Source organism: Brassica napus, chromosome C7 (genome assembly GCF_020379485.1).
Source record: "Brassica napus cultivar Da-Ae chromosome C7, Da-Ae, whole genome shotgun sequence".
Lineage (NCBI taxonomy): Eukaryota > Viridiplantae > Streptophyta > Magnoliopsida > Brassicales > Brassicaceae > Brassica > Brassica napus.
Genome location: NC_063450.1, coordinates 11,456,518 through 11,528,606, shown reverse-complemented (window position 1 = coordinate 11,528,606; position 72,089 = coordinate 11,456,518). Strand labels below are relative to the sequence as shown.

Sequence of the window (72,089 nt, the reverse complement as noted above, 5' to 3'; positions counted from 1 at the left end):
ATTAGATTTTTTTTATATGTTATATTTTGAATTTTTTAAAACGACTATAAAATAAATAAAAATGGTAAAATTCTCACATTGAAAATTTTGTGATCAGTGGTTTAACTTTTTTTTTGTTCAAGCAAAATACAAATGATTACAAATCGTATAAATATGAAGTTTCATTAATAGATATTCATATTATGTGTATTAATAGATTATTATGATCATATATATAATATGTAATAGATATTTATATTATATTATATATATATATATATATCATTTAAATTAAACTATCTGTGGTAATTTTCACACAGTTGAGCAAATGGCTAGAACAAACCATAACTGCAAATATTAAGCATGATCTTCATTATGTAATAGAACAATCTCATATATATTAGTTAATAATCATTTTAAAAGTTGTAATCTATAGTTTGTATTAATTACAAAAGAAGCTTGATGATGTGTCAGTTAATTAGGTTGTCAATTTACATTACGTGGCAGCATAAGAATCGATTTAATAATTTGTAAGTCCAAAATCATTTGTAACCTATTAACTATGTGAAATGTAATATTTTTCATATATTTGTATTCTATTTTCTAGCAAACTTAAAATTCATCATATTTCTTTATTATTATTTTATAAATGAGTGTTTCCAAAATTGTACTTGATTTCTTGAAAGGATTTAAAGTGGTATTTCTCTAATCGTACAGAATTGTACTCAGTAACTTTTAATAGCTTTCACTTATGTATCAAAATTGTAAATAACCTCAGCAAACATAACATGTATAAAAATTTATAGTATGTATCAAATTTCTTAATATGATGACAAAAAGAAAGATGACAATTTTTTTCTTTTTTGTTGATTTCCCATGCTTCGACATGTGTATGTTTCGTATGATGCCAGCAAAAGTATACCCGGTTTAGATTGGTTATTGTGGTCGTTTGATTTGGACCAAAAAATATAATTATGATTGAAGACCTGTTAAAAAAAAAATTGTTAGAAAGCATGAGCCTATAGTATGATAGTTAAAGCGAGCCCAAACTAATTCAATATGGAAAATAATAGAACTAAATCGTTAGATAGTTAATTTACCTAAACACTCTTTCTGAAAGTATCTATTGCTTTGAAAAATCAATGGCATGTGATGTAAATAAAAAATTATTTTCGGGACTAAAATTAGATATGATCATGATTTAATAGTATAGATTTCTTTTTAACACCACCACATTCGAATCAAAATCGTTGCTCCAACCGTTCCCGTTTAACAATTGCCATAATAATTTACACTGCTCGTTATATAATGCTTTGCCTAATATATATAAATAAACTGTCAATCCTAATTTCAGTAAACATTCTAACGAAAAATAACATAGTTTGATCTGATCAATGTGAACAAATATCCCAAGAACATGTTACAATTTCTGATCACACCAACTAACTCTAACTCAGTGGAAAGAAATATTAATATCCTAAACATGTTTGTCTAGCAGTTTAACATACCCGGATGACATAGTTCAACTGGTAACACCTCAGAAATTTGTCTGATAGGTCACGAGTTCGAGTCTCGGGCGGAGAAGAGTGTCCAGCGCCGTAACAGGTACAAACAAAAGTTGGCTCCGGGCCTATGGGGATTAAGGCCGAAGGCCCGAATCCATTCTGGTTAAACAAAAAAAAAAAAAAAAATCAGTGGAAAGGAAATATCCTAAATATGAATATGTATAAATATATATATTACAACTTCTGAACACACCAACTAGCTCAGTGGAAAGTGAATCCTAAGTATGAATATACTAAACATGTTTGTCTAGCAGTTTAACATCCTAATATGACAGTCTGATAAAAAAATTGATTTCGGTGTTGTTTACTGTTTTTTTAATACTCTATCTAACACAAATATATAACACCAATATGACAGAATCATGAAAGAGTCTGATTACACCAATTACTCACATCAAATGACACAATAATATAACCAGTTGTTTGATACTGCTCACCATATAAACACGGGCAATATTTTGTGCGTCAGGTTAATATACTTTTATATATCATTTTACGGCAGAGATGACATAACTCAGTCCAAAGTCAAACTCAAAAGATTGGAAAAGATCAAACAACAAAAAATATCAAACTCACTGTAATATATATATATGTTGTAACAATTGTGAGAAGAAACAGATGCGGAAACAAATGAATAAAAACGATGTAACAAGACACAGAGATTTAACGTGGTTCACCAACTTGGCTACGTCCACGGACAAAGAGAGATCTTATTATTGGAGGCGATATTGAGTTTACAGAGTGCAAGTTTAGGGTTACTTCGAATACAAGATATATATAGTAACATCTCGCATCTAAAACCCTAGACTAAACGGACTCATGGGCTTAAAAGCCCACTATCAGATGTAACATCCATAATAACTTGATGCAACGTTCTTGATGAAACTGAGTCGGTATGATGTACGTGATGTAACATCCATCGCCTAGATGTAACATCCAGATTCAAGGCATATCAACAACTCTCCACCTTGACTTGAATCCTCTCAATAACAGATGTACCAGATGCACCTTCAAGTGCCAAATGTACCAGATGCGCTTCTCTGCGCTAGATGTACCATCGCTCTCTTTGCCTCAGATGTTCCTTCGGACCAGATGTGCTGCTTAAAAGAACCAGACGCCATTTAACGGCCAGATGCTCAACTAGAGCCAGACGTTCGTTATCAGCCAGATGTCCCAATAGACCAGACGTCCTTACGGTCCAGATGTCCTTACATACCAGATGCCCCGACGGGCCAGATGCCCCAACGGGCCAGATGTCCTTGCAGACCAGATGCCCCTTCGGGCCAGATGTCCTTGCGGACCAGATGCCCCTTCGGGCCAGATGTCCTTGCGGACCAGATGCCCCTTCGGGCCATATGCCCCTTAGGGCCATACTAACAGTTTGAGATGTTTAGCAAGTCTAAGCAATGCTTAAACTTGCTGTGAGGAACCGGCTTTGTGAACATGTCAGCAGGATTATCTACAGTTCCTACTTTCTTCACTTCAATTCGCTTCTCATCTCTCAAGAAGTGATACCTCACATCAATATGCTTCGTTCTCTCATGATGAACCTGATCATTGGCTAAGCATATAGTGCTCAAACTGTCACAATACACAGTAGCCTCATCTTGATGCAAACCGAGATCACTAACCAATCCTCTAAGCCATATTCCTTCCTTCACAGCTTCTGTCAGCGCCATATACTCTGCCTCAGTAGTAGACAATGTCACTGTAGACTGTAAAGTTATCTTCCAGCTAACCACTGAGCCGCCCAAGGTGAACACAAAACCGGTCATAGATCTTCTGCAGTCTACATCTCCAGCATAATCAGAATCGGAATAGCCTGTTACTAATTGCGGATTGTCGCATCCATAGATGAGACCAACATCAGATGTACCCTCAGATACCGGAAAATCCGCTTCACAGCTGCTCAATGCTCCTTCCCAGGTTGTCCCATAAACCTGCTAACCACACTGACTGCATGTGCCAGATCTGGTCTTGTGCAGACCATTGCATACATCAAGCTTCCTACAGCGCTAGCATAAGGAACTTGAGACATATACTCTGCCTCTTCTTCAGACTGAACCTCATACATGGTAAGATGAAGATTTGATGCACGCGGAGTACTAATAGGTTTACATGAAGACATTTCGAACCTTGTCAACACCTTATTAATGTAGGCCTTCTGTGATAAGAACAACTTCTTCTTCCCCATATCTCTGAAGATCTCCATCCCTAGAATCTTCTTTTCTGCACCCAAATCCTTCATCTCAAATTCAAAACTCAGAAGCTCCTTCAGCTTCTTGATGTCACACATCTTCTCTGCAGCTATCAGCATGTCATCCACGTAGAGCACCAAAAAGATGAATGTGTCATCTTTCAATTTTCTCATGTAGACACAACAATCATAAGGACTTTTGATGTAGCCCAACTTGATCATATAGCTGTCGAATCTCTTGTACCATTGTCTGGGAGACTGCTTAAGTCCATAAAGGGACTTCCGAAGCTTAAACACATAGTCTTCTTTTCCAGGAACTCGAAAACCATCCGGCTGAGTCATGTATATCTCCTCCTCAAGCTCTCCATGAAGAAACGCAGTCTTCACATCGAGTTGCTCAAGCTCCAAGTCCTGACATGCTACCAGCGCTAGCAACACTCTAATGGAAGTATGTCTGACCACTGGTGAAAATATCTCATTGTAGTCTACTCCCTCTCTCTGACTAAAACCTCTTGCAACAACCCGATATTTATACTTAACTCCTCCTGTCGGTGATGCTCCATCCTTAATCTTGTAGATCCACTTGCATGTAACAACTCTTCTCCCTGGTGGTAATGTGACCAAATCCCATGTATGATTCTTCTCATGATACTCCATTTCGTCTCCCATTGCTGCATGCCATTTCTCATACTCGGGACAAGAAACAGCTTCCATGTAAGTGGATGGTTCATACGTATTCAATTCCTCTGCAACCTGAAGTGCATAACCCACCATATCATCAAAACGATATCTCTCTGGTGGCCTGACATCAACCCTTCTTGGTCGATCCTTCGCGATGCTACGCTTCGTAGCATCAGGCGGTTGAGTCTCCGTAGGCTCCAACTGAACTTCTTCTACACGCTCTTCTTGACTTTTTGTGTGTTCCTGCACATTGATCACGTCATGATCATCTCGCAGCTCCACCTGTTCTGCTTCAGAACTGGACCATGAGCTTCTAACCATAGATGCTTCATCGAAAACAACATTCCTGCTTAGAATCACTCGGTTTTCTGATGGAGACCAGACCCTGTATCCCTTGACTCCATCGCCGTAGCCCATAAAAAATCCCTTCCTTGCTCTCGGCTCTAGTTTACCTTCACTTACATGATAGTAAACAGTGCAACCGAACACTCTTAGAAGTGAATAATCAGCAGATCTACCTGACCACACTTCAGAAGGTATCCTGCACTCGATGCCTGTGTGGGGACCAAGATTTATCAAGTAACAAGCCGTGTTGACTGCTTCAGCCCAAAACCGCTTCTCTAGACCAGCATTCGAGAGCATGCACCTTGCTCTCTCTAGCAATGTCTGGTTCATTCGTTCTGCTACACCATTTTGTTGTGGTGTTTCTCTGACTGTAAGATGCCTTGCAATCCCCGCATCCTTACAAAACTGATTGAACTCTGCTGAGCAGAATTCCAGACCGTTATCAGTATGAAGTCGCTTCACCTTCTTCTCTGTTGATTCTCCACCAATATTTTCCACTCCTTGAAGCTACTGAATGCTTCACTTTTGTGCTTCATAAAAATTATTCAAGTCTTCCTCGAATAATCATCAATCATAGACAAAAAATATTTGTGACCTTTCAGTGACTCTACTCTGGATGGACCCCAACAGTCTGAATGGATGTAATCGAGTGTGCCTTTTGTTCTATAAATTTCCTTGCGAAAGCTCTTTCGATGCAGCTTCCCAAATACGCAGTGCTCACAGAACTCTAGACTCTTGGTCTTGTGACCACAGAGAAGACCTTGCTTCGACAGAAGTTGCATCCCATGTTCACCCATATGTCCAAGCCCCATATGCCACAACTTAGTCATATCTTCCTCTGAGATCTCTGTTGATGCAACATTTGCTGAACCTGTAACGGTAGTACCCTTCATCAAATATAGAGTACCGTTTACAAAACCCTTCAAAATCACATCAGAACCCTTGCATACATTCAGAACTCCATCACCACCCGGATATTTGAACCCTCTACTGTCCAGAAGACTCATGGATATCAAATTCTTCGTCATTGATGGAACATGCCTAACCTCGTTCAATGTGCAGAATCTACCATCATGTGTCATGAGCTTGATTGAGCCGATCCCAGCAATCTTGCAGACAAAATCATTTGCCATCTTAATCTTGCCGTCAAGTACCTCTGTGTACTTCGAAAACCACTCTCTCCTCGGTGTCATATGGTAGGATGCTCCTGTATCCAGAACCCACACATCAGAAGAGTGTGTGTGTCCGTGCACAACAAGAGCGATGTCACTATCAGACTTGGCTTCATCCTCAGCTACTGTAGCAGATCCAGACTGTTGCTCCTTCTTCTTCTTGGGACAGTCTGACTTCCAATGTCCCTTCTCTTTGCAATAGTTGCAAATATCAGTTGGCTTAGGACCTCTTGGAAACGATTTTCTGTCTTTCGACTTCCTTTTGTTCCCATGTCCCTTCACACCACTGACAAACAATCCCGAAGCTTGATTGTCTGTCCCTGAGTTGGATGCCTTATGGCGTAATTCCCGACTATGAAGCGCCGACCTAACTTCTTCCAGTCTCACTGTATCTTTGCCAACAATGAACGATTGCACGAAAGTGTTCGGCAAAGATACCAACATGATTAGAGCAGCGTCTTCATCCTCCACCTTAACATCGATGTTACGCAGCTCCAGTAATATCGAATTTAACTTGTCAAGATGGTCGCGAAGCTCAATACCTTCTTGCATACGCAAAGCAAAGAGACGTTGCTTCAGAAGTAGCTTGTTCGTTAGAGATTTTGTCATGTACAAGCTCTCCAACTTCAGCCACAAACTAGCAGCAGTTTTCTCATCCGACACTTCGATGATGATCTCGTCTGCTAGACACAACAAAATTGTTGAGAACGCCTTCTCTTCTAGAGTCTCCAAATCAGATGCTTCAGATTTCTTCTCTGACAATGGTCCCCAGATGCCTTGTTGCTTCAACAACGCCTGCATCTTAATCTGCCAAAGACTGAAGCTATTTCTCCCATCAAACTTGTCGATCTTCGCTCTTATTCCAGACATCTTCTCACTAGATCACAACCCGAAGCTCTGATACCAGTTTGTTGTAACAATTGTGAGAAGAAACAGATGCGGAAACAGATGAATAAAAACGATGTAACAACGACACAGAGATTTAACGTGGTTCACCAACTTGGCTACGTCCACGGGCAAAGAGAGATCTTATTATTGGAGGCGATATTGAGTTTACAGAGTGCAAGTTTAGGGTTACTTCGAATACAAGATATATATAGTAACATCTCGCATCTAAAACCCTAGACTAAACGGACTCATGGACTTAAGCCCACGATCAGATGTAACATCCATAATAACTTGATGCAACGCTCTTGATGCAACCGAGTCGGTATGATGTACGTGATGTAACATCTATCGCCTAGATGTAACATCCAGATTCAAGGCATATCAACAATATATATAGATGTTAACTTTATATATACTTTATAAAACCAAAAAGGGATAAGAGATATGATTTCGGTTTGGTTAACTTGGTGGTTTGGCAGGACACGATCATTTGATTTCAAATTGGTTAAAATAGTTTTAAGATGTTTTTGGGTCTTTTTTTAATATAATAAATGGAATTAATGTCAAATATATTGTGCGTGTTCCTAAAGCTAAACTATCAACTTGCAAAGCGCAATTTTGCAAGGTTTTGGAAACAATTTAAATACAGAATAACGCAATTTATGTGCTCTTACGTAATTTTTTGAAAACTACTTAATATTGGTTAATGTGAACTTTTTTTTTTTTTAGTAAAAAAAAAGGTGTTTTCACCTTTTTATCGGGAACCCAAAAAATGTAAATAGTCATTTTTAGAGCAAATCAAACTCGGATGGCGGAAGTTATAACTACAACCCCTTTAGCAACAGAGTTGACTCGTTCTGGTTGGTTAATGTGAGTTTCTACAAATATATATGATATATCAAGTATCAATATATATAGAGCATTGACTATTTCCCTACTACTTTCTATAGTTAGCGGCCGTGTAAACTGAGACTTTCTATATTTTTGTTTCAAAAATTGTCATTTCATTTAAGTACTATATTATGCACTTTTTCAGTTATAGGGTAATAATTCATTGACCCATATCCCCTATATATATTGTGACTATCTATTTAGTTTCATAACTAGGTTAAGATCAGCGCCTTACGCAGAATCAACATTATATATAAATTATTTTATGTATTAAATATTTTTACATATTATGAAATAATAAATATATACTAAATAATTAAAAGTCAGTAACTATTAAATATATAATTAAATTGGTGCGAACATATAAATCTATTTTATTAATCCAAAAAATATTTTTTTAATATTTGATAAGATATGTTATTAAATTTAAATGATACTAACATAGATAACATATTTTAGTATATTTTTAATATTAATATCTATTAAATGATGATTTCTACTCATATAGTTTTTTGATCATTTGTATCTTTTATAGAAAAAAATTTAAATTACTGATAACAAAATTTTCATTGTGGGATTAATAGTTTTAGTAATTTATAATATAAAAAAAACTAAGTTGTCAATGATCGTTCAAAACTTTTATCAAAAAAATTGTTCAAAGTAAATTTTGAAACTAAAATATTGTATTTTATATGGTTTATAGTTTAATTTAAAATGATATATATTTTAATCTTAATAATTAATTAAATTAGACTTTGTACTTATATAATTTTTGTAATCATTTGTATTTTGTCATAACAAAATTTTTAAACCATGGATCATAAAATTTGAATGTGAGACTTTTAACAGTTTTAGTAATTTATAGCCGTTTGTAAAAATTCAAAATATAACATATACATAAAAATCTAAATTTTTATTATATGGTTATTGTGGTTGTTTAATTTATTTAATAGCTTAAAATTAAACAAATATGATAAAAGATACACTATTTTTTATCAAATCTTTATTATTCAAAATCATTAATTGTCATATATACTTTAGCCACATTAGGCAATTCCGTAAATTTTATTTAAGAAAATAATAAAGTACATTAATGATGAATTTATTGTTAGTTTAATAAAAAAACTTATTATATAATTAGATGAACCAACATATTTCTCTAATGGTTCTAAGAATCATTTTAATGATGACATGTGTCTACAAAAAGAAGTTGTAATGCTTCTCAAATAATATATAGGGGATACAAACACAACATCGCACCTCTGTTGTTTATCTCTCTTAAATTACGATATAGCTGATTTTATGAGACTTTAGTCGGTTCCTAACATTGTCACTCGAACCGAACCGAAAACCAGAATAACCAAACTGAAATCTAACCAAACCGAACTTAAATAACAAATTGTTTTCACAACCAAAAACGAAACAAAAAAAATTGAACCGGTATCAAACTGAAAACCAAACGCTGAGACGTATATATGATTAAAAATGCATATTGTATATTATCTATATAATGTCTACGGAAACTTAAATTAAATTTTATTACTTTTCATACACTTTCACTCTAGGCGCGGGTATCTACCTAGTTACTTATTCGACAACCTTCTCCAAATAAAATAAAAGTGCTAACCTCTTCTCATTCCATCAATCACAATCATGATATTTATCATTGATTATCGGTGTTCGATACTAAATCAACCAAAAACACTATTTTATAAAAGAATTAATAAGTAGATATTCTATCACAACCACCAATTTGTACATCATAATAATAAGAAAATTTGCTTATAATCAAAGACAATTGTTTCATGTGATAGACTTCTCCATCAATAGATTATTTCTTACATTTTTTTGCTAAGTTAGAAATTGTATTAATAAATATTCATGTAAATAAAAAATTTAAAAACATCAGGTGTCTTGTTCGCCCTAATTTCAAACTCTTTCAGGCACTATTACCGAGGAGCCGCCAGCCTCCATTTTCCTCGACGCCGGTGAGACCTCCGGCCGCCGGCATCGGGCCCTCTGCTCCGTCCAGTGCTCGTCACCCTCTTCTGCTTGTTCCTCATCGTGTTCTGCTCTGCTCCGTCTTCGGAGTTTTCAATTTAGTGTTTTGACCACCAGACTCGTCTTTTGGGGGTCTTCTCACTTCGCCATCATGCCTGTCAGCTTCAACCATCTTCGAATCTCTAGATCTATGTCTCGTCGACATGGTCTTCCATCAGCTCTGCCGTCTCTTCCGCATCAAGTTGTTAGTGATACTCTTTCACCATGTGTAGCTGGGACTCCACCGTGCTGCAGGGTTTCAGTTCCGATAGCACACTTCTTGCTAAAGACGAGCTCCTCTCGGACCAATCTCACCAGATCCAGCTCGACAAACACATGTTTTAACGGTCCTCTTCTCTGGGATTCCGAGGAGACCCGACGTACCGCTCTTCCACTGCGTCTTGCTGAAGAACTCGTTTACTCCGGAGGTCCCACCTCACCACGCTCTGAAATGCACCGTCTTCCCTTTGGCGGCGGCAGATCCATCTCCGGCGTGTGTCTGCTCTCACTTCTGTCATACCCACTCAAACGTTTGTCTAGGGTTGGGCCGAGAGTGTCCTTTAGTTGGGCATGGACTACAAAGTCTACAATATTTGCTAGCCCACAAACCAGCCATCCAAACCTGAAACCTACGGTATTTTTTTTAAATTACAAATGCGGTATTGGTATTGGCTTTTTTGATAAGGATTTCTGGTGGATTCATCTGGGCCTTTAACTTGCGTATAATGGCATATCATCTTTTTAAGAAGATATTATATGTGGACTCATTGAGACGGGATTTATTTCGTTCTTTTTTTTTTCTCTGGAGGAGAGTACTTTTCTACCATACATTCTTCTTGTGAAAGAAGATGTCTCCTCCGCGTTGCTGAGCATTAGTTTCAACTTTACCACCGGTTTGTTATCTTGCGTAGCGGTCTGTACGGAGCCAGAAGATGCAACCACCGAGATTACTATGTGTTGTCTCGAAGGTGAGGGTTGGCCTTCAACGTCACATTATGTGACTAAGTTTCAGCTGCCAGATTTTGTCGGGAATGCTCTATCGACGCATCCAAGCTTTGTCTTGAATTCGCAGTTATATTCCTTTGAAGATCTATCTTTCTTAATTTGGTTTGTTATTGTAGTTTATGCTTTTGATTTAAGAGGATGGATAATTCCCTCTTATGTTTGTACCGAAGAAAGTTAGATGAACGAAAGTTGTGTTCCAAAAACAAAAAAAAAAAAAAAAAAAAGTAAATAAAAAATTTAATAACAAAAGTTTGAAGGTAAAATAGGCCTAAAATAATCAAGAATTAAAATCAAACGATTACTTATCTAGTGATAACGCAATGGGTGTCGTATAAATAATCTTAGCTTATAATAATACAAATGTTAAAAGAACATATGATACTCAAAATTTAATTTTATAAACTAAAAAAGTAAATTTATTTCTCAGTTCTCAATATTCATAAGAAGCTTAATTATCATACCTACACTAGGACATTTCTGGAAAAACAACATAGACTATCCATTCCCCGTTAACTTGAGATATAAATCATAAAACAATGGTGGCTTTGGCTCAACCCGATAATATGCTTCTCTTAGTCAGTGGTTTCTGCTTTTCTTGAAGCTCCTTGACTCCTAATTTAACGAACTCATCCACCACTGTCTTCATAAAGCAAGCTACTTCGGCCATAAACTTGTCTGAGCCCCTCTTGCTAGTTTCCGAAACATCTTGGACACCACCTTTAACCATAGATCCAAGAGGAGCTCCGTTTTTATAAGCATTGCACGCTTTCACAATGTCGTGAGCTCGCATGAAGTAATGGCTGCGAACAAACTCTTCAAAGTGCTGGCACATAATTCATCAACAACCAATAGTTTTAAAAAATCCCTAGTTTTAACCCCAAACTTTGGAAAACGAAGAAAGAAACAGCTGAATGTTTGACTACATATTACCTTGGGTGGTTTTCTCATGCTGTAAACCATTGTCTTTAAAGACAATATGAATATATTCTCACTGTAAGCTTCAGAAACAAGCTCGCCTGATTCAGTCCCCTTGCTCTGCTCGTAGCCAGGTTCGTTAAAGTATGGTTTTTGATTCAAGATGAGTGCTTGGATTGAGACAAGAAGCTGTAACATTGTGGACTCCTCTGGAATCCAACTCTCCCTTGTGTTACCAGTCCAGGTACCGAGAAGACTTAAGCATACTTTACCACAATTGTATAGATTCGGGTTTATTCTAAGCCCACCGGCATGGTAATGAACTTTCTGTCAGCAACCAATTGAAACTTACAGTCGCAAAGGGCTTAAGGCAAAAAAAAAAAAAAAACAGAAGAAATATCAAGAAAGTTGGTAAGGACATACTGGTGGCGCTGAAGGATAGGTGTCTGAGAACTGAATATCGAAAAAGAAAAGACCGTCACTGTAAGGAGTTCCCTCGGCTCCAATAATTACAGCTCTCAAAAGATCCATTCTTGACTCACAGGCTCGGACAAATATCGTCTCTGTTTGTGATTAAGAACAAATAGGTATTAAGAATGTTGCTTGCATTGATCTGAATTAGTAATATACACCAACCTGGCAAATCATTCTCAAGAATCTTCCAATCTGATTGAACCTTTTTCACCCAACCCTTTGCGTGCTGATAGAGAAAAAAGAGAGGCAACTAAACGTTTAAATATCAAAGAAGGATTAAAGAAACAGCCTCGGAGATGTTAGATACAAACATCACCTGCTTTGAAGCTTTTCCCTGGGAAGCAAAGTGATGATCCGAGAAATCATCAACAGTGTCAAATCTTTTAAAGTCTCGCAGAAAATTAGCCTGAGCTGAAGAAATAACCTCAGCCGCTATAAGGCGAGAAGAGGTAGCACAATTATCAACTTTAAAAGGTCCTGAATGAAGAGATGGCACCATCGCTATATTATGAGACCTAGGTTGAGTAGACATCACCACTTCTACATCAGTCGGGATATTATGAGAATTTAGGATGGCTTGAAACATTGCGTAGTCATCAAGCTCCATCGGCACGGCTTCACTAGCTAGATGACTAAATGGTTTATGATCAAAAGAAGATGTATCTTGTATAGCTTTTCCTTTGTTCTTCTTATCAGCAACATTGTTGCGGAATTCATATTCTTCCACATCAATCACTTCAGAAATTACAGCCTGACAAGATAAAAGCACCAAAAGTTATACTGTTAATATATATATATATATATATATATGTACGGTCAACTGCGATTGACATCAAATTACAATAGAGAACCAAGTGAAATTCTCCAAACGTTGACACGAAATCTAATCGATTTCAAACTACGATACACAATCAATACGAAAACAGGAACGAATAAAAGAAAACGCATCACTCCAGAATTTCTTAACTTTTCTTAAAAGAAGTAAAGAAATAAGAAGACGTAAATGTGTTTGTCTCCATGTAGGGGTGTCAAGGGCTGTCTACGTACAACGGCAAAGAAAAATAGATGTATCTTGAATCTTGAATCTACATAGCTAGTAAACGTTAGCAAACAAAACAAAATTCAAGATTAACCAAAGCCCAACATTACCCATAAATTTAAACATAACCCTAAAACACCAAAAGGCCATATAGATGATCATCACGCATAATGAAAGCCTAAAAACATCTCTAACGATAACTCTATTTTAGAATATTTTTTTTAATCATACTTCATTTCCAGGTTTCAAAAAAAAAATGAAACTACTTTAAAAAGTGGAGAAAGAGAACTACGATATTGGAGGTAAATATCGAACAATTAAGTAAATCAGTAAAATTAAGCACAATTAAACAGGACAAAAGGACAAAAAGATCGAACCTGTCTGGGTTTTCGAGTTCTCGAACCCGAAGCTATTGGAGGAGGGGAGATCTCCACCACGTCGGGATCCATTGCCGAAATTCGCCAAGGTTGATTCATTCTGTTTCACAACTGAAAAGAGATGACAAATTATCTTTCGATTTATAGCAAAAGATGTCAAGGAAATAATATTAGGTCTCTCCACATTCCCACTGTCTCCTGAAGAGTCCAGATTTCTCTATTTCTTTCAACACTTGTAAACAACGAGTCAACTTCCTTCTTTAAATCTTGGCAAGTTTCGTTCAATAACTACAAGATCTAAAAATCTGCGTAAGACAATTACATATAGTTAATTCATACTTTTACCTTTTCAAAAAAAAAAAAAATCATACTTTTACACAAAAACTAGGTTTATACTAGGGCTAAGCCCGGGATTTTCTAAAATATTTATTTTTAATTATATTTCCTATTTATTTCAGTATTATATACATATATATTAATATTATCAAAACATAAATCATTAGACTATTTTCCAAAAATTTAGGCTTTCATTCTTTTTGCTTTTGTCTAACGGATTTGAATTTTTATCACTCAGAATAAATTTGTATTTTTTTTATTATTAAAAATTATGTATCACGTGAAGAAAAATATATAAAATAATTAAAGAGGAGTTTAATTTGAATATTTTTATCTTACTTATTTAAGTTTATGTAAAATAAATTTACATGTACATACATTTGGAATTTAATTTTGGCCCTTGGAACCATTAAATGTATAACTTTCAAGGGTATTAGAAAATTTATCTTTCAAATTTTTTTGTTCCTCTTCGTTCTTCATCTATGTTGATGTATTTGCAAATATATAATTAACTAATTAATTAATTTTAAATAATGTTCATAATCGTATTTGCACAATATAACAGTACTGTTATATTTTTCAAAATTGGATGGTGATCAAAATAATTATTAACAAAATATAACAAATTTGTATTGTGGTTAAAAATATGCATTATAGTTGTCTTTGGATGTCACATGCTAATACATGATATATAACTGAATTTTTTTCTCACATAATCTACGAAATAGGCTTGCATGATCATTATATCATCAATCTATTACAAATGCTTCTTGTTTTTATGTATACTAGCTTTCGACCCGCGTGCCCACACATATGTTTTCTTTCACTTTAATATAATATTGAAAATTTGTTCTATATTATTGAATGTATATAATTTAAACACTTACCGATTTTTGTAATTTATTTAATCTGTATTGTTTAAACAACTCAATTTTATAACAGAAATATATTGTAATTTTATATATTTTCTACTATAGTTTATGGTTCTAGTCAATTTAAAGAAATATTTGCACTGATAGATTTTTTATCTAAAAAGTTAGATAAAAACTTGATCTTGACCATCCTGTCAAATAAAAATTTAGATAATATATTTATTAAATAGCATATTTGTAAACATTTTTTTTCACAACAATGTGACATATAGTGAAATTAATTTAATATTTACAGCATTGCATTTTAGTTCTTACTAATTTATAATTAGGTATTAGCCTATTTGTAAACATTTAATAAAACTGGGATTATGAAATCAAAATAAAAATCCATTGCGGCTTATTTATAAAATATGTTATATTTATAGTACCAAATTCACATTAATTTATCATCAAAATCAAATGAAAAAATATAATATAGAAGTCAAACTAATGGGCCATGTCTGGAGATAATATAAAAACTAAGCCCGGATTTGTTAAATAGATCTGTCCAAGAAAAAATTGAAGTAAACAAACATACCTTTTTCTTTTGGAGTTTGATGTTGAGCGGTCGGTGAGTCAAAGTTAAGTTTTTCATCTTCTCTTCATCTCTGATGCGGCTCAAATCAGTAGCTGAACCAGAGGCCAACCAGTTGCACCAATCAGCTAACCAAAAAACCAACCAAGATATGTGTTCAGTCAAAACAGAGTATCTCACCAAACATGAGAAATTTTTCCATGCAACCAATTTTCATGAATTCTAAACTCAACAAGGAATCACACCCAATTGGAATCATCTTCAAAGCTATACAAGGAATATATGAATTTTACAAGCTTGAGGTTCTCCAGTCCGTCCATATGCGAGTATCCGAGTTTAGAAGTTGTTTCAAGCTCAACGAAGAAGCGTTTCGACCCAAAACAACTCCTCGACTTCAATATGTATCTCTTAGCTTTCCAACAAGCCAAGAATGAGGAGGAAAGTCCACGGAATTATGGAGTTATGGCCCATTTCCTTAAACCGGTCAAACCAGTTTCGCAATTGCCTAATTTGGAGTCTCACCGGTTCAATCTTAGTCAAACAAACAGTGGCGAACAGGAGAGGTTTATAATCATCTTGGAATTATATCCAACGATCCAGGAGGAGTATATAAGAATTCTTACCATGCACCAGAGCCCACATGATAAGGAGGATCTTATTGTTTGGGAACTTTCCAAAACTGGATGCATTCACACTTTGGGGAATAAGTCACCAACGACCAAGCCATCAAAGCTGCAACGTTTTGGAGGTATTACTTGATTTTCTAGAAGTCCTAATATGCACCAGCACTCACCGGAACCCACGGGATCTACCAAGACTTCACTTGCCATTTTTGGAGTAATTCTTGGAATTATTTGCCATCAATTCCCAATGGCTCTTTCCAAGCCAAGTCTACAATGATTTCGACCAAGTCTTCAGCATTCAAGATGTTCCTAATAAACTTACCTAAACCCTCAAAACGTCCAGATACAAAACTAGAATCAAACCCCTTGAAGAAAGCCTTTGGATCCAAGATATCTTCTAACAACTAGTTTTATCGGTTTTCCTTCTTTGTTTGCTTCTTTCTTTGTTTTAGTTTTCTATATAAGTTAAGGCGCGAGTCTATATAAGCTCTGTCTAGTCTTCCTTGTAAGACACCTTTTCAATCTTGAAGAAATAATAATCAGTTTGTTTGGTTTTATCAAAGAGAGTCTTTGAATAGAAATATGTCTTTATGATACTTGAGTGATTCTTGTGTTCTATTGATTCGTCTAGCATTGGTTGTTTGTGTGATCAACAGCCAGTGTTATTCCATATTGAGAGAGTCAATCAAGCCCATGGATTGAGAGAGTCAATCATCTTCTATCCATCACCAATTCCATCTTCGATCATCAATCATCTATCCATCAATCCACCCCATTCTATCTTATCTAATTATTTCACTTTCTGTTCTTATTTTATCATTCATAAAGTCTTTTTTCTTCCTTTGTTTGGGGTTATCTTGGACGTGAAGGAACAGTAGTTCATCCATCAACCACCTCCATCTAAACTGATTTCTCAACCATCACCATTTCATCAACCATCTCACCATCCTAGCTTCCGGGGCTGTATCAATCTCCACAAACATAACGAATCAAACTCATTTGATTTACGGACATGATGAATTCTAATCCACTTAACCTTCATATTCATCTGAGAAGAAAATAATAAGGTTAGAGTCTTCATACTTTTTCCTTTAGCTTTTGAGATTTCATTTCTAAGATATATTGATTTAGTGTTTGTTTCATATATGCTACTCGTTGTAGATCAGCAACTAATAGTTAGATCGAAACATGCAATCTAAGAAAAAAAAAGAGGATGGTGAATTTGAGAGGATGAATTGAATATAATGTTAAAGATCGGATCAAAACAAACATCTTGCATGTCTCAAATCGGTAACGAATCAGTAAAAGACTCCCCTTTTGATTTCTTATGCTGACTAATTTTAACTCTGTTTAGTTTGATTGAAACTATTTCCAAGAAAGGGTCTGAATTTCAGACCACTATATACATGGCGCTAATGGTTTGTATATTTGCGTTTCAGAAAGTGATCTAACACAAAGAAGAATGTAAGAAGAAACCAACAACAAAGCAAACCTCAAGAGTAGAATGGAAGGCTCGGATTTGTTGCTCTCGCATCTATGGATGATGTCTGAACTTGATCGGATCTGAAACATAAAGAGGTTAGTATACAATCCTAAACTATTAGATACTAGTAAAAGCAATGTGTATTTGAATGTAACAAACGTTTGGAAAGCAAAGTTACAAATTGGTCGGCTAAAACCATGATGAATGTATCTCCTCCAAAGGGCAACTTGAACTCGCCATGAGGTTTTAAAAGGCCTGACTTTTGTGAGAGGCACAAAAGTTGTATTCTTAGACATGTTTAGGTTGTGACATATAATGATTTTTTTTGAATCAATAGAGATGAGATATATATATATAGTTGGCTTACTAACAAGTAGGTTCATTGTAGATAAGTGATAAAATCAGATTTTTCTTTTTCTGCTCTCCACCAGAATTTTTCTCCGACCTAGTACGTTGGTTTTGACTTTATTACTTTCCTCTCTCATCGTTGAGTAGAGCTTCCTTACCGGCTTCGAGTACGGTCTATTTTTGGAATATTAAAACTCCCTTATTTCTGCTCTTTCTTTTTCCAAATATTTTCGAATCCGATCCTTCAGAAAATTTCCCTTTTCCCTCCTTTGCTTTGTCAACAAACCCATTTCTTGATATGATTTCGCAGAAAAAGGTATCCGAATTCAATCGCATTAAAGGTCACCACCAATCACGTGTAATAGATCTTCTCTCAAAAAAAGACTTTTCACGGTGGTTCCTCAAGGCTATTGACGAATGTACTGCTCCGATGTCTAAAGAACTATTCTCTGCGATGAAATCCATGACGCTGGAAGATGATGAGCCGATCACACTCCCTGATGAGCCTCGCTTTAGAGTCTTTGATGAGAACTCCCTTAGCCTGCTGGGGAGACTGCTGAATCCTGACTGTCAGTCTATGTCTCGAATGATAGAGGATATGCCAAAACACTGGAGATTGGTTGGTAGAGTTCGTGGTATTGCTCTCTCTAGAGAGAAGTTTCAGTTCATCTTCAAGCGCGAGGAAGATCTACAAACGGTCTTGAGTGATCGACCATGGTCTTTCATCTTCTGGACCATGCTCCTCGAACGATGGACAGAATCTCCTCCGAATGACTTTCTCACGAAGTTTGAAGTTTGGATACGCATCAGGAACATACCATCCAATTACTACACCATTGATACCATGTTTGAGATGGCCAAGGCTATTGTAGAGGTCAAGGTGGTAGCTTATGATCCTAAGGTGTCTCAGAAGGCTGATTTTATCCGTGCTCAAGTGATTTTTGACATATCTAAACCTGCTAGAGAAGAGAAGATCTTTAACCTCTCAGCTGGCAAAAGTGTTGCAATCTCTTATGAGTATGAAAAAATCAGGAAAAAGTGTTTCCATTGCTTTAGACTCACGCATGAGAAAGTGCAATGCCCTTGGCTGAAAAACAAGCACCATAACCATCGCACTCCGGTGAAGGGGTCATCTTCTCAGACTCCACCAATGGATCTCACAAAAGGAAAAAGCAAAGAAGGCGAGACTTTCATACCACGGCTCTTGGAAGGTCCCCCAGGCTTTCCATCTCTATTCCCGGAGCTGTCTAAAGAGGATCAACAAAGTGCCATGTTGTACATCTCTCATGCTGACCCTACAGAGCGCCTGGCGAGAATTGAAAGAGTTAAACAAAGTATTAAAGATACTAAGGACCAAAGAGAGCATCAACGCCCCATCATCACTACTGATATCAGCCAAGGGAAAGGGATGGTTTTTCGCTATACTGAGGATGGTGAAACTCTTAAGTCTATCTCATCGTCGGGAGGTGAACAAGCCAGCAAGCTGGGTGCGCCTCTTATTACTCAAGAAGCTGAGAGGGTTGAATCTGGTGCTTCTTCTTCACAGTCTCTGTACACTGAGAGTTCTACAGGCTTTAGTATGGGGGCATCCAGTAAGCCTTCTTCTAACTCCGGGACCCACGGTGAAAAAAAAACAGAGGAACAGGCCCCCAGCGTGGAAGAGAAGGTTGCGTACAACTACAGTCCCGTCTAAGCTGACACTAGATGACAATCCAGAGGATTCAGGAGATAGTCGTACCAAGAGAAAAGCAACTGACCCTGCTTGTGAAGGATCTAAGAAACAGAACCAAAACCAATGTACTCCGGTGGCTTCCGTATTGAAGCCGCTGCCCCCCTCCAATGAGCGTACTGAGCTGGAACTGTCAAGGGGCGGAAAACACCGAGACAGTTCAACGGATCAGGGAGATGCGCCGGGTGTATTTTCCTGATTTTTTTGTTTCTCATGGAGACTAAACAAAAATCTAGTTACTTAGAAAAATTGAAAACAAGTTTGGGTTATGACAAGTTACTTACGGTTGATCCTATTGGTAGGAGTGGAGGAATGGCTGTTATGTGGAAACAGAGTTACGTGGTCGACATACTGAATAGCGATAACAGGATCATTGATTTAAAGGTTACTCTTGGCTCTTTATCCTTCTTCCTTACGTGTGTCTATGGAGACCCAGTAAGAGGTAGAAGACAAGTGATATGGGACAGATTGTCAAATATTGGAATGCAACGTGACGAGGCGTGGATGCTGATTGGGGACTTTAATGAACTTAAGAGCAATGACGAAAAATTGGGTGGAGCCGTCAGGGAAGAGAGCACTTTTTGGGACTTTAGGAACATGGCAGATACATGCAAGATACGAGAGCACACAAGCCATGGGAATCTTCTCTCTTGGGCGGGGAAGAGATATAATGCATGCGTACAATGCCGTTTGGACAGAAGCTTCGGCAACGATGAGTGGTTTCGCTTGTTTCCGAGATCAAAAACAGAGTACATGGACATGAGGTCATCTGATCACAGGCCCATTAGGCTTAACTTTGCACTGGAAGTGGAAGAGAAGCATAAGGGACACTTTTTCTTTGATAAGCGCATGATGGGAAGAAGGGGTGTAGAGGAAGCCATAGCTCGCAGCTGGGACCCAGGTGACACGACATCAGCCTCTAGCATCATGGACTGTATTGCGCGATGCAGAATGGAGTTGGCCAAGTTGAAGAGATCGGAAAACATGAATTCCAAGACAAAAATAGAGAAACTGAAAGCGGATTTAGAAAAGGAGATAGCGTCTCAATTCCCGAACTTCCAAAGAATGAGGAGGTTAAAACAAGAGCTATCAGTTTCTTTATTGGAAGAGGAAAAATTCTGGAGGCAATGGAGCAGAGTGGAATGGTTAAAGGAGGGGGACAGAAACACAGTGTTTTTCCACAATGAAGTCAGAGGAAGACGCCTAAAGAACAAGGTCTTAATGCTTCACGATGTCTTTGGACAAGAAAACTACTCTGAAGGTTCTAAAGGCAATATCGCAGTGGAGTTCTATAGGGACCTCTTTATGAGCTCAAATCCGATGGACATGGAACCTCTGTTTGTAGGATTTCCGGTTAAGGTGACAGAAACTATGAACGAGATGCTTACTAGAGCGGTCACACCAGAAGACATCAGACGTGCAGCATTTGGAGTTAAAGGTGACAGCGCACCTGGTGAGGATGGACTAACATGTCATTTCTATCAGCGGTACTGGCATATTGTTGGTCCCAAGATTATTCAAGCAGTTCAGGGCTTCTTCCTCGCAGCTATCATGCCTGATGGATGGAACCATACTCAGTTAAGCTTGCTGCCAAAAGTCCCCAACCCATCGGAGATGACTGATATGCGCCCCATCAGTCTATGTTCTGTCCAATATAAGATCATATCTCGTATCTTGTGTGATAGGCTTAAGAAGGTTCTACCAGACATAGTCTCTGACACTCAGGGAGCCTTTGTAGCAGGTCGACTGATAACATACAACATCATAGTTGCTCATGAGATGGTCCATGGACTACGTACCAATAAGAAAGTGGGAGAGACATCTATGGCTATCAAGACTGATATGTCGAAAGCTTATGACAGAGTAGAATGGAACTTTGTGGAGATTTTATTGGAAAAAATGGGATTTGCAAGAGATTGGATCAGATGGGTTATGGCTTGTATAAGTTCAGTCTCCTATGCAGTTCTGCTCAACGGTCAGTCCCACGGTTTCATTAGACCAGAAAGAGGAATAAGGCAGGGAGACCCGTTGTCTCCTTTCCTATTTATTCTTTGTACAGAAGCTTTAGTCAATGTACTAAACCAATCGGAAACACAAGGAAAGCTACATGGCATCAAACTATCGTCGAGTTGTCCAGCAGTTCACCACTTGTTGTTTGCTGATGATAGTCTTCTAATGTGTGATGCTACGGTCTGTGAGAGTGAAGAGATCAAAAGCTGTCTCAAACTCTATGGTGATGCCTCCGGTCAGGTTATCAACACATCTAAATCTTCTATCATCTTTGGCTCGGGGATCAGTCAACAACAGAAGACGGAGATTCAAGAAGTTCTAGACATCATGAAGGAAGGCTGTGAAGGGACTTATCTGGGGCTTCCAGAATGCTTCAATGGATCCAAGAAAGACCTTTTGAACTTCATCAAAGAGAGGCTAGAAGGTAGACTTCAAGGTTGGTATACGAAAACACTTTCTATGGGAGCCAAAGAAGTTTTAATCAAGTCTGTCGCTCTTGCTTTGCCTATATATGCAATGTCGGTCTTTCAATTGCCGAAGGAACTCGTCGCGCGGCTTACTAGTGTCATTGTTGAGTACTGGTGGAGCAGCGGTGACAAGAAGAGAAAAATCCCCTGGGTAGCATGGCAGAAACTGTGTAAACCGAAGGATCAAGGGGGTATGGCTTTTCATGACATCGGAAGATTCAACCAAGCTTTGCTTGGTAAGCAAGCGTGGAGAATATGGAGCCGTCCAAATTCTCTAGTGGCAAGGGTCTTAAAAGGGCGGTACTTCTCTAAAAAATCTTTCCTGGAATGTGGCTCAGGCACTAGACCTTCTTTCACTTGGCGCAGTATACTACATGGGAGAGAACTACTGAAACAAGGATTATAGCTATAGGGAATGGTGTACATTCCAATGTCTGGGTGGAGAACTGGATAATTTATGGGATCCCTAGACCACCTATGTATAGAGAGGATAGAGAAGTGAACCTTGCATTGAAAGTCGCAGACCTGCTCGAGGTTAACACGGGAAGGTGGAACAGAGAGCTAGTCTATGAGACCTTCGCCCCGGGTGATGCAGACCGCATAATGCTACTGAAGCCATTGATGAATAGAGAAGATTCAATCATCTGGGGTTTCACTAAAAATGGCATCTACAGCACACGCAGTGGTTATCACCTGACTGAAACTCTAGTAGCGCTGCAAGCCCCTGACAACTGTGTTATTCCCCCTGTTGAAAAGAAGTTATGGAGCAACATCTGGAAGATCAAAGCCCCGTCTAAGCTTAAGCACTTCTTTTGGAGATCTCTATCAGGTGCTTTAGCGGTTAAAGAGAGACTACAAACCAGAGGGAACCAAATCGATGCGACTTGTCAAAGTTGCGGAGCAGGGACCGAATCTATTTTCCATGTCCTTTTCCTATGCAACAAAGCACAACAGATGTGGGAACTCGCTAATATACCAATACCTCCAGCTGGTTTTTCTGCAAACTCTGTGTTCCTAAACATCTATCACCTAGTAGGAGTTATGAACAACAGCAGACTGGAAATGAGTATTAGACGGGCTGTTCCATGGGTTCTGTGGCAGATTTGGAAAGCCAGGAACTCTTTGGCTTTCAAAAACACATCCTTGTCTCCCAGACAAGCAGTTAGGACGGCCTTTGAGGAGGCGGAACTTTGGTTCTTAGCTAACTCTCCCCAAAGAGATTCCGAACCAACCCCGACCGTCAAGACCTGGATCAAACCGCCTATTGGTACACTCAAATGTAACGTAGGTTCCTCCTGGGTCTGTGCTCAGAGAAATTGCGGAGCTGCTTGGATCCTAAGGGATCCCCAAGGACGAACGGTGGCTCATAGCAGAAGATCTTATTCAGCAATAAACTCAGGCAAAGAAGCTCACATCACTGCTCTACTTTGGGAGGTTGAGAGCATGCATAACATGAGGCAAAATAACATCATCTTCGAGACCTCAACAGAAGATACAAGAGAGATAATGTTATCTTCATCCGTTTCCCCCAGCCTCCATTACCTTACATCTCAAATCACTGCCTTGCTTCACAAGTTTGAGGACTGGAGTCTTGATCATGCAACTGATGAACGTAATGTAGCAGCGAACATGATTGCAGGGTCGGTTACAACGGGCCACCGGTACCAATCATACATAGCCTCGCAAGGTCCAGCCTGGCTCTACTCTTTGTTATCTCGTGAAGCTAGAGGTTAATACCACAGCTTTCCTTTGGCACCACGTTTCCAATAAGAGCATTGATTCGTCTCCTTTTGGGTTATGGTGTTCCACTATGGTGGTTACTGGTATTTTATTTCAAATTTTATCTTTTATGCTTTATCTGAGCTTTGTGCTCCGTTTTTCTTTCGGTCTCCTATGATGGAACCAAACAATGGATGTTATGTTTGATTTCAGTGTTAAAAAAAAAAAAACAAGTAGGTTAGATAGAAATCGAATCGAGTTATTTTGTTAGTTGGGATTTGAACGTATTGAAAAGGGAATATACGTTTTGAATTATTTAATCACATTCCTTTAACATTAAATCATCATAATAACCAGAATATTCGTTTTTATAGATTAGATATACGTGATGTGAGTTTTGAAACATAATATGGAGATTGTGGCACTTCAATGATATCGTTTTATTTATGATGACTGCATGGAAATAAGTAACGTTTTTGGAATGTTATTTAGGAAAATACTACGTTATTAGTTTTGATTTTGTGCACCGATAATATCTAACGACTAGGTGATGACCTGCGCCCTGCGCGGGGTGAATGGATTAAAAGAGATTATAAATTTTAATCTATAGCTAATGACAAAGGTTAAAAGAAAAAGTGGCATATTATACATTAATGCAAAGAAAACCAATTTGGGATTGAAAGTTAACCGGAGTTTTAAGTAAAAAAAAAAATTTTACTGGAATATCCGGATAACGATAATCTTATTATTGTCCCTACCAAAAAAAAAAAAATCTTATTATGGTCGAGAAATAGTAATTTTCCTATTATCAAAGTTGTATCGTTATATTTTATTAAAATTATACTGTTTCTGGAGTACATAAAGATTGTAAAAGAATAAAAATAAATTGAAGTAAATAATATTAGTTTGGAAAGAAAAGGAGAAAAAAATAAATAATTTGAATATACAAATTTAGTGGGGTGATTAGGACTCCAATTTGTAAAAGAGGCTCATTATTGAACCTTTATTGATTATGACTCAAAATACATATCAGCTTCTTTTAATTTATCTTTTACTTTTTAAAAATGTTTTAATTTATTTTTATTCTTTTACCATACAATCTGAAATTTAATAACAATCGCATGGAGAATAAAGCTGATATTTGAACATTTAAAAGACAATAGTAAACTTAAAATAAATAGTTGTTATCAATAAAAGACAACAATTTCATACTGAAATAAAATATAACTCCATATTAAAAAAGAATATAATCATAATGAAATAAAATATAACTCCATATTAAAAAAAAAATATTAATAGTGTATATTTTAGTAACAAAATGAGTTTATACACATAGACAAAATATCATAAACATACCAACACAAAACTTTGGATGAGAAAGACCACGAATGATCCAATGGAAGTTGGCTAGACAAATGTAGTTACAATCATTGATCGTTTCAAACTTGGAAACAACACATGATTTCAGATTGTATGTTAGTGTTGAAGCAAAACGACCTCCGTTATATATAGGTACCAATACTCTTAGGTCATTAATGAAATAGTAAACAAAGGAATGATAATATATATCAATAAATGAAAACTACCTATATGCCATAATTTAAGCTCTCGAAACAAAAACTTTCATATATTAATATACTAATTTCTATGCTTTACCAAGTAAGGCAGTATCACAGTGAGTGATAACATCTATGAATATTTTCTATAACCACATGATATATAGGATTTTCTCTTTTGCAATTAAAAATATTCAGGAATAAAGTGAAGGGAATATTTTACTAATCAAACGGGCAATTGACTTGCCCATAATCAAGTTGATTGTTGCTATGATTGACTAATAGCATGTAGGAATATATTGCATTCAATGTATATTTAGCGTGATGATCAATTCAATAATTTAAAATTGCTTGTGGTATGAGTTGTCATAGTTACCCAAATTTGATTCATATATTTAATGTTACAATAATGACATATTTGAATCATGAATTATGGAAAAAAACTAAACGGTAATGTATTTAATTGTGTTGCCTTTAATCGAATTCATTTACACTAAACTACCATAAAATGATCTCCAATAGTATATTTCATTGATAATTATGGAAATGATAAACAGGGTTAACGTGCAAAGGAGGAGATATGAAACTGCAATCCTGCTTTTTAAAATATAATATATTAGATCATTTAAGTTGCCATAAAAATAACCAATTCCAAGTGCAAAGATGCCATAAAAAGAACTTTAATAGATTTTAAAACCCCATATGAAAAATAATGAAATCTAATTGACCGTATTATTACTAATGTGAATTATAAACACGTCTACAATACATTTTTAAGTAAGAGTTGGCTTGCAAGTTCTTCTTAATTTGCCGCCATGCGATTGTGATTGGTATCTTGCAATAATACGGAGAAGAGTTGCAGCAACATATATATATATGTATATACATACGTACACAAGGGATTTCATTTCCCACTTATCGTCATGGGACGGCCTCAAGCACGATTAATATATATATATATATATATATATATATATATATATATATATATATATGTAGTCATGCTATATGATGAATGATAATGAAATAAACAATCAAGAATCTCTGCGTATGGCAATGAAATCTTTCCGTATTTAAAGATGAAACCGTTTAAAAATGAATGCGTTGTAAGCATTAAACGCAAGGGTGTCAAGGTTAATTATGTTGTTAGTCAATACTCAATAAGCTTATAGTATATACCTAAATTATAATCTAATGATCAATGGCAATTTTTGTAATAATCTAGTTAACAATGGGTTTTTGAATATATGATGTGAGAGAGCTTGTGGTGCTGACACGTAGGAAATGACACACTTGTAATAAACACATGAAGTAAAGGTTAGTTCTCTAAAATGCTCTTCAAATAAAAAAAAAGGGATACTAACTATAATATCTTATCATATTAACTAACCTAACTAAGTATTTTTAATATAATAACATTATATACGTTTGATAAATCATAATAATATAAGATAAATGATGATACAAACCATACGATTGTTTAGTGTAGATGGAACATAACCAAAAACCGAGTAAACACAACAATACATGAAATTAATAGTTTAGATGAGAAAAAGTTAATTGATAGCACAACAATGATATCACGACAATGTCTATTACATGATTTCTTAAGCATGATATATATTGGATCGAATTATGTGGTTAAGTATTTATACAATTGGTTTTTAATATAGTCAAATTAACAATAAATTAACAATGTATTTATTGGTTTTGATTATGCAGACCAACATAAACCGAGGGATGGAAGGGAGAAGGACAATATTTTTGGTTCATTCGGTTTATATACAAGTTATTTATGGCTAAGTGATGTCAATTAATTTAGGGTGGTTAAGGAATATTGTAAACGATGGTATTTTAGGCTAGTGGCATAAGGTAGTAATTATTGAGGAAAACTCAGGGCTAAGTACAAAATATATTTCTGTTTTAATAGTTTAGATATTAACAATGCTTTTTGGTGAGACAATACCGAGCTGCTGAAAACAATGTCTCTCGCCTGGTGATGGAGTTGGCAAAAAGTTAAAGAGATTGAAAGTCTCAACGAAGTGTCACCCTCCTTGAAATATATGATTAAATTTTCCTTTAATGCAATCAAATGTTGATTTCTTCCATCTATTAGATAAAAAGTATCAACGAAGAGCGTACCTAACAAATAAAACTGGACTGATCAAATAGATTTAAAAATCCTAGCTTATTTAGATCAATGATAAACGTGGAGTCCTAACACAATGTCGCTTAACATCTTACAAAGATGAATTCTTGCAAACACATACATTGTCATATACTGAAAAGTTCTCTACTGATATCTAAATAAGCTTTGGTTTAAGGTTAAATATGAGTGAAGAAAGTGAAGCAAAGCCATACCTTAGTGTTAGCATGAACAACCTTGATGTTTAGATGGAACCGTTATTTCTCTTCCTTAGGTTCTGAATCTTATGATTCTTGACCCTCTGCAAGCTCGATGTTCCCTAGATTAAGGAATGCAGCCACTATATGGAAGAGTGCATCTGGCAAAATTAGAATGTAAGTAGAGTTGTTCTTATGTATAAGCATGTAAATAAAAAACTAAAAGGAAAGTACATGATCTTCAGAATCAGATCCCAACATCGTCCATAGGTTTCCTAGCATCTATGTATTCCTTGGAATCACTAAGCCATCCAACGCATACATGATCTCTAAAATTTAAACCTATCACCACCATAGAAGAAATCAGGATTAACTTTTCAAGTGCAGCACAAATCATGTAAAAACAATAGTTTCTTTCAGGGTACGAAACTTGACAAACCCACAACCTATCTAATTATTTATACAAACCACTAGTAAGAGTAAGTAGAGTGTAACTGCTCAGATTATTTTCCTATTATGATGTTTGCTGAAGCTTAGTTCATCTAAACAGAGAAATTGGATAGAAGTAGAATTATTACTGTAACGGATATCTAAAACAAAGCTAAGGAAACTATTGTTTTTTAGTTGGATCAGCTACATGAGCACTTAAATTTATCTGGGATCTAATAATTTTAGTGAGTTTGTTGCAAAGATTGTGATGATAGTGCTTAATTTTGATACCAAATCATGTATACCCTTGGCGAAATTGAAGATGGAGGTGTACATTGTTACAGTAGGCTCTGCAACACCAATAAAAATGGCTGGCTTCAAATAGTAGAGTGTCACACAATGCTGTCGACACCAAAGTTTGAACTGTTATGATCTTTCCATCTGGACAAGTTGCAAAGGAAAGAAAACACGAGTTGGCAGTTTTATATTACACTTTTTAACATGAAATGTAGTAAGTGAGGGAGAAAAAGTGTCAATCTCATGTACCAGTATCTTTCTCTAAATGTTCTCCAGATGTCATTACATGAATTGAAGATGCAAAGAATATGTATGTTGTTTGTGCTAGAATCCTAGATTTTTTCATAAGTGAATATCAACCTCATCTCTCTCAAGCAGTAACACTTTTTGTAAAAGCAAAAGATAAGAGACATGAAAATACATAAATCCAGCTCTGAAACCACTGATCCAATCATGCTTGTAGGATTTGAGTCTCCAAATTACATCATTCCTTATGCCCTGAAAAGGGACAAAGCTCTCAGCCTCCGCCATTTAGATTTAGTTTGTTGAAATTGAAAACTTGATAGTTGTCCTACAGGTTAAAAAAGAAGATTAAGACAGAGCATTGTAAAACAAGATTAGAATTCTAAATCCAACTTATTAAGATTTAATACTTTTTATTAGTACCTGAAGCTGATGGTTAGTCTGAAAGTCAGTAGAGCCAAACTAAACAAAGTATGAATTAACTGTTTTTAATCACTTTTTCAGAAAAAAATATTAAGTTTACTAAGGGGGGTATATTGAACTAATGATTGTAGAATGCTTTGGTGGATTTTACAATTATTGGGATTTAGAGTGAATTTAGGAGATAGTTCGGTGCTCTTGTTTGGATTTTTAAAAAGATCAGTGTTTGGGCGTTTTTAGATTTCAGAGTGTTTTGGAGTTTTAGAAACTTTCAGTTTTACATAAGCTTTAAATCCACGAATTCCAGATTCAACACAAAAGGTCAAAAAATTGATTTCTCCACAATTTCCAATAAGAATATACAGATTATGCTAACCAAGAAAACAAGCATAAGTTATATTATATAAAATGCGCAAACATACATACGAACAAGCTTGCGTTCGTATCTTTTACATCTCAAACCATACTTTATCACACAAAAATGTATTGATATCGTTCACAGTCACCAATTTCTCAGATCATTGTTTTGGTCAAATGCTAATACGAACAAGCTTATGTCATATCATATACAACTCAAAGCATACTTTATCAATCAAAATCAGCAGCACATGCTAACAGAACCTTAGAAACAGTGAAACTGAGACATACGAACAATTGATATCAGAGAAAAGAAGAAAATTTGAATTAGATTTAATCATAAAAAATCTGGAATATTTTTGCAGTTTTCTAAACGTACAAGTTCATTTCTTTTCAAAAATCTCATCAAATAACATATGTAGAGGTGAGGTTTGGCTATACCTATTTTTAAGTAAAAAACCTGTGTAAAGTCTTCTGAAATTATTTTTTTAACAAACTCTTGAAAAAAAGATTTGTTTTGAATAACAGTAGATTTGATTTAGATTTTACAAATTACTGTTTGAATAACAGAAGATTTCAAGTGATTTTTAATAACTATACACAAATTCTATATTCAATAACAGAATATTTGAATATGTATTTAGAAATCACTAGTTGAATAACATAAGATTTTAAAGAAAACTCAAACCATTCTAAAATCATTAGTTCAACTAGTTTCTGGTCCGCGCTACGCGCAGATTAATTGATTTGAATTTGTTTAATTTATTAATTTTTTACTTGTATATAATATTTTGTATTCTACACTTTTTGTGTATTTTAATTTAATCTACATTTTCATGATTCAAAGTTTTTTTAACCTTATTACAAAAATATTTATATACATGAAAAATTCAGCAATATTTGCATGGCAATGTATTGTTTGTTTTATATGTTTCATACATATTTTTTGTCGACATGTTTCGTACATATTTTCGAAGTAAAATGAATTTTGTGAGCAATTTAATAATGTTTATATGGTAAAATATAATCATTTATCTATTTTCCAGTTGCACCTTTTCATTTTCAGTCTTCATGATGTGTATAGACTTATCACTCTGAGAAACATTTACCATATATGTATCTAACCAATAATGTTTGTTTACTTATACTTTACTTTTATGTGAATTTCTTTACTTTTATGTAAATTACTTTCATTGTATTATTTGAAGATAAATGGTAAACTTCTAAAAACATAATTGTGGTTATTGAAATTCTATTGATTAAAAGTTATGGGGAATAGTTAGTTACAAAATATAATATATTTTTAACAAAAATTTCATATGTTTTTTTAATATGTATAAATTTTTTAAAACATACATCTTTTTGAAACAAAATAAGTATATTTTGTTATGAAAAAAAAAATTATTTGACTCATTGAAAATTGAATAGTATGATTGTTTTATGGTATATAATATTTATAAGTACTTATGCATTCTTCATTTATGCTAACCGGAATTTTACGATTTCTCATTTTAAATACTTGAAAGTCAATTATACAAACATACAAAATAGTTTGAGACATCCTCGAGTAGTTTAGATTTTTCTTTCATTGAAAATAAATTAATACTTGTATATGTACACTAAACATCTCATTTTCAATGCAATTTAAATATTTTAATCAATTTAGGAAGGCTCTTTGATTTTTCAAACCAAATAACCATAAAAATTACTAAAAGTTAATTACTACTCTTTCCATTTCATATCAACTATTCTCTCTGTATTTAAAAGACTCATGTTTAAGGTATTTTCACACATATTAAAAATAACCACTTACAATTTAACATTTTAATTTTTGTTTTAATTTTAATAAAATGCATTAATTATGTACATGGAGGGAGTATAGTTTTAACATTTAAATTTTATTTAATTATAAGTGTCATTTTACATTTCAAATGCATATAGTAAACAAATATTTTTAATATCCCTTATTTTTAATTCATTAATTAATAAAACCAAACAAAAAATTATACTCACTCTGCTTATTAGTAGAATATGTTTTATGGTTATACACATAAATTAATACTCACGTAAATTATTTTTTTTTCATTTTCTAAAAAAAATATCGTTAATTATTTATCTAACCATAATTCAATTAATATTAAAATAGAATGTATAATATCAACGGTTATATAAAATAAATTAGTAATAAATTCCACATAGAAAATTGAAAACTTCATTTAATTTGAATCAAAAATTCCTCTAAAACATCAAGTAATAAAAATCATAGTGAGTATTAAATATGGATCATGTGACAAAAAATTTAAATTTTTTTTTTAATTTTGAGCAAAAACCTAAAACAACATTTGTTATGAAACGGATGGAGCAGTATTTTTTTTTATCATCAGTCCTCTTTTTGGTTTCAACTTGTTGAACTTGTCATTTTTTTTTATTGCTTGGACTTTTTGAGATATACACAGTATTTATTTTGATATATAACTAGAAATAATTATTTTTGTTTGAGCAGTGGTAACTGAATATTTTTAGTATTTTTATTATTCATTTATTCATTTAAATAAAGAATATTATAATATAGTTGTTTCCCAGGATATGTTTTTTATTTTATGAAATTAGAAAGATAATTTGGAGTTTTTTAATTGTTGCCCACTTTGACCAATTTTTTTTATTTTTTATGATTGACTCCTTTATATTTTGGTGCAACTCAAGCTAGTCCAACCCTCCCTTCGGTGCAATTCAAGGTCCTAGATCTTTTCTTCCGGAACTAACGAAGCTCTTGGGGTTTCAGGTGGGCAGGAGAAACTGAGACTCGTGATTTTTTTTGCAACATAGTGCAAAGACCCCACCACAAAGCTACAGTTCTTTGATTCTGCATTCTTCCAAATCATCTGTGTTTGATTTGTGTGCTTATTAATTGATTCCTTTGGTTGGTTGCTAGCTAGAGTAATGCTCAGTGAATATAATGATATGTTTCAAAGTCCTTCCTCTTGAGATGATGCTAATAGTTAATTAGTCTGTATGTGCATTAATTTTATTGATGCATTCCTTTCATATTCTCTTATGAATGTGTTTCTATCAATTTGTTAATGGGGTATAGATTTGGTCTTCTTTCTAGTACATGGGACACTCTTACCATTGCTGGGACCATGATCCTGGAATGCTGAAGTACTTAGATTGCACTCCCTCAGGGCTACATACGGCTTTTGACAGCAATGTCATTTATCAAATCGAGATCATGGAATATGTGGGGACTTCAGAACTTTTTACTTCAGCAACTAATTTTTTTCTTTGTAAGCTCTTTTCGTTATGAGGTTATCTCTTATTCCTAAGTTCTCTGATGTTTCTGTTCTAATTTCTCAGACTTTATTTGTTGCATCAAATTTCAAACTATACTCTTTACATATTTTCTCCTGCATTTGTGCTCATTAGTTAATGCAATCACTGATGGACCTGTGACACTTATCTACTCTATTTTCCTCTATTTTTAGGTTCTTCTTTGCCTTTATTCGTTTGGGTAACTCTTCCTTTGGAGGTACTTCTCCCTCATCTTCAATACGACGTGTCCATAATAGGGCATTGCAGAATCACATTCACAAACCAACTGAAAGAGGATTAAAGAAATACATATTCATGGGAGGTAAAAACATAATCAAGTAATTATATCACTCAATCGACCAGATCAACACAAACATGGTTCCACACTTCATGAGCCTTCACAAATTCTTCATATGGGAAAAGAACCTGCAGAAGAGTCAAAGAAAAGTAAAAATTAATTATTTTCACAATCATTCAATCAAAAGAGTCTTAGACGCAAAACTATCTCGTACACTGAAGTCCTGAACCTGAGGCCATTTTGGCAGATGATGTTAAAACAACTCTCCCAATATCTCTGCACTTTCTTGGATGACCCGAACTCCAATCGCACGTTTGGCACTCTGCTGAGCTGATAGCAAATACACATAGGGACTGAATTTAGAAAAAAACACTGAACTGACTTAAACACACAAGATGTTCAAATATGATGTGAATTATAAACACTCATATACGTTAAGTTCGTATGAGTATCTAAGGAATAGCTTTCAAACCCAAGACTTTCTGTCGAAAAAGCTAAAGATGCTAAATCAAGGTAATCAATAATATTATTCATCTTCCTGCATGTCCCAGCAGCCAAACAGTGAACAAACCAATCAACTGAAAGGCCAACAAAAATCAAGATTCTATGAAGATCAAGTAAAACTTTCAAACGATGCAGATGCAATCTTCTTAGTTACCATTTTCAGATTAATGATCGTACATCAAACAAAAGTATGTTAGAATTTAGAACAGAAGGAAATATAAATCTAACCAGATACTGGAGAGTCCTTCGTTGACGATCTTCCTCATATGGCTATATTTCGTTCGGTGACGCTCGCACATGGGATCAAGCTCTAATAAGATGGAGATCACAATTCGGTTTATACACTGTTCCAGAGAGATAGAGAGAGGTGAGACTAAACACTGTATACCTGGTGATGATCAGAGGCATCGCAGGGAGATCCGCAGCTGATAGAATCATCTAAACTACTGGACAGATCTAATTAATGGTCGGAAGAGCTATCGTTGTTGCCATTGAAGCAACTGTAGTTTTGCATCCCCATTTGGCTTTCTTCTCGTTGTTCTCCTCCAAACCTGAACCATCTTTGCTAAGCCATCAGAACTCGTCATGATTCATCGGCTTATATAGAATGGTTTAGGGAAACCCAAAGGGTGAGTCGGTGATGTCGTTTTTTTGTTTTGAGGAAGTAATAAATGGTGACAATCACAGCCAAACTTAATGCGAGTAGATGCATGCAACTTTACAGTTTACAGATGACGATTCATGTATATCGGCTAAGAATACGAAAGAATGATTGCAAAGGTGAAGCAAGATTTGCCCATGACGTGGATAAATTAACTGAGATGGCAACTTAATTGGCCAGAAATATTTTGGCTGATGTGGCATGGCTAGAAAGCCTCCAATTTAGTTCTTTTTATTTATAGTAGATACACCCCCCTAAGAAACTCAGATCCAAATATGAATATCTATACAGGTACCTAAAACAGAATCCAAAAGAACATAAATATATGTATATATATATATATATATATATATATGTTAATGTCAGTTAAATTTAATATCTTTATATATAAAAGAGACTTTCAATCACTCTTGATGCTGGCAACAGGGACGACACGTCAGAAATTCGATGCTTCAGGAGTCGACACGTGTCCAGTCGGGTGAAACACACCGTTTCATTTAACGAAAGGAAGAGATTTTGTGGGCTTTTGTTAATCCTAAGAATTAAAGCCCAAAACATGAGAGGCCCTTTAGTCTTCGTCTTCGTGTTCTTCTGAGACCTAAAAAATTTCTCTTATGTTTTCTCAAACCATCAATGGCGTCTTGAGAGATTGGATGACTGAAATCAAGATTGAAAATCTCTTTGTTTGTCTCCACTCATGTCGTTTAGCCTTCTACTCTTACAACCGAAACAGTCCGAGTTACAGATTCAGCGCCATTATTCCCTTCTTAACTCCATATACCAACGGAAGCACGATCTGACATTGATTGCGAGTTATCCCTCTGCAAGGCGTCCTATTCCACACCTATAAAATGGTTAGCTTTCTTCACTTGAACATCATTCTCTCAATCCTTCAAAACACCAAATTTAATTTTCTGCGAAATGTCGAACTCATCGATCCTCTTCTCTGATTTGAAATCCGGCCGCTGCTCCTCCACCGTTCAAGTGTGGTTTCGCAAGTTTTGGTTCCGTTTGATTTTATTGTTGTTAGGGATTTTGTTGTTCGATTTTACTCTTAGGGTTGATGTAGTTCGGTTATGTTCTTATGGTTTGTATTTGATTTTGTTGTTGGTGTTTGTGTCGGGGTCGTTTAATTTAGACTTATAAGGTGGCTAAATGCTAAGACTCCTACTTTTTTCCTAACTAGACAATATTCCAGCTAAAGTTATGTCGACGGTGAATCTGTTTTTGTTTCAGAGGGTCAATAACAACATGGATTCTTTTCTCATACTCTTAAAGGTACAACACTCGCCTGCTTCTTTTTTTTCATATATTCATTTTTTTGGCTTGGTACCATGAACTTAGATAGAGAGGTCTCTCTTCTCAGGAGAAGAAAGGAGTATTGTGGACAGGTTTAAGGGGATTAACAAAAAAATTGGACTTGGATTCTGCTCGCGTATGTGGCTGTATAAGATCTTTGGATCGTTTGGTTCGTTTTATGATTTGAGCGGTTGATTTCCAGCTGTTTTATGATTGATATGTGCGTTTATTGTCTTTTCTTCAGATAGTGCTTTGATCATCTATCCAAATGAGTTAAGCAAAGCAGCCCAACTGGTATTCAAAAAGTGACATTCTTTTAAATGATACCGTTATAGTTTGTCTCTCCATCTGACTTTTTGTTCTCATGTTACAGTCATTGGCTAAAGCCAAGTCTTTCAAAGAGGTAAGCAAAAAATGGTGTTATGCATTTGAGTTTGTTGAGCTTGGCCTTTCAAAGAGGTAACTCAAATCACCATGTAGCAAACAATCGTTTAGTTAGCTACTACTGCTGCTAAGATCTGAGATAAACAAATTAAACATTTATGCGAGGGTTAATCCTCTGTAATGAGATCTTCTAACAAATCTAGGTACTTAATTAAGTTTCTTCTTACAGACAAATGAAAACTACACAAGAGTAAGGACTTCGATTCGGAGTTAACATCTATGCATAACTAAATACAGGTGGGAGCTGGATAGAGTTTGGCAGATTCAATTTTTTTTAAGGTGTTATTGTTTTTTTTTAAGAATATGTGTTATTGTTTATTTGGATATATTTGAGTGTGTCAGTTTTTAATTATGGAATATTATGTGGCAGCGATGTCAAAAACAACTTTCTGAGAACAAAGGAAGCAACGGCAAATGCATAATCAAGTTTAGTGCTTGCCTTTTTGAATGTCATTGATTGTCATGATCAAGAGACAATTTCTCAGCGGTATATCTCTGTTCCATAGAAATTTATTTACTTTTTAATTTTAGACAGAATAAGCCTACGGGCTGTTTTTTTTTTCAGCCTACGGGTGTTTGGTTTTTAATTTTTGTGCCAGGTTTTTAATTTCTGAATTTCTTTTATAATTATCCCTATTATGTTAAATTTTTAATGTTTCCAGTACCTTTATTTAATATACATGAATCTTAAGTTGGTTATCAAACAAAATTTGGTCATACAAACTCAAACTTGGATTGTAAAATTAAACCTTCAACCGTAGTCATATAATAATTCCTTGCGATGTAAGTTAACGTTCTAACATAGAATACCACAACACACACGTCCGAACCAACGAGCATGAGCCCTTGCATCAAAGTTATAACATAGAAACATTAAACCCACAAAGAAATCAACGAATTTTAAGATATAATATACAACAATTCACCCCTATGTTTAAATATAAACATCAAACAAACAAAAATTAAGAAAATACAAACACACAAAAAACAAAATAAAACAACAATCATATAACACATAATGATTCAATAAACGAATGTAACTTGATCCAAAATTATATAGCACATGATATATTTTTAACATCATACCTATATTATATTCTAATTTATGTTTTTGTTCCGTAATAAAATTATTTTAAAATTTTAAAATAAAATAATAGATTATTCAGTAAAACCAACTAAAAGAAAAATACAGAAGGCAATATAATATTTTAAACAGTCACTACTTATACGCTGAAACTGAATAATAATATTGTTAAAAGAACATTCTAATCCCTTTAGATGGCATAGTTCATTTAATAAATGTTTTAATACAATCTATGTCAATTTTAAAAATATTTTTACTGTGAAGAAATTATTTATTTTTCTTATTAACTAAAACCAATAGACTTAAAAGAAAATATATAAGATAAACTAAAAAATTTAGTGGATTCAAAACAAATAACAACAATTAATAATTCATAATCTATACATTCAATCTCAAATATAATTCCCAGTAATTTAATGTATTTACTGATTATAATGATGATAGGAAATCATTCAAAAATGAAAATAAGCCTACTATTTTAAGGATCTTTTTTTTATTAAGCAAACAAGGTTTTTTTAGCAACAAAACAACAAAAAACAACGTCAGTTAATATATTTAACGCCAACAAATACATCACATTCCGTGCGTAGCGCGGACCAGTCCTAGTATACCATATAAAACAGAAAAAATGATTGTTTGGATTAATGAAATTTATTTATGTGTTCACACAAATTTAATTATATACTCCCTCTGGATTTATATGTATGATGTTTTAGGTATTTCACACATATTAAGAAAATAATTACTTGCTATAAATTGTGTCAATACCATGAGTTTTAATGCATAACCTACGACAAATAAATTCCCTAGTAAAGACAAGTTGCATGTACCCTACCAGATAACTATTTGCTATTACTAGATGTGTTTGTTTTTCAAGATAAATTTGGTTACTCAAAAGACACTTTACACTTTGGAAATTTTTTAGTTTTGGAGCCACATTTTTAACGAAAACGAATTTAGAATGGAGCCAAAACCAAAAGAGTATTTCACTAATCTTCTATATATATTAGCAATATGGATTGATGCCAATTAAAACTTATCAATGGCTTTTCACAGATTTGATTTAAATTTACCATTTCAAAATAATGAAAGAGAAGCTTTGTTTGATTTGAATAAAAGTCCACCAAGAAATTCTACTAAGTGATACATTAAGTGATGGTAAGTATGAAGACTATAAATAGTACTCTTTGCACAGGTGTAAGATGTGTGCGATAGTTAATTTCATGCAATAGTCATTAATAGTTTGGTGTTACAAAAAAAAAAAAAAGTCATTAATAGTTTGACTTTGAAATATCTTTTACCTATATACATTTTTATCACTTTTGCACAGATAAATATATATTCTTGGAAGTTTCATTTTTATAAAACCAAAATGCATTAATTAAACCTCAAAACATCTTACATTAGTATACAAGAAAAAAAGCTACAACATCTTACATTCGTATCCGGAGGGAGTATCTAATAGTTACTGACTTTTTAATTGTTCGATATATATTTATTATTTCATAAATATGTAAAAAAATATATAATATATAAAAATAGTATATATAATGTTCATCCGCTTGCGCGGGTCTTAACCTAGTATTTATTAAAGGAAGGCCAAACCTTTTTAATCAACTTTTTTCAAAAGAGCATACCATTTTCAACAAAGATCTAAGATATGCCCCCTAAAATAGATCATTATATAAGTTTAGATAATAGGTCAGTATGGTTAGTTTTAATTTTACATTTAATAACATGGTTGCTTAGCTTATGATTGTAGAGTTGTTCAATTCTTATTTATTTTTCCATCTTTTATTTTTCCATATTATTTCTCCACATTTGTTTTTATAGAAATTTATTTTTTAAAAACTATTTAAAAAAAAAGAAGATGAGAAATATCTTTAAATAACATTAAATTATGTGTTTGTGACAAAAAGTCACACAAAAATAGATAAAATCTTTTGTCCAAAAATAGAGCATAGAATCTCTAAAATCTCCAAACTAGTACTCATTAAAGGATAAAATTAGTAATAGACTTTAGTCACAACTAAGTAACTAATTAGGTAAAAAACATTAATAAAATTTATTTTTAAAATATGAAATAATAAATATATATTTTATATTAGCTTTTTGATTAAAATTTATAGTTTGATATTTGGGAGAAATGATAGGGATTAGAGTTTAGGGTTTATTTTATTTATTTTTTATTTAATGAATACTAGATTTTGATCCGCGCTTTTGAAGCGCGGATTTTCTTAGATTATAAATAAAATTTGATATAAATTTGTATTTTGACATTGATACATTATTATGTTACAAATTCTATATTATTTCAAAGCATGGAGTTTATTTAAAATTATATAAGTTATGAATTAGCTTATCTGAGATTTCGTATATACATTCTTATGAACCTCTCTCTTAGGTCTGGACTTTTTATCCACATCCAAAAACCTCAACCAAAACTGACACAAAAATATAGATTTGGTTTGGGTCTTGGTCCAAGGCAAAGTATATATTGGATATTGTTTTGACCCGCAGGTCTTGATTTGGGTCTGTATCCTATCCAAAACCCAACCGGGTACTCAAAATACCTGAAATATTTTTTGTATATTAGGTATATTTGGGTATTTCAGATATATTTTTGGCATTATAAATATTTTTTTAAATTTCAGATTCGGGTTCTCAGTTATAGTTTTGAGTTTCAGGAAAAAATCAAAAATTTAAAATATATTTCAAATATTTGGATAATGTTTTGAGTATTTATGGTTTATTGGGTTAGATTTCGAGTAAAATCTAGAGTCTTTTTCGGTATTTAAATATTTTTGGATATTTGTTTGGGTGTTTTGGTATTTGTTCGGGTTTCAAATATTTCTCGATTTTCTGATAGCTCAGATTTTTTCGAGTCCTAAATACCGAACCTATCTGGACCTGTTATGTCATTTTCAGTTGTATTATTGTTATAGATGCTTAGATTTTTGGTTTTAAGTTTGCTAACAAAAACTAAATCTTTATTTTTAAATATCAAATATATTAAATTTTTATACAATAGGAGTAAATTTTAACATAATATGTTAATAATGTATTGGAAAAAAGAAAGATTTTACCAGAATATATAAAAAAGATTAAAAAGACCGGGATATAACTTATAAATATATAATACTCACTCATCTATTACATTTAATCTATTAAATAATATAACTATACACTTGTAAATATTTAAGGCTGCGGTTTTAGAAAGCATTTATACGATGTTAAAAAAAACATTTATACCTATAATCTTAGCAAATGTTCATGGTTTATGAGAAGTTGTAATGTTTGTTGGATAGTTTTTCAAATATGTAAGCTTTTTTAATATTCAATTTTCGTGGTTTTAATTTGCAAGATTTTTTGAATAAAATCATAAAATTTGAGTCTTCTGGTTTTTAAGTTCTTAAGGACTCTATCCACGTCAGAGAGATATTGTGTTTGCACACTTCTGTTGAATTATTGATAATGGTTATTCAAATAGTACAGTTTAAAGATTTTTACAATAATTAGTATTCTCAGCTGATAGAATATGAGATAAGTTTGAATAATTACTATTCCACAAGTAAGAATACATACCTGATGTAGAAAAGTGTTAATGAAAATGTAACAAAAATTAATTAGTATTAAAATTGTTGATATGAAAATATTGCTCGAAGATTTATGACTTTACAAAACTCCTATATATTAATAGAGAAACATTTAAAAAAGTTATAACATGTAGTTTGTACTAATTAAAAAAGTGTCACGCTGAGTTGTCAGGTAATTGGATTGTTAATTTTGCTTACGTGGCGGCTTGAGAATCAATTGAGAATTTTGTTAGTGCAAAATTAAATTGCTAGGAAATTTTATATTATATAGTATGTCCATTATGGACCGTTCATTTATCAAATTAAAATTATTATATATTATTTCCTTAAATAAAATCTATGAAATTACTTAATGTGATTAAGATATATAAGGCAATTAATGATTTTAAATAATAAAGATTTGCTAACAATCTGTATTTTCTATCATTTTTGTTTAATTATTTATTATTAAAATAAATTACATATTTAAATCAATCATATAATAAAAATTTAGATTTTTTTTGTATATGTTGTATTTTGAATTTTTCAAAACGAGTATAAATTAGTTAAACTGTTAAAAGTCTCACATAAGCTTTTGTGATCAAAGTTTAATTTTTTTTCCATAATAAGATACTATTATTATAAAATCATATGAATAAATAATTTTATTTTAATAGGTGTTTATGTTAATATATATATATCGTTTAAATTAAACTATACATCATATGAAAATACATACTTATACTTTGATATCTGCGTTGAACATATATTGAAAAGTTAATATTTTAATTTTGAAATCTTCAGTTTTTCTTAAATGATTATATATTATTGAAACCACTAAACATTTCACATTAAAAAAAAATTGTTGGTGTAAAAGTTTATTACACAGATATGCAAATAATCATAAAATCATATGAGTAGAAACCTCATTTAATAAATATCCATATTAAAAGTATACTATATATCTATGTTAGTATCATTTAAATTTAATTATATATCATATACGATAGATAAGATTGACTGTTTTGATTTATTTACCCTAAAATGATTGCGAATAAACAAGAGCGGTCGTTTGATTTATATGTGCACTCCAATTTATTACATAACTAGGGGTATCCGCGCTTCGCGCGAAATATTATTTTATTGTTTTTAAGTATGATGTTTTTGTATGATGTAATTATGTGGTCACTATTTATTTGTGAAGAGCATGATTTAGTATTTTATTGTGTTATGTAGTATTACGTTATGGGTTAATATATTATGTGTTTGTCTTTTCAATAATGTGTTGTTGTGTGTATAGCAGTATTTGTTAGAGGTGAATTGAGCTTCTGGTATAAAGCATATTAAATTTCAATAACTTTACATTTAAGCATTTATTAATTCTAACATTAACGGTTTAAGCGTCAAAATTGTATTTCAAATTTTCATATTTTGAACATTATTCTCTTTTTAACAACGTCTAACATTATTCTCCTAAGATGTTTTTTTCGTCTCCGCATATTTTGACTTGAGCCGTCACCATCTATGTATTTTGTTTATATTTCCGGTGAGGGTGTTTCTTACTATCACCGGAAAAAGACTCACCTTCGTTTCTCTTTTTTTCGTCGTCTTCTTCTCTTGTGAGATTATCAAATATTTATTGTAGATCAGGTTTATGAGTTCCCAGTTGTGCGGTTGTTTCTCATGATGTTGTACGCTGTTCTGGTCAATAATTGTCTTTTCTTCCTTAGATTTGGATAATATTAGGAACTACATCTCATTGGGTTGAGTCAGAGTTTAGTTGACTTTTATGTTGTCTTCTTCGTAGTTGGTTTGCCGTCTATAGTCTCTGCTCGTCTTTGTTTTCAAGATCTGGTTTTTGGTGATCTGACTTTTATGTTCTCTTCATAACTCGAGGATGGCTCCACAGTTTGTTGATTTTGTGTAGACTCGTTTTCTCGCTTTGTTCTCTCATCTTGTTGCATTTTTCATCGCCAGTTGCGTCTCTGGTGGCTCTCCAATTCGCCATGTTTGACACTCCAGGTTTGGATAGTGTTTTCTTTCGTGTATGTTTTGTGGGCTTGGAAGATTATTTCTTGTCTCAAACTTGAGTTTTGGTTTCTTTGTGGTTGGCTTTCATTCTCCCTTCTTTAGGTTGTTTTTCTTCTTCTCATGCTTCCCTTGGTATATGTGTTTAAAGTTAGTCTTTTGCAGCTTTCGTCTCGTCTATTCAGAACTCTGTGGTTCTTCATTGGCATGGCGCCTTGTATTTAGTTGTTTTTTTTGTGAGGTGTTTCTTACCTCTTAGCTGGTGGTTGTGCTTTAAGCATGTGTTTTCCTGCTTCGTGGTAACTTTGGTATTCCGGGGATTATTTTTCCTCTGATCCGCTTTTTTGGGTTTTTGGGTTGGTGTTTGATGGCGCTCATTTGTGTTCCAAAGTTTGCTGATTTTGTGTAGTCTCTTTTTCTCTCTTTGTTCTCTCATCTTGTTACACTTTTCATCGCTGATTGCGTCTCTAGTTGCTTTTCATTTCGCCATGTTTGCCACTCTAGGTTTGGATAGTGTTTTCCTACGTGTATGTTTTGTGGGCTTGGAAGATTATTTATTTTCTCAAATTTGAGCTTTGGTTTCTCTGTGGTTGGCTTTTATTCTCTTTCTTTTAAGTTGTTTTTCTTTTTCTTCTGCTTCCCTTGGTATAGGTGTGTAGAGTTAGTCTCTTGGAGCTTTGGTCTCTTCTATTCAGAGCTTTGTGGTTCTTCATTGGCATGGGCGCCTTGTATGTGGTTATTTTGTTTATGAGGTGTTTCTTACCTCTTAGCTGGTGGTTGTACTTTAGGCATGTGCTTTCCTGCTCCGTAGTAACTTTGGTCTATTTTTTCTCTGATCTTTTTTTTGTTTTTTGGATTGGTTTTTGATCGCGTTCATTTCTATTCTAGATCTTTATTGAGTTAATATTACTATAGTATTTTGCTTTTTCTTTGTGACGCAGAGATTTAGGTTTAGATTATGTGTCGTATTCTAGTTTTTTTTTAGTTTAGTTATTTTATAATTTTTAATAGTCAACTAAATTTATAATTTGTAATAAAATAATAGAAAATAGTAAAAAATAAGAAAATAGTAAAAGTTTATGTCATTTTTAGTTGTGAATAAATAAAATATTTAAACTATATTTATATTATTTTATTTTTTCTTTATTCATCTTCAATTTTACAGAACAATAAAATATATTATAAAACTTCATATAATAATGGTTAGTGTGAGAAAGATTATAGTGCACAATTACAAAGTATTAAGCCAAATTGCAATAGTGTAAAAAGAAGGACCTAAAATGTAGAAACAAAAAAATATATGGAGACACATGTCATCAAACTCCATGCCATTGTCATAAGAAGGGAAAAAGATTTTTTTTTTTTTTTTTTTTGGCGAGTTACTCCAAAGATGGATGACCACCAATTTGCATGTATATTATGGTATATATGGAAAGGTCGGAACAATAAAGTGTTTAGTAATCTGGATATTGATCGAAGGGAAACACTTAGATTAGCAGAACTGGAATCGATACTTTGGGCTGAAGCACAAGTTAACACTGATCAACGAAGGGAGAGGCAAGTACAGGCCCGACCTACATTAGAAACTACAGGACGCTGGTGTTTTATAGATGGTTCGTGGAAAGAGAATGAACTATTTTCGGGACAAGGATGGTATAGTACCTTACCAGGTTTTGATGGTTTATTAGGAGCAAGGAATGTAAGGGCGTGTCTGTCACCTCTTCATTCGGAGGTGGAGGCATTGATTTGGGCAATGGAATGTATGAAGAATCTAAGACAGTTTCAGGTTACGTTTGCAACGGATTGTTCTCAATTGATGAAGATGGTTTCGGAACCAGAAGAATGGCCAGCATTTGAAACCTATCTAGAAGATATCAAGCTTTTACGAAGAAGCTTCTTCAACTCAGACATCATCCATGTTCCCCGAACAGAGAACCAAAGGGCGGATAGCTTGGCACGTAGTGCTAGGAAACAACCGTCTTTCGTCGTTCATATGGATGCGGAGTTGCCGATTTGGTTTACAGAGTCAATATGAGTCTATGAATGTCTTGTTGTCAAAAAAAAAAATAATAATAATAATATGCAGAAAACATAAAATAAGAATAGAAATAAAATATTTATTCTGCACAAAGGGCATATCTTAACCTAAGTATGTATCTATTTAATAATTTAAAATCTTAAATATTTTCTAAATCTCAGGTCAAAACAAAAAAAAACGAAATGAGAATAAACTCAAAAATAACTATTTATATCGAGCAATAACCAAAATGAAAAAACAACACAAAATGAGAAAAATATTGAAGATAGATATGATTGGCACGTGAACGTAAACTTCTCATAACCATAATTAACTTTTAAATTGCTAAATCATGATATAAAACCAAACTGACATAGTTTCATTGTAACCAAATAGTAGGCCTCAGATTTTTCGGCTAAAACGTTAGGTTCTTATGCGATAAATGATTTTTTGGCATAAAATATTTTAAATATGGGATCAGCTCATCAGTAAACAAATGATATAATTAACAAAAAAATTAAAAAAAATTGTTTAAGGGCCAAATATATTAATTCGATCAAGAATATAAATTTTATTTTTTCATACGATATTTTTTAAATAACTTTCATATAAATTCATCGTGCGTAAGACACATGTCTTATCCTAGTTTATAGTAATATTGTGTAAATAATAAATGTTGTTCGTCATAAAAATAAAAGTGGCAAAACAAATCAAAGACAAAATCTTAGGAGGATCTTATTTTAATAGTATAGATTAATAATCTATATTATTAAAACAATCTATATTATTAAAACAGAAACATCTATATTATTAAAACAGAAACATTGTATTGGACTTAACCTTTATTTTGTAAGTTTTTAAATTAAATATATTTTTTTACTTTATAGTTTAACCTACATTAAATCACCAATATTTATTTATTTATACTACTCTCAATGTTTCCAAACAATATACATCTTTTTCTACTACTATCCATGTTTCCAAACAACACTATAAGTAATTTTTTTTCCAAACAATATAAAATATTAAAACTCATCTTTTTAGTAATTTCTAACAATTTTCTTTCAAATGATTTGGATAAATTAAACAATCTAAAAATCAAATAATTTATAAAAAATAAAAATAAATAGAACTTATTTTACAAGTTTAAATACTACAAAACAATTTCAATTAATAATCAATTAAATAAATTAACATATTATTTTATTTATATTTACTAAATAATGGTTATATCATTAATTTAAGTAACATAGTAATTCAAAAATAGCTACTCCCTCCGTTCCTAAAAGATTCATATTATAGAGAAAACTTTTGTTTCAAAAATATACATATTTTATATTTTCAATGAAGTTTTTGTCAATTAATAATGAAAAATTGTGAAGCTCAAGAACATTAATTGCATTTTCTAAAATCTTATTGGTTTAAAAATATAGAAAATATAAAATTACAAAAAACTATGCATTTATAGCAAAATTTTAATATGTGGATCTTTTAGGAACGGAGGGAGTGCTACATAAATATATATATATATATATATATATATATATAAATGTTATACATTGTACAATAAATATAATAACAAAAATAATTATGAAAAATGTTCAAAATATATGTTATCTAAAAAAATTCTTAACACTAATTGTTAACAACAAATTTAAACTGATTATAATATAAATTATTACCAAGACAAATTACACAAAAGATTATAGTAAAATTAATTAAGCTATATAAAAAGGAGTAATATGATCAAAACATATTTATAGTTATTAATAATTATATATATATCATTTTCTCTATCAAAATTTTGTAGAAACATCATAATTTCATAAAATTGCAAAATAATGAACTTTAAAATTTGGATTAAAAGGTGACAAATTATGAAACTATAACAATTCAAATCAAATTGGAATACATATCAATCTTCCATCGGTTCAATCAGTTAGTCTCGGGTTTTAGTGATTTATTAAATATGGATATTTTAAAAAACCTATATTGAATTGTCGGGTCACTGGATTAACCGGTTTGACCGCGGATTTGGGTTAAGCATTAGTTTAAATGCAAAAATTCTTTAAATACATAAAATTGTTACAAATCAACCAAATATTTGTTAAATTATTAGTGAAATTTTTTGTCATAAAATAATCCGTGTTTGCAAAGCGCGGATCAAAATCTACTTATGTTGTATAGTTAAAGAAATATAAGTTAAGATCAAAAATTAATTAGCTAATGAATAGATGCAATAACTTCGTATAAGTAGATTTTTTTTAGAATGTTTTGCTTTTAATAGTATAGATTATTTTGTAAAAAAAAAAATCTATTATATTCTATTTTAGTCATTAATATTTTTTTAAGGAAAAAAAACTTTTTTTAGTGCTATCTATATATATAATTTGGCCAAAGAAAATCGACTGCTTAACATCTCAACGTCGTCTATTTTTCCTCCTGTTGTCAACTTTATCTATTTGGTCATTTTAGACGCTCGTATACAAAATAATATAAAATTAAGTCCCAAATGATGACTGTTTAACATATAAACGTGACCGATTTAAAACATTGTATTTTCAATCTTTAAAAGAAAAAGATTATCAATACGTGAGCTGCACTGGTTTCAAACACATGGAAGGATTAGTTGTCTATTATAACTTGTTTAGGTTTACGTGTACGTATCACTGTTATTAATCAAAGATTTGAATTAACAAAACAATTACATAGCTTTTATATATTATCTCTTACATTACTGGCAGACATGATATGCTTGTTTTATTCGTTGAATTGATTGTTATAATTGATAAACTTGAGAAAGAATAACATTTATCGATGTCATTTGTGATAGGGGCAGACACGAATAGAATACCTAAGTGTTTGAAGGTATTCGTGATTTGTGATTTGATATGTTTTGGTTAAATAGCTAATTATTTGATTTGATTTGTTCTTATAATAAAAAATTTAAACTAAAAAAATAAAATAATAATATAAAAAATAATACCTTACTAAAAAGAAGTTAATTAATTTGTGAAACTCTAGTAACAAAATAATCAATTTAGTACATAAAAATATTGTAAATTTACAGAAATTAAAATAATTCTATAATATATATATATATATGTTTCTTTAAATATATGTATAATATACACAACGAATAGGATATCCGTTTTTTTAATATTAGTATTTATGATTTGGTTTGTTTTTATGGATATTGCATATAGGTATATTGCTTTGTTTGGTAGAGTTACGAATATCCAGAATTTTTGGTTCGAATCGAAATAAATAACGCATTTAATCAAATTTACAAATAATTTTCCTAGCCCTAACTTGTGATGGATTAGTCTAAATTATTTTTGAAATAATTTTACAGCAAACAATTAAATTTATTTACTTACATAATTAGTTATGAAGAATAACTTAATGGATTTTTTTTTCATAATACAAAAATCTACCACAGAAAGTTATATCATCACCACATTTATAAGTTCAAAAGTAACATAATTCACATTTTCATCAAAGGCACTTCATCTGAAACAATGATTATGACATTGCATATGATGACATGTCAAGTTCCTCGTCATTTACCAATTGCCATATATATAACTCATTTTTTAGGGAAATTTATCTTTCAAGCAAAGACTTGTAGCTGATAAATAATGGGTTCTAAATACATAACTTCTACCTCTTAAATAAAAACATTCATTCCAACCCAATATCCAAACATTCATTCCAACCCAATACACGGTATTTTGTATATCTCCAAGAATAAAAATCTTGGTGTCTCAATTGACTAATAGCCACCATGCTCAAAATCAGAGGAATATTCTGATACAGCTAGGGTCTTCAACAACTCCTCATTCCAACGTCTATAATCACTTTGGACAAGGTCACTAACTTTGATCATCGTTAAACTACAGGTGTAGTAGCCCTGGCTGGACGGGCATCTTTAGTCGGGATTTTCCCGAGTTCTAATTTTAAAATTTAAGTGCATTTTTTGGCTGATTCCCAATGCCACCGATGGTTTGCTGGTGAGATGTTTGTTCAACCTAGGATGGATTGTCTGAGAAATTTACTCGTTAAACCGAACTAAATTTAATATACTTGCCACGCAACATTCTACCGGAGAGAGATTATCTATATTATTAAAACAGAAACATTGTATTGGACTTAACCTTTATTTTGTAAGTTTTTAAATTAATTATATTTTTTTACTTTATAGTTTAACCTACATTAAATCACCAATATTTATTTATTTATACTACTATCAATGTTTCCAAACAATATACTTCTTTTTCTACTACTATCCATGTTTTCAAACAACACTATAAGTAACTTTTTTTCCAAACAATATAAAATATTAAAACTCATCTTTTTAGTAATTTCTAACAATTTTCTTTCAAATGATTTGGTTAAATTAAACAATCTAAAAATCAAATAATTTATAAAAAAATAAAAATAAATAGAACTTATTTTGCAAGTTTAAATACTACAAAACAATTTCAATTAATAATCAATTAAATAAATTAACATATTATTTTATTTATATTTACTAAATAATGGTTATATCATTAATTTAGGTAACATAGTAATTCAAAAATAGCTACTCCCTCCGTTCCTAAAAGATTCATATTATAGAGAAAATTTTTGTTTCAAAAAGATACATATTTTATATTTTCAATGAAGTTTTTGTCAATTAATAATGAAAAATTGTGAAGCTCAAGAACATTAATTGCATTTTCTAAAATCTTATTGGTTTAAAAATATAGAAAATATAAAATTACAAAAAACTATGCATTTATAGCAAAATTTTAATATGTGGATCTTTTAGGAACGGAGGGAGTGCTACATAAATATATATATATATATATATATATATATATATATATATATATATATATATATATATATATATATATATATATATATATATATATATATATATATATATATATATATATATATATAAATGTTATACATTGTACAATAAATATAATAACAAAAATAATTATGAAAAATGTTCAAAATATATGTTATCTAAAAAAATTCTTAACACTAATTGTTAACAACAAATTTAAACCGATTATAATATAAATTATTACCAAGACAAATTACACAAAAGATTATAGTAAAATTAATTGAGCTATATAAAAAGGAGTAATATGATCAAAACATATTTATAGTTATTAATTATTATATATATATATCATTTTCTCTATCAAAATTTTGTAGAAACATCATAATTTCATAAAATTGCAAAATAATGAACTTTAAAATTTGGATTAAAAGGTGACAAATTATGAAACTATAACAATTCAAATCAAATTGGAATACATATCAATCTTCCATCGGTTCAATCAGTTAGTCTCGGGTTTTAGTGATTTATTAAATATGGATATTTTAAAAAACCTATATTGAATTGTCGGGTCACTGGATTAACCGGTTTGACCGCGGATTTGGGTTAAGCATTAGTTTAAATGCAAAAATTCTTTAAATACATAAAATTGTTACAAATCAACCAAATATTTGTTAAATTATTAGTGAATTTTTTTGTCATAAAATAATCCGTGTTTGCAAAGCGCGGATCAAAATCTACTTATGTTGTATAGTTAAAGAAATATAAGTTAAGATCAAAAATTAATTAGCTAATGAATAGATGCAATAACTTCGTATAAGTAGATTTTTTTTAGAATGTTTTGCTTTTAATAGTATAGATTATTTTGTAAAAAAAAATCTATTATATTCTATTTTAGTCATTAATATTTTTTTAAGGAAAAAAAAACTTTTTTTAGTGCTATCTATATATATAATTTGGCCAAAGAAAATCGACTGCTTAACATCTCAACGTCGTCTATTTTTCCTCCTGTTGTCAACTTTATCTATTTGGTCATTTTAGACGCTCGTATACAAAATAATATAAAATTAAGTCCCAAATGATGACTGTTTAACATATAAACGTGACCGATTTAAAACATTGTATTTTCAATCTTTAAAAGAAAAAGATTATCAATACGTGAGCTGCACTGGTTTCAAACACATGGAAGGATTAGTTGTCTATTATAACTTGTTTAGGTTTACGTGTACGTATCACTGTTATTAATCAATGATTTGAATTAACAAAACAATTACATAGCTTTTATATATTATCTCTTACATTACTGGCAGACATGATATGCTTGTTTTATTCGTTGAATTGATTGTTATAATTGATAAACTTGAGAAAGAATAACATTTATCGATGTCATTTGTGATAGGGGCAGACACGAATAGAATACCTAAGTGTTTGAAGGTATTCGTGATTTGTGATTTGATATGTTTTGGTTAAATAGCTAATTATTTGATTTGATTTGTTCTTATAATAAAAAATTTAAACTAAAAAAATAAAATAATAATATAAAAAATAATACCTTACTAAAAAGAAGTTAATTAATTTGTGAAACTCTAGTAACAAAATAATCAATTTAGTACATAAAAATATTGTAAATTTACAGAAATTAAAATAATTCTATAATATATATATATATATGTTTCTTTAAATATATGTATAATATACATAACGAATAGGATATCCGTTTTTTTAATATTAGTATTTATGATTTGGTTTGTTTTTATGGATATTGCATATAGGTATATTGCTTTGTTTGGTAGAGTTACAAATATCCAGAATTTTTGGTTCGAATCGAAATAAATAACGCATTAAATCAAATTTACAAATAATTTTCCTAGCCCTAACTTGTGATGGATTAGTCTAAATTATTTTCGAAATAATTTTACAGCAAACAATTAAATTTATTTACTTACATAATTAGTTATGAAGAATAACTTTATGGATTTTTTTTCATAATACAAAAATCTACCACAGAAAGTTATATCATCACCACATTTATAAGTTCAAAAGTAACATAATTCACATTTTCATCAAAGGCACTTCATCTGAAACAATGATTATCACATTGCATATGATGACATGTTAAGTTCCTCGTCATTTACCAATTGCCATATATATAACTCATTTTTTAGGGGAATTTATCTTTCAAGCAAAGACTTGTAGCTGATAAATAATGGATTCTAAATACATAACTTCTACCTCTTAAATAAAAACATTCATTCCAACCCAATATCCAGACTTAACTGTGTATTGGTGGTACTTTGTATATCTCCAAGAATAAAAATCTTGGTGTCTCAATTGACTAATAGCCACCATGCTCAAAATCAGAGGAATATTCTGATACAGCTAGGGTCTTCAACAACTCCTCATTCCAACGTCTATAATCACTTTGGACAAGGTCACTAACTTTGATCATCGTTAAACTACAGGTGTAGTAGCCCTGGCTGGACGGGCATCTTTAGTCGGGATTTTCCCGAGTTCTAATTTTAAAATTTAAGTGCATTTTTTGGCTGATTCCCAATGCCACCGATGGTTTGCTGGTGAGATATTTGTTCAACCTAGGATGGATTGTCTGAGAAATTTACTCGTTAAACCGAACTAAATTTAATATACTTGCCACGCAACATTCTACCTAAGAGAGATTATGAGAATTAAACTAGCCTCTACAACTGTTTTCCTAACGATGCATGATTTAAATCATGTATGATCTGAAAGTCAAAAATACCATTTTTTAGGATTATAAAAAATAATTCTATATTGCCCAATAAATTCCTTTTAGATGGGTTCGAACTCCAGTATAATGGCAGCGGCTAGTTTTTCACCTGTCTAAAGAAAACATAACATTACGCGCTGAAAAAAGTAAAGCTACAGATTTTTATCAGAACTTCTTTTTCACCTTTAGATAATCGCGCGTCCTCATTAACTCGATTTTGAAGCCTTTTCTAGAGGGACAAAACTTAGGTTCATTTCCTCCTGAATTCATCACCTTTCTTATCACTAATCAAAATACCACCTAAATAATTAATAAAAAATATTAAATTTTATTTAAAAAAATTTAAAATAGTTGAAAAAATAATGATGTCTAACAAAACTCTAAATCCTAAATTCTAAACACTAAATCTAAATCTAACTCTTAAATACTAAACTCAAACCCTATACCCTAAATCCAAATAGTAAACCCTAAACCCAAACCCTATACTATAGATCCAAATCCTAAACTCTAAACTCAAACTGTAAATCTAAATCCTAGACCCTAAACCCAAACCGTAAACTCTAAACCCAAACCAAAACGTAAACCTTAAACCCAAATTCAAAGTTTTTGGGTTTAGGATTTGCGGTTTGAGTTTAGGGTCTAGGATTCAGGTTTAGAATATAGGCTTTGGGTTATGGTTTCGGATTTGGGTTTAGGGTTTATGGTTTAGGATTTGGGTTTAGGGTATAGGGCTTGGGTTTATGATCTAGAGTTCGGGTTTAGGATTAGGGGTTTACAGTTTGGATTTAGGATTTAGAGTTTAGAGTTTAGGTTTAGGGTTTATAGGTTTAAAGTTTGAGTTTACGATTTATGGTTTAGAATTTAAGATTTAGGGTTTTGTTAATGGTATCATTTTTTTTCCAGTTATTTTTGATTTTTTTTTTAAAAAAAATTAATATTTTTATTAATAATCTAGTTGACATTTTAATTGGTTATAAGGGAGGTGTTGAATTTAAAAGTTCACCTAAGTTTTGTCTTTTCTAGAGAGTATTGAAGAAACGATGATATTTTCAAAATTTTCGAACGTATGTATTAATTTTAACAAATCTATTATTCAGAAAAAAATAACTGTACGTTGGAATTTTTTATTAATAAATGTTTTGCATCGACATGTTACGTGAGTTTATGATGTTCCTATAAATAAATTCGATTCTTCTAGACAAGACCTTAGGTTATGCTTAAAATTAATTAATAGAGGCCACACCGCAGTTTCTCTTAACGCTCTTCCCGACAAACTCAACCATAGCTTTAACGTGACGAGATAGAAGGCCTAAAGAAGGCGAAACACATTAAGAGGGAAGAAAAAGAAAGAGAAGAAATTCTCGTGAACTTCCCGCTCTCTTCCTTCGACTATTTCACTCTGTTACAGGGTTTAATGGTTCATGCTTTGGTTGAATCATCTATTAGATCCGGTTATCTTTGTTTGGTTTCTTTAAACCGTTTTGGTGATTTCATTCACGTCATATCTTGCTCTTCTCATCTTCTTCTATCTGCATCTCCCTCTTAATCTTCTGTTATCGAACACAATACAGTAAAGAGATCGGATCGAAGTTTCCGCTTTTGGATTCCTGATTCGTTGGGTGTGGTCAGCAATCAAGAACACGGTGTTGAGTGTTGATTGCCACGTGCTAGATTTGGATCGATTGAGAAATAAGACAGATTTACTAAATTTATGGGGTGTCTCCGGCGACAACAAGAGAGTATAGCCGAGGACGATATAAACGACGACGTTTCAACAAGAAGAGGTAGATTCAGCTTGGCCGAGTCGTTCCGGTGGCTTGATTCCCCCGAGCATCTGAAAGATGATTCCGATGGGCCTAACGAACACCCTTGGATCATTAAGCCCTCAAACAGGTTCTTCTCTCTCTCAATCTCATTTTAGCTCATACAAATTTCTATTGGCTGATAGAAACGAAGATAGAAGAAAAAAAACTTTTCTTAAAAATATATTTTATCTTCACCATGCCATTTCATAATATTTGTCTCTCTGTCTACTTAATATTAGTTGTTTTGACAGATACTTAATATTAGTTAAACGGCTTATTTAATTATGAATTTAATTTATGGAAGATTTAGTTTTCTTTTTTGAAAAAAAAACAAGAAGAATTAGGATTTAGATGAACAATTTTTACCACATTATTCGAAAGTCAAATTTAAGGTATGAATGCTGACCGCATTCTTTAACGTTCCTAAAAAAAATTACCATTCACAAGGAATAATAATTTTCTCTTATTCCCTTTCGTTCTCTTTTTTGTAAAGAATTAAAGAACAAAATTATTCATTGTTAAATTTGATAAGGAACAATCATTCATTTTCATTCATGTTATTTTATTCCCGTACATTCTTTTTTTATTTGTTCCTCTTGTTTCTCGGATGGTCACCAGTCAGACCCTTTTTTATTCGTTCTTCTTGATTACACTAAGAGACACTTTTTGACTTTCTATTACATCTAGAGACATTTCTTATATGCGACACACTTTTTTGTGGGCCAACAATAGATTGTGGACAATTTTGCCTTTAATGGAAATGACACTTGTGGACGAGTGATTTGTGGACGAGTGATGTGTGGTTGGGTGATTTGTGGATGGGTGATGTGTGGATGAGTGATGAGTAATGTGTAGATATGTAATGTTAATGTGTTTATAGTAGATAACGTGGAAAAACTCTCTGTTTTGATTCCATAAAACTATACAACAATACGTGGACATGGACTCATATTACTAAAATTATACCATAAAACGTGGACACAGACTCTGTTATCTCCAATACAAACACTTAGCTTCTTCAGCTCAATTGATAAATTATCTGCAATTAAACTTCAATCAAGATGAGAAAGAGATGAATTGTGAGTATGAGCGGTGAGAAAAATCGAAGAAGTGTTTACCTTTTGTCGAAGAGTAATAGATCTTGTATGTTAGAGATTTCTGGTCTAAGAAATTTGCCTTTTGTCATGATGCGGATGGATGTAATTTTGATTAGAGTTGAATTTAGATCCCGAGATGATGAATGGAATCGAAGGAGTATTGTTCATCTCCACAACTGGTTTATAGTTCTGATGTTCATGTCTACAACTAATTTATAATTCTGTTATCCACGCTTTGGTGTCCACGTCCACATTTTGTTTACACATTAATATATAATATATATATGAACATGGATCTTAAAAGATAGAGAATTTTATATATAGTTTATTATTACAACTATTTGTGTTTAATATATTTTAGAACTTGAGATAAAAGTAAATAAATACACAAAGTAAAATAAGAAAAATAATAAAATGAAATAAGAAGAGGATAGAGATTCTTTTTAGTTTAGGGTCATAAGAGTTTTTTTGATAAAATAAAGTGTGTCTCAAGTGATAAGTGTCTTTTAGTGTAATTGGAAAGTGAAAAAGTGTTTTTAGATGTAAAAAATTCTTATTTTATTTGGTGGCGGGACACTTCATAAGTTCATATTCCATTCCTGATCTTTTGTTTTTCACCCCTTCATGTATTGTCAAGGTCGACCACTTGGTCAATTAATACTCCCTTTAATTTTTGTAATTTTTCGGATTGTTATACACAAATTAAGAAAATGCATATATTAACTTTCTAAAAAGATAAATTCATCATTGGTTATCTATCAAAACATAATTCAGTTAATAGAAAAATAAAATAAAAAATACAAATAACCGTTAAACATAATAAACTAATAAAATTTATATAAATAATTAAAATATTATCCTATTTGAAATATTTTTTTAAACATATATATTAAAAATCCAAATGAGTATTAACTTTTAGTTAGATAAAAATTTTAGATAACCCTTCATTCAAAAAAAAAAAATCTAGATAATACTGACGTTTCTGTTACAAAATTTCTATTTTAGAAATGAAAATATTATTACACTCGCATAAATATTTAAAAGTGTTAACTTTTTATATATTTTAAAACTAACATTTATTAATTAATTTTATTTAAATTTAAATATAAAGTTAACTATATAAATATAAGTGTTATATTTTTATTGACAAATAAATAAAATATTTGTTAAATGTTTAAAAATATATATTTTTAGTCAGCAGGGAGTATTAGAAAATTTCAATCGGTAGTATAAAAAATACTCGCTCTGTTCATATTAAATTTCATTTTAGCTTTTAAAATTTGTTTCATTATAAATGTTTTTTACATTTTTAAAGTAAATATTAAATATTTTTCCAGTTTTTACTCTTATTTGTAGTTCATTAATTTATCAAATCAAACAAAATAATATATTAAATAAAAGTAGAATAGAAAATTTAATTATTTTTTAATTCATGTCCAAAAACTTTAAACGATATAATAAACTGAGGGAGTAATGATGTTGGTAGTCACCAGATATCGGATTATTAATTGGTCCACCAAAGATGCCGTAATTAGAGGCCACGCGTGGATGCCATCAACCTGTTCTTTTGATACTTTACTAGATTTTGATCCTTGTGATTGCACGAGTGCATGTTTTACAATATATACAAACTTTAGAAAATAAAAAATTTAACGATTCCATTTTAGCCACTTTTGTGTATTGTTTAAACTATGTATTTCACCAATGTGTCATAGACGTCCGTAAAATATTGTGAGTCATAAATATTGTACTAAGAATTTTAAGGTGAACGGTAAAATCGATGACATTTCAATATAACAACACTCATCACTCCCGGAGGATCCGGAGGAGCAGGAGCGGGTGCAGCAGCGGGAGCGAGAGGAGCAGGAGCGGGTGCAGCAGAGGGAGATGTATGGTAGGAGCTGTGGGCGAAGCGGAATCTTGAAAATGGCTGCAATCCCGAGACTGGCTCTCCGTACCACCACGACCACGACGCTGTCGAGACCGGGTCTGATCATCATTAAACCTGTAAATTAAAAAAAAAAATATTTAATAAATATAGAAATCTATAATTTAAAAAAAAAAAAATCCCAAATAATAGTTTTTAATCACAAAAAAAGTTTTATAAATATTAAAAATGTTTAATAAATATAGAAATTTATATATATATATATATATATTTTTTTTTTTAAAAATCCCAAAGAATAGTTTTCAATCACAAAAAAAGTTTTATAGATATTAAAAATGTTTAATAAATCTATAAAAATAGTTCTAATAAACAAAAAATAGTTTTAATAAATAAAAAATAGTTTAATAATTACAGAAAATAGTTTTAATAATATTAAAAATGTTTAATAAATATAGAAATTTATATTATATATATATATATTTTTAATCCCAAATAATAGTTTTTAATCACAAAATTATTAAAAACTAAAAAAAAATTCCAAATCAAGTGAATACCATAATCAAACTCGATTTTACACAATCCTACCATTCACCCTAACAAAAATCTATAAATATCATTCCAAAATCATCAAATCTATTTAAAAACCTAACAAATCTAACCTAAGAGAGTGGGATAGAGTTCATACATGATCAGTGACTGAAATTGAGGAGGATTAGGGCGGAAATCGCGAGAGAGAAGGAGAGCTTCGGCGGAGAGAGGAAGAGAGAAATGGGAAAGAAGATCTGGTTCGACCTAATAAAATGAGGCGTCCGACGGAAAATGTCCGTCGGAATTTCCTCGGAATACCCTCGGTAATTTCCGAGGAAATTCCGAGGAAAAAGGGTTTGGGGTTTTAAAACATCGATTTTTTTGCCGTATTTCATTTCTTATACAATTGTAATGCATACCATTGAGGATTCTTTGTATAGATGATCATAAACCATGAAATAACAAAATTTCAAAAATAATTGTAAGTATTCCCTTTACCGTTTATTAAAATGTATAAGTGTTTCTCTTATGTTGTGTGGTTTTCGTTCATGCAATCGTAAAAGTGTTTGTTATTGGGTAAAACACCAAAGTTTGACTTCATAATATGGTTAAGACACTTAATGAAGGTTATATACGTGTTATTCAATCAGCAAAACGTTGTTTTCGGTTAAAAACCCCTAGTTCCTCGGAATTTCCTCGGAATATTCCAAGGGAATTCCGAGGAAACCCTTATCTTCCTCGGAATTCCGTCGGAATACTCCGAGGAAATTCCTAGGAAAAAGAGTTTGGGGTTTCAAAACATCGATTTTTTTTGCCGTATTTCATTTGTTATACAATTGTAATGCATACCATTGAGGATTCTTTGTATAGATGTTCATAAACCATGAAATAACAAAATTTCAAAAATAATTGTAAGTATTCCTTTTACCGTTTATTAAAGTGTATAAGTGTTTCTCTTATGTTCTGTGATTTTCGTTCATGCAATCGTAAAAGTGTTTGTTATTGGGTAAAACACCAAAGTTTGACTTCTTAATCTGGTTAAGACACTTAATGAAGGTTATATACGTGTTATTCAATCCGCAAAACGTTGTTTTCGGTTTAAAAACCCCTAGTTCCTCAAACCCTTATCTTCCTCGGAATTCCGTCGGAATATTCCGAGGAAATTCCGAGGAAAATGACTCTATAATCAAATCCCTAAATCGACAAGGTCTATTCCGAGGAAATTCCGAGGAAAACCTATATTCCCTCGGAATTTCCTCGTTATTTCTATTTTTAAAAAAAAAAAGTCGATGCTAGTCTGTTTCCGAGTCATCATCACCAGATGAATCTGAATCTGGATCTTGGTGAAACTCTCCAATCACTGGTTCATCCTCTACGTGAACGACGGCTTCCTCTCCGAAGTCGGTTAAATCGACTACAAGGCCAACTCCAGCTAAATCTTCTACAACACTTAAGTTGCCGGATGTGCTTGGTTGTAGTGGGTCTCCCAGCTCAGAACTTCCCTGAACTCGGCCTCTCGGGTTGAGTCTTGTAACAGTAACCCATGGATCATCTCTGTTCCTTACCCGGGGGTACTTGATATAACAAACCTGTAACATTTAAAAAATTATTAGTAAAATTATTAATTAATACACATGATGATGAATCATTCTGAATAATTAACATTTAATTACCTGATCGGTCTGAGAAGCAAGAATGAAAGGATCATAATATTGCAGCTTTCGCCTCGAATTTACTGATGTAACACCAAATGCATCTGTTCTCACACCTCGATCTAGAGTGTTGTCGTGCCAATCACAATAGAAAACAGTACAGCGCAATCCAACCATGCCCAAATACTTGATTTCCAAAATCTCATGTATGTGTCCGTAGTATACATCATCTCCTGATGCAGAACAAACGCCAGCATCATAAGTCGCACTCGAACGTCTCCTCTTCTGAGTTGTGAATGCATATCCTCGAGTACAAAATCTCGGATATGACTTCACAACAAAGTTTGGTCCAACGACCATCTCGCGTTTCCAATCGTCAAATGTTTCACCTCTGGCCAAACCAGCAGACACCTATTAATAGCACATATATATGTTATATCAATAAATGTGAATTAGTATAAATATGTGATAAATGATACTTTAATTTGTTTAAAGCACTCACATAAGTAAACATCCATCCAGCAAATTCTCTCTGCTTCATTTCTTCTAGTTCGTCCTCTGTGGCGTATCTATATTCGAACCGCTTTTCTGCCATGAAAATCTTGTACATATGATGACAATAATGTAATTAATTAAGATTTAAATTTCAACTTGTTAAAATAAAAATTTGTAAGCTAATTTATTTATCTCTCATATTGAAAAACATCTTCGCAGTTGGTGAGCAAATATGTTTGCAAATTACTGCGCTCCTGCTCAGTAAGTCGACGGTCCTTTGGTTTTCCGCCAAGTCGTCCAACGTCTGTGAAAATGTCTGGAACCGTAACATGTTATGTTGTCCGTTCGCCTCTATCATCATGCCGAGCAGGTCTTCTATTTTTGGTCTGAACTTCTGCTGGAAAGTAGTACTCGACAAAGTTTGAAGTTTCTTCATTGATCATCTGTGCGACTATAGAACCTTACACCCTACTTAATTTTTTCACCATCTTCTTCAAATGGAACATATACCGCTCATACAGATACATCCATCTATACTGCACAGGACCACCAAGTTCCAATTCTCTTGCCAGGTGAATAACAAGATGCTCCATAACATCAAAAAATGAGGGAGAAAATATCTTCTCAAGGTTGCACTGAATCACAGCTATGTTAGTCTTCAAATTTTCAATACCTTCAAGAGTCACTGATCTCGTGCATAAATCGCGGAAGAAACCACTTATCCCTGCAATTGCTTCATGAACATTTCGTGTTAATAGTTCCTTGAAGGCAAACAGAAGGAGGCGCTGCATCATTACATGGCAATCGTGGCTTTTCAAGCCAGTAAACTTTCCTTCCTTTCTGTCGATACAGTTACGCAAATTAGATGCGTAAACGTCTGGAAATTCCACATCGTTGGAAATTCCACATCGTTTGAAATCTAATCAAAGAACGCATCTTTTCCCTCTGCATCAAGTCGGTATATGGAAAAAGGAGCCCTACCATTCTCATCAACATAAAGTTCTGAACGAGCACATATATCGACTAAATCCAGTCTTGACTTCAAATTATCATTTGTTTTACCTTGAACATTAAAGATCGTGTTCATGAGATTGTCAAAAAAGTTCTTCTCAATATGCATGACATCTAAATTATGCCTTAGCAGATGATCCTCCCAGTATGGCAGATCCCAGAAAATACTTTTTTTTGTGCCAGTTATGTAGGTCTCCAACAACATCTACCGGAAAACGCTCATGTCCACCGACGTCTGGCGTCTTTTCTGCATCAAAATCTCTTAGTTGTGTCTTCAAATCTTTCCCACAAATTTCCGGAGGTGGACTGTCAAACACCCTCTTGTTCTTCGTAAACAAATTCCTACTCCTACGATATGGATGATCAGGTGGTAGAAATCTCTTGTGACAGTCAAACCAACACGTTTTCTTTCTGTGTTTTAGTTGGAAAGCATCAGTGTTATCTTGACAATATGGACATGATAGCCTTCCATGCGTTGTCCATCCAGATAACATACCATATGCTGGAAAATCACTTATTGTCCACATTAGTACTGCCCGCATTTGAAAGTTTTCTTTACACGAAACATCGTATGTTTCAGCACCTTGAGCCCATAGTTATTGCAACTCATATATTAGTGGCTGAAGAAACACATCAAGTGATCTCTTAGGATGCTCTGGTCCGGGAACGAGAATCGAGAGAAACAAAAACTCTCGTCGCAAGCACAAGTTTGGGGGTAGGTTGTATGGTGTAAGAATGACTGGCCATAGAGAATAATGTCTTCCACTCTTGCCAAACGGGCTGAAACCATCAGTACATAATCCAAGGTAGACATTTCTTCTCTCATACGCAAAGTCGGGATACTTTGATTGGAAATGCTTCCACGCTTTTGCATCTGAAGGATGTCTGATCTCACCATCTGTTGAGTGCTCCGCATGCCATCTCATTGGTTGCGTTGTGCGTTCAGACAGATACAACTTCTGCAACCTTTCCGTCAAAGGCAAATACCACATCCTTTTATATGGCACTGGAACTCTTCCACTCGTATCTTTATAACGAGGCTTCCCACAAAATTTGCATCATCCGCCCTCCAATAAATCATGCAGTTGTCGCTGCATACATCTATTACCTGATACGATAAACCAAGACCAGCTACGAGTTTCTGAACCTCGTAGTATGAACCAGGAGCTACATTATCCTCGGGTAGAATACCTTTTACAAAATCAGCAATCGCATCCACACAGTCTTCAGCCAAATTATAATATGTTTTAATGCCCATCAATCTTGTAGCAGATGATAAAGCTGAATGACCATCTCTGCAACCTTCGTACAATGGTTGCTTTCCAGCATCCAACATATCATAAAATCTCCTAGCTTGTGCATTGGGTAAATATTCCCCTCTAAAATGATCATTTACCATCTGCTCAGTACCTACACCATAATCTACATCCGTTCTAATTGGTTCTTCTAATATAACCGCTGGCTGAGGTTCACTAGTACTACCATGTTCATAATCAGTTTCCCCATGATGATACCAAATTTTGTAACTTCGTGTAAACCCACTCAAATATAGATGAGTCCAAACATCTCTCTCTTTAATAACCTTTCTATTTTTACAATTAGAGAAAGGACATCTTAACATACCTGTTTTTGCTTCCGGTTGTCGGTGAACTAACCCCATGAATTCGGTTATACCTCGTTGGTATTCTTCCGTAAGCAATCTCGTGTTCGGATCCAAATGAGGTCGATCGATCCAAGAACGAAAATAATTTGAAGAAGACATGTTTTTTATGAATCAAATTCATGTGTAAAGAGAGTAAGATGGAGGATGAAGATATGAAGTGAATGAAGAGGAAGATGGGTGCTTGTATTTATAGTTGAAATCCTGCCGACAGACCGAGGAAATTCCGACGCCAACGGCTAGTTCGTCGGAATTTCTTCGGAATTTTTAAAATCTCCCAACGGCTCTCTAACGGCTATAATATATCCTCGGAATTCATCGGTTTTTTCCGAGGAATACATTTTTCCTCGGTATTCCATAAGAATATTCCGACGAAGTGATATTTCCTCGGAACTCCGTCGGTATATTCCGAGGAAACCAAATTTTGTGTTTCCTCGGAATATCCTCGGAAATTCCTTGGGATATTCCGAGGATTTCATTTTCTGTCGGAATGTCCGTCAGAATACCGATGTTTTCTTGTAGTGGATTTTTTTTTTTTTTGTAACACCACTTAATTTCATTCATTCAACATTGTTCTGATACAATACAAGAGGGAATATTACATCCTCTTTGCAAGAAAGCATAAAGTACATAGATAGATAAAACTAAATCAGATAAATCTTCCGAAGAAGGTGACATCGAATTCAAAACAAAGCTTGAATGCGTCAAAAAAGCCTTTCCGACAAAGTGAGACAGCTGGAGAATAGTCACACAAGGCGACGTTGAGAGACAGCCCTCACCAACGAGAGCAATCAAATTATTCTCGATTGCATCTTCAGGTCCCGTACAGACTGCTCCACAAGATAACAAACCGGTGAGTAAACTGAAGCAAAGCCTCGGCAATAGACCCGAGAAAACATCTCCTTTCATAGAGAGGAGGCATGGTTACAAAGTACTCTTCTCGGTAGAGGAAGAGGTTGAAACCGTAAGCAAACACAGTGTATCCACCGAAACAATCTTCATAAAAGAGAGGTATAACAATAATCGCATAACAAAGACCCTAATGAATCCATCAGAAATCTTGAAGCTCTTCACACAAACCCACACATCATGAGTCAATCGCAGAGTCACTTTTACAGTTCTTATACCACAAGACTGAAAGGGCCAGGTCCATAAACTTAGTACCCGCGGGTTGGAGACAACCATTCGCTTTACCGGAGACGGGGAGTACCTGGGAGATACGCCGAAAGTGGAGATGGGTGGTGAGGAGACGGGAACGTCGAACGGTGGAGATGGATGCTCACCGGAGCAAGTGGTTGAAACCCAACAGATCTTCTCGGAAACCCAGAGGAGGCTGCCAAACCGGTATACTTTCGAGATGAATAAAGTGGTAGCAGACCGGGGAGCACTCAAACTTAACAGACATAGAGATTCCAGCCCCGAAAGCCTGGTAAACGGTGGAATCCCAACCACACAGGACTTCAAAATGCCGGAAACTATGGACGAGGGAAGAGATTGCGACGGTCGAAGGAGTGGCATCCGGTGACGGTCTTCAGAGCAGGAGTAGCGGGAAGATGAAGCGTGAGTAACTGGGATGGCGGAGGCGGCAGTAGATCTAGTCGGCGAAGCCGATGGTAGATCTAGCCAGGAAGACATGGATCTAGGGATTTGCGGTGTAGCTACTACGCACGTTGAATATTTCACCGTCATTGGTCCAGAATAGCAAATGTGGTGCGAAAGTGAGTCACTGTGGTTGATGTTGACAGGAACGGCGGAGCGGTGGAGAGTCCCCCAGAGAGTCACGGGTCTGGTGACACAGACACCGAAACGGGAATACATATCTCTTCTTCTCACGGCAAGAGACAGTCTCGGTTGAGATTTGTCGCAGAGATCCCGACGCCGGCGGCCGGAGGCCTCACCGGCGTCGAAATAGTTGATGGCCGACGGCTCCTCGATATTTGGACCAGAGAGAGTATTAGGGCGAACTCCGATACTTGACTAGTATTCTGTTGTTTTGTTTTCTTGTAGTGGATAGTCCATAAAAAATTAAGGTTTGTGTGTTGGGTAATTCTATTTATAGTATTGTATATCTGGTTTTTTTTTAAAACATCTATATGTGGTTTATACATAACTCTAGTGAATTTATATGGTTTTGGGTTTGTATGAAATGATATTTTTATGATCAGTTATGGTTTAGGGTGTGTATGACTTGGTTTGATTTCTAATCTCACGTTTACATTTTAGACGTATGTCATATTTCTTTTTTGATTAGCATTGGACCAAACACAAAAACATGTCTAAAGATATTACAAAATTACGGGTCCATTCGTGTATGTATGTTTTTATATAAACTCATTCGTATAATATATGTAGATTTAGAAAGTTAATTATAAAATATTAAATTAATACATAGCAATTGCTATGAATGTGTCCGAACAACTTTTCTTTTTTTTACTACTATCCATGTTTCCAAACATATCTAAATGGTACTTCTACTTTACTAAGATAGATAAAATAACAATATTTTTTGTAACAAAATAAAACTTTAATAAGATAACAAATATTATGCTGACAAAAAAAAAACAATATTATGTAAATTAAGAAGAAAAATATCCAACTACTAGTAAAAATGTATACTATTTTACTTGCACTCCAGGCTCTAGCTACATCGATCTTCACAAATTAAAACTTTAAGCGTTGTTGCATATAACTATTACTTTCATTTGGCTCCCTCCCTCCGAGGATTACATGTTAGCTATATTAAACTTTTAGTCCAGCTATATGATTAGACATGACATCAATAAAATGGGATAAAATTGAGCAGGTGGTACAAGGCATGGGAGTTATTCATATTGGTCTGGGCAATATACTCGTCTTTGTTCACTCCCATGGAGTTTGGTTTCTTCCGCGGTCTACCCGAAAACCTCTTCGTACTTGACATTGTTGGTCAGATTGCATTTTTGGTAGATATTGTTCTACAGTTTTTCGTCGCCTTCCAAGATAAACATACCTACCGGACTGACGACAAACCAACACATATTGCTCACCGGTTAGCTATACATATATGGACATTTACGAACATTTCTCCTTTTGTGCTTTATATATTGAGGAAACTTGTCATTTCGCAAACTGTTTCTTAGGTACTTGAAATCGCATTTTTTCTTGGATTTGGTCAGTTGCTTCCCATGGGATCTTATCTATAAGGTATACTAGCTTTTGTTTTCTAGCTTAGCCTTAGACAAATCTAAAATAAAAGTATATATTGGTTCGGTTTTGTCTCAGTAATGAAATTGACATTACCGTGAAACTGATTCTACTGGTTTGGTTTAGTTTGGTACAGTTTTATTCTTGTTTTTTGTTTGGTTACCCGATTTATGTTTATCAGATTTTTTTTTGTTTGGTTTGGTATGGTTTGGTTCAGTTTGAATTTACAGTATTGTACTTTGTTTGGTTTGGTTTGGTTCAGTTTGAATTTTAGGTAAATTAATTATTTTAAAGTGTAAACGAAATACTTATCTAACTAGATATTTTAAAATTATAGGGAATTCATATAAATTACGGTTTATTCAGTTACATTACACAAAAATCACTTCATCAGTTTGATTTTTGTTTTAAAACAATAGCCAAATATTGGTTTAAATATTCCAGTTCAGATTCGGTTAGGTTTGAGGTGTTCTTATAATCTTATTGCAGGCTTCAGGGAAACACGAGGTGGTGAGGTACATATTGTGGATAAGGCTGTTTCGTGTGCGCAAAGTGATAGAGTTCTTCCAAAGGCTTGAGAAAGACACGAGAATCAACTATCTATTCACCAGAATCTTGAAGCTCATTTTCGTGGAGGTTTACTGTACGCACACTGCTGCATGCATCTTCTATTACTTGGCCACCACTCTTCCTGCTGAGAACGAAGGTTACACTTGGATAGGTAGCCTGAAGTTAGGAGACTATAGCTACGAGAATTTCCGAAAGATCGACATTTGGAAACGTTACACCACATCTCTCTACTTCGCCATTGTCACTATGGCTACTGTCGGTAAAACAAAAGTCGAAACATCGATTATTATGACCATTTGATTAGCTATGACAAAGACACTGATGGGTTTTCTTTGATTTTGCGCCAGGTTATGGAGACATACACGCGGTTAATCTAAGGGAAATGATATTCGTAATGATATATGTTTCGTTTGATATGGTTCTGGGTGCGTACCTTATTGGTAACATCACTGCCTTGATTGTAAAAGGATCAAACACAGAGAGATTTAGAGATAAAATGAATGATCTGGCAAGTTTCATGAACCGAAAAAAACTACGGGGAGACATTCGTAGCCAGATAACTCATCACGTTAGATCGCAATACGACAGTAAATTCACGAACACTGTCATGCTTCAAGACATCCCAGCCTCTATCCGCGCCAAGGTACCCTAATAACTGATTATTTTCTTATCAGCAAAAAGTTGTTTTTATTAGTTACAATGATAATATTTTCTATATCTTTGTAGATTGCGCAGTTATTATGCACGCCTTACATTGAGAAAATCCCTCTGTTCAAGGGCTGCTCATCAGAGTTTATTAACCAGATAGTTGTAAGGCTCCATGAAGAGTATTTTTTTCCAGGAGAAATAATCACAGAGCAAGGAAACGTCGTTGATCATTTGTATTTCGTCTGTGAAGGCTCACTGGTACGTAACATTATCACTGTGTATCATGTCTTCTTTGCCTCTCTTCTCATATGTGTGCGTACATTTTCGTAGGAGGCTCTTGAAACAAAAACAGATGGAACAGAAGACCTTGTGGAGTTGCTTGAGCCTCACACTTCTTTTGGTGATATATCCATCATTTGCAACATCTCTCAACCTTTCACTATTAGAGTTCGTTCATTATGCCATCTTTTACGCCTCGATAAACAGTCTTTCTCCAACATCCTCGAGATTTATTTTCATGATGGACGCAAAATCCTAAACAATCTTATGGAGGTACACTCTTTTATTTGTTGTTGCTCTGTTAAGGTTTAAAATCATATGCAACTAAGACGAGGGTTTTTGGCAGGGTAAGGAATCAAATGAGAGGATAAAGAAGCTCGAATCTGACGTTATGATTCACATTGGGAAACAAGAAGCAGAACTTGCATTGAAGGTAAACAGTGCAGCTTTCAAAGGAGATATCTACCAGCTTAAAAGCTTAGTCCGCTCTGGCGCCGATCCTAACAAAACAGATTACGACGGAAGAGCACCGCTTGTATGTTTCAGTCTTTTTTTTATGGCATGAAAATTATTTCTTTAAGCCTGTAAAATGTCTTCTTGAAATGCAGCATCTTGCAGCGTCTAGGGGATACGAAGACATTACATTGTTTCTTATTCAAGAAGGCGTCGATATAAATCAAAAAGGTAATACTGAAATCGATAAAAGCGAAAATACTACAATGCTATATGTTTATGCTCCGGTCACACTCTTTTGCGCAGATAAATTTGGGAATACACCATTGTTAGAGGCTGTAAAAGCAGGGCAAGACAGAGTGATCGATTTGCTTGTCAAAGAAGGAGCTTCCTTTGATTTAGAAGATGCTGGAAATTTTCTCTGCACGGTAGTTGTGAAAGGCGACTCTGATTTTCTGAAGAGATTGCTCTCAAGCGGTATGGACCCAAACACCGAAGATTATGATCATAGAACACCGCTTCATGTCGCTGCTTCAGAAGGCTTATTCTTGATGGCTAAGATGCTTGTTGAAGCTGGAGCTAGCGTTGTCGCTAAAGACCGGTAAAAGACCAAACACAAATGAATTTCTTATAACTAAACTCTCAATAACTTGTCACAAATCTTTATCATTCAAGGTGGGGAAACTCTCCGCTTGATGAAGCTCGAATGTGTGGAAACAAGAAATTGATTAAGTTACTTGAAGACGCGAATACAGCTCAGCCTTATATACGCCCGTCAAGCTTTCATGAACCACAAGGTAGTCCAACACTTTCCTTCAGACAATACCACAAAACAAAACGGATCTTGTAATCGCTGAATTTGATTTGTGTTTAAAACAGATGAGAAATTTGAGAGACGGAAATGCACAGTGTTTCCATTCCACCCACATGAGGAGCCTAGTAGAAAGCATGGAGTTATGGTTTGGCTTCCGCGTGACCTCCAGAAACTTGTGGAAACAGCTGCGCAAGAGCTCGGGATATCTAATGAAGTCCCCTTTGTAATATTGTCAGAGGAAGGAGGTCGAATCACAGACATTGATATGATCAGTGATGGACAGAAACTGTATTTGATCAGTGATAGTACTGATCAATCAGCCTGATCGAATCAACTCCATATTATTGATTCTTTCCATCATTCCCATACAAAGCCATTTGAGGTTATATTGTTCTTATAGAGCATTAAAGGATATATTGCATATTATAGAGCACTTTGTCTTCTGTTCCTAACACATAATTGGTCATTTTATTCATTTCCCCTGTGTATCCTAAAACATCAAAGTGGCTTCTTGAGATACTTAAAAGTCCATTATAAGAGGATGAACTTTTAACTCTTATCAGTTTCATCCGTCAGCTTTCTCATTCGTTTCTTCTCCATACTCAACTTGTAATACCAACAACACCTTCTGAAACGCTCCCATAGATACCATCACACATATTATAGGAAGAATAACAAGAGCTTGAAGGGCAAGGATGTAGAAGAGTGATGAAGAAGTATGGAGTTGGACCAGAGGGTTTTCAGTTAGACACATAATTGACTTGTCCTGTACAAAGAGTCGAGTACATTTCTATTTGGGGCTTTTATGCTTTGTTTGTTATAGTGAGTGACAACAAGAGTCTCTCTTAACGATCGAGATGGGATCGATGATTCATTTTGCTATCGCTATGAGACAGTGATTCGAATTGTACTTACAAAGCTTATTCCATACAATTCCACTGTTAGTTTCAGAGAACGAGTATCAAGACTTTATCATTGTTGTGGTGAAAAGTTCTGATTCTGATGTCAACGAGTGATTTGCCTGTGCAATCGAGCTTCCTGGCGGAGTCTGATGAGGGATATTCGAAGCTGAAAGGTGAAGTATCATTTCTGATGCGAGATTTCGTACGGTTTAATAAGGAGCACGCTGATGTAGTTCAAATTACCTTAGGGCAACTCTCTCAAATAATATATTGATAGCATCACCTAGGGATCGAATCAACAAGGAGCGTAGACTGTAAGATTAAGTTAAGTATACTATATTAAAAGTAGGAAATGAATCCATTGTGAGATATATGGGAAATCAGACTTAAGTATTTTAAACAGACAATCAGAACTATAATTTATAAATGCTAAGGGTTTAATACGAACTGTCTTAGAACTCGAGTTCAATAAGTAAGATATCCAGATCTCGATGCGAGTATAATCTGATGTCTAAATCTTAAAATTCCAACCATTGTATGCAAATCCAATTGTCCAGAAAAGCTTAGGATCCAACTCACCATATACCGTCTGACATATCCCTCTACTAACCTCATTTCTGAAATAACAAAGTGTAAGCTTTACTTTGTGAATATCAATCAAAAGATATATGAACTCTTACCCCAATAGGTTTCTGAACATACATGCAGTCTTCTTTAATTCATTTCATCTCTCTCTTCTCACTCCACTCAGTCTATGTCTCCCTTCAAAGAAGGATATCATTTTATTTTTTAATTGACTGAGATTTTTGAACTGATTTCCATGAATCATGTACTTGTCTACTAATGTACCATGGATTTTACCAGTTTTTACTTTTTAGCCATGATATATGAGTGTTTTAATATTTATATATTATGTTTTGGACAGGTTCAGGTATGTTTTGGAACAAAGTGGTAATTTTGGAGCATTTTGAAGATAAAGATATGAGAAATTCGTAGCTGCTCATGGGACTAGCTCGAGTTGACATTCAAAGTCAAACGTCGATCGGCAAATATCACTTGTCATCAATCGACAGCGAGACGCGAGAAGCGGACCGCATGTCATGACCGACTTGAAGCCCAATATTCCACACATTTACAGAACTACCCCATTTGTTTTATTTGTTTTACTAATCACTAGGAAGTGGACCCCTGCGAAATCACGGGGGAAAGTTAATATTAAGTTTTCAATATTAATTTAAACTGATTAAATATAACTATTTAAAAAAATATATATATAAACTGATATAGTTAAAATAGAAATTAAATATGAAAAATAAGATATTAGAAATTTATTATAAATAAATTTATTGAAAACACTAATGTCAAAGTGATGCAACCCTTCAAAAGTATTAGGTTTAATAATCACTATTAAATTTTCAATATTATTTTAGAAATTATTATACATTAAATGTTTAAAACCAAAATGATAATATATAAAATGTTTTAAAATATATATAACTGATATATTTAAAATGAAAAGATGAAGATGAAAAATAAGAGTATTAGAATTGTATTATATAAATAAAAGATATTAAAAACACTAATGCCAAAATGATGCAATCCTTCAAAAATATTAACTAATGATAAAATATTGGTATAGGGAAATGATGGTTATCTCGAAAAAATAAAACACGTGATAATCTTGAGAACCAAATATAAAGTATATATTTCACTTCCAAATAAAAATTATTTTACAACGTAAATATTTGTTTTATAAAATATCAAATTATAAATACCAATTCAAATGTGAAACAAACAAGATAAATAGAAGTCCAAATTCATTAGGTTCACAAAATATATTGGAACACATTTCCAAAAATGTTTATTAAAAAGTATATATGTGAACAAATGAGTTTTTCCGGTGGATCTAAATTGGTATTCAATTTTACATTTTAAAATAATTTTAATAGTATAAAATGATTCTTCCAAATTATAATTTGAGATTAGGTAAATAAAATCGACAAATAAAAAATGTATGCAATAAAGTTTATGAGAAATAGAGTTGAAAAAGCATAAGTGTTAAAACTAAAATGAGATAACTTTCCATATAAATAAACGGTTATAACCAGAAAAAATTATAGTAAAACAAAATGCAAGCCCCAGTAATAATTGTTTCTTTCTTTTCCCTTTGTTTCAGTTCTTAGATTCATAGCAATTTTTAACATTTGTTTTGCTTATTGAATAACCAAAAAAATATCTGTAAGATTTATAATAAGGATGTTGGTTTCTCTCTAAGACTATTGACTTTTTACTATCTTTTTCAAACCATGAGAACTGTTAATGTTTGTTTTCTGGGGTAGAATGTGACTTAGGGGTGTTCAATCCGGATTTCAGTTCGATTTTTTGGTTTTTCGGTATTTTGGTTTATAAAAAAATAGCTATCATATTAAAACCAGATTTATTTTGGTTTGGTTCGGTATATATACCATCGATTTTTGGTTTATTCAGTTTTAAATCAAAACCATAAATATAATTATTTTTATAACATTTTGCAAAATTTACTTTATATGATTAGACATCGGTTTATTAAAACATAAATATATATAAGTATTTAAAATATAATATTTATTTTATTTTATTATTTAAAATAATTGGCAAACATAAGTTAATAATAATATTTTTTGTAAACTAAAAATAAGAAATTAGTAATATGGTAATATTTTTAAATAGCTAAATTAGCACACATTTTTAAAAGTTGTGTTTTATTTGATTTGATAAAAATGAAAATATAACTTTTCACTTAAATTAAAAAAAATTACTAAAGTCAACATTTTAAATATGAAGATCCTATAAATGAGATAAATTATGTATATATTATTAATTATATTATGTCATTTACATATAGTTATACTACTATTTTAATTAATCGTTTTATTCGGTTTAATGGGT

At 33.1% G+C, this 72,089-nt stretch overlaps 3 protein-coding genes across 3 annotated transcripts; 2 read left to right on the top strand and 1 right to left on the bottom strand.

The window, feature by feature from the left end:
- Positions 1-9,231: 9,231 nt before the first annotated feature.
- Positions 9,232-13,916, bottom strand: LOC106409857 (putative ubiquitin-conjugating enzyme E2 38). Its single transcript, XM_022705430.2, has 6 exons — positions 13,569-13,916; positions 12,469-12,903; positions 12,315-12,378; positions 12,102-12,241; positions 11,694-12,005; positions 9,232-11,586 (listed from the first exon to the last, which is right to left on the bottom strand). Exons 1-6 carry the CDS (start codon positions 13,665-13,667, stop codon positions 11,314-11,316), a joined length of 1,323 nt encoding a protein of 440 aa, XP_022561151.1. The 5' UTR covers positions 13,668-13,916; the 3' UTR covers positions 9,232-11,313.
- Positions 13,917-18,234: 4,318 nt separating this feature from the next.
- LOC106407845 lies at positions 18,235-19,497 on the top strand. The gene has a single exon (XM_013848703.1). The coding sequence runs from the start codon at positions 18,235-18,237 to the stop codon at positions 19,495-19,497; it is 1,263 nt and encodes a 420-aa protein (XP_013704157.1).
- A 33,879-nt stretch (positions 19,498-53,376) lies between these two features.
- Positions 53,377-68,814, top strand: LOC106411521 (potassium channel GORK-like). Its single transcript, XM_048762298.1, has 12 exons — positions 53,377-54,069; positions 65,116-65,340; positions 65,432-65,495; positions 65,985-66,324; positions 66,413-66,708; positions 66,792-66,971; positions 67,044-67,265; positions 67,339-67,527; positions 67,601-67,676; positions 67,752-68,046; positions 68,121-68,242; positions 68,325-68,814. The coding sequence occupies exons 1-12, from the start codon at positions 53,888-53,890 to the stop codon at positions 68,582-68,584; spliced, it is 2,451 nt and encodes an 816-aa protein (XP_048618255.1). The 5' UTR covers positions 53,377-53,887; the 3' UTR covers positions 68,585-68,814.
- The last annotated feature ends 3,275 nt before the right edge of the window (positions 68,815-72,089 follow it).

Excerpts from the sequence above, each read along its gene's own strand:
- LOC106407845 (XM_013848703.1), top strand. The coding sequence starts at position 18,235 with ATGTCTAAAGAACTATTCTCTGCGATGAAATCCATGACGCTGGAAGAT.
- LOC106409857 (XM_022705430.2), bottom strand. The coding sequence starts at position 13,667 with ATGAATCAACCTTGGCGAATTTCGGCAATGGATCCCGACGTGGTGGAG. Across the intron at positions 12,904-13,568 it reads GAACTCGAAAACCCAGACAG|GCTGTAATTTCTGAAGTGAT; the intron begins GTTCGATCTTTT and ends TTATCTTGTCAG. Across the intron at positions 12,006-12,101 it reads CCTATCCTTCAGCGCCACCA|AAAGTTCATTACCATGCCGG; the intron begins GTATGTCCTTAC and ends GGTTGCTGACAG.
- LOC106411521 (XM_048762298.1), top strand. The coding sequence starts at position 53,888 with ATGGGGTGTCTCCGGCGACAACAAGAGAGTATAGCCGAGGACGATATA. Across the intron at positions 65,496-65,984 it reads CATGGGATCTTATCTATAAG|GCTTCAGGGAAACACGAGGT; the intron begins GTATACTAGCTT and ends ATCTTATTGCAG. Across the intron at positions 67,677-67,751 it reads CGTCGATATAAATCAAAAAG|ATAAATTTGGGAATACACCA; the intron begins GTAATACTGAAA and ends TCTTTTGCGCAG.